The following is a 72,089-nucleotide window of genomic DNA, read 5'->3' as shown; positions in this document are numbered from 1 at the left end:
CAGGGCAAGAATAACAATGCAGATGCAGAGAACAGACTTGAGGACACTGGTGGGGCGGGGGGGAAGCGGAATCTGGGACGAAGTGAGAGAAAATCAACAAAGTGATTCACTTTGTTGTACAGCAGAAACTGGCCCAACAGTATAAAGCAATTATATTCCAATAAAGATCTGAGGGAAAAAAAGAAAAAGAAAAAAGAAAAGGAGAGAGAAAGGAAAGATAATAATTGATGTCATTTTTACCACTCTTGATGGTGTGGATTGTTTGTAATGACTCTCCTCATTACTCAGTTGAAATTCTGGACTAGGATCACTAATGCATAAGTTTAGGTCCATAATTTAGTACTTCTTTACATTTTTCCTAATCTGTTAACTATAAACAACTAAAACATATGTGGGCAGCATTATACAAATACTAGTATTGCCACTTCTATTTAATAAAATATCATTTTCCTTACTTCTGACAATATTTATTTAGTGATGCAGAGACTCAGTTCATTAGTAAAGATAAACAGCAAGTCTGGTAAGTAGTATGCTAAGTAAGAACACTGGATTGTAATCTGCAAAGTGAGCTATTTCATAAACTGTGTAAGCAGACAACTCTACCAGTTATAGATATACTGCCTCTCAGATCCAATTTTACCCTTCCTTGCCTGCTCTACAAAAATGTATCTAAGTTCTTTAAATATTTTTCCTTTCCTAACCTTGTGAGTGTGCTTTGTCGGTGAGGATTCAGACATCATAGGAGGAAGACATTCTCCTTGCTGGTGACTGTGTGTGTGTGTTTGGCAGGCTCCTGCAGTGTGCCTGGTTCTCTAAGGCGTGGTTCCTGCAGCTCACACAGCTGCCCTGCTGCCCAGCAGCTGAAGCACAAGCCTCTTCTCCCGTGCCCAGCAGCCAGCTGCTACCTCCAGCTCCCACCACACACATGCACACATACCCACACTGTGTGGTTTATGTAGAAGGGTGCCTCGCGTGAGACAGCCTCCCAGTGAACAGCTCCCCTGGCACCCTAGAGTATAGATTTCCAGCAAGTTTTACTGACACAGCTCTCCAGCAACTTCTCTGCCATTCATTCATTCATTCACTGGCTCACTGGCTGTGCTGTGTTCCACAAGGACTGGATCCCAGTGCAGAGGCTTAAGGAATTCTTCCCTGGGCACTCTCCATCAGCCCTAGAAGTTGTGGTTGCTCCTATATTTGCTTATTCTTATCTAATTTACAATTCTCTTCTTATCGGTTACCCCCTCATTACTCCAATCTCCTGTTACAGTTAATAATTCTTTATGTTAATTTTTCCTATTCAAAAATAAAATGAAACAGTTCTAAAGGTATACGGTGGTGTTTTCTGCTGAGTGTTCAGGTAAGGCCAGTAAACAGGGTGATATTTGAACGTAGACTTCAAGAAATAGGAAGAAACTGTATGATATCAGGAGAACAGGATGCCTGACAGAGGGAAAGACCTCTGTAAAGGACCTGAGGAAGATGCTTGTTTTATACGTTCATATCAAGCCAGTGGGGCAGAGGAATAAGCAAGACAGGGAGTTATTAGAGATGGTGTCAGCGGATGCTAAGGAACAAGGTGACCTCCCTGCTACAGCTACAACTTCAGTACACAGAGAATCCTTCCTTCCATATTGTTCCTGCACTTTATGAATTTTGTTGCAAAGGCATCCTGTTTATTAAAACAGATTCCCTTCTTAGTACCATCTGTTGAGTGAACTCTCACCTTATTATATCATCTTAATATATGAGTCCAGATGCCTCTGCTTTGAGAACTGCTCTCAGTCCACAAGTCACATTCACAGAGACACACCATGTTCACCTGGGTTGTGTAAATAACATGCATTTCCCACCCAGAAACACCCTTCTTAGGCCATGGGTGGTTATAATTCAAGCTGATCAGATCAGATTACCTTTCTCCTAAAGAATGTTTAAGTGATACCCCAAAATTCCAGTTCATCTGCTTCCTATGGAATAATAAACTTGGGGTTCCTTTTTGGCATGGCCACATTCTGCTCCATATATAAAAAGTGTGCGAGAGAGAGAGAGAAATGAAATGGACATATGGACTTTAGGGGGGAAATAATAACTTCAAATGGCCCCTGATACAATGTGATAAAGAAAATCTTCCTCAATTTGGCAACATTTCAACTCCAGTGACATCCCCTTGATGTCCAGGTAAAATGATAGAGAAAAATATACTTTTTCCAAGAACACAAACAGTGATATATTTCTAATGTGAAACACCTTACAGATTGAATATCCCAAGAGGAAAATAAGCTAAGGGTATAAAGTAACAATTTGAAAAGAGAAATATACAAAATACAACGAAAGTTGGATATCATTTATACGAGGTGATAAAAGACTTCTTTTTCCTTAGGCTTTTCTCTGTCTACTCTTGTTAGTTGATAAGACCCTTAGACTTATTGTCTACTTTAAGGGAAGCATCACCTTCTCCCATTTCTTTTTCTAACTGAGCTTTTGTAACATCACCTACTCATCAACACGGGGAATCCAATTTCTTAGTGAAATATTCCCTTTTTCAGCATCATAGATAAATATGTTACTAGGAAAGCCATCAAACAATCACAGTGATCTCTGGCCTCTGAACTATGCTGGACTGGTTCTCAGGTGACCTCAGGTACAAGTTCTTGGCTTCCTTACTCTCTGACCCTCTCCTACAGTGCCTGTGAAACTCTCAGACTCACCTGCATGGGAACTCTTCGAGAAAGGTTTCCCTGTAGAAGTAAAATTTCCTTCCTCAATGACTGACAATGCAGACCAAAGTTTTGTCCCCAAGCAAGACAACAGAAAGAGATCAAGAATTGTTCTCCCAGCCAGATGTAGGACGGCAAAAGCAGCAACCAGGTCCTGTCCAACCAAAAGTGGCACAGGCTGAGGGATTGCAGCACAGGAGATATTTAGAGCTTCTTACATCAGCTAATTAGGCATGTCTTCCTCTTGTTACTACAATCTCTAAGTACGTGATTTCCCTTGGAGACACTGGTCTGGGCAGATTTTTTTCCTGCTGATTCTCTATTCCCAGAAGTTTACATTAAAAGTTAGGTAAATTCAGTTTTTATTACACCTTCTCCTTTATCTCCCCTGCTTCCAAAGCTCTAAGCCTCTCAGTACCTCATCATATCTCTGAGTTCAAATTTTCTCTCAAGTGTAGTATTGAGGATTTGTCTTGCCTAGGTCACATGGGCCTTCAAAGCTTTGATTTGTGCTAGGGATACAACCACTGAAATCTCTAAAAATTGCTATTCACCTCTTCCAAGGCAAGATGACTTTGCTCCTTTAATATAAAGCCTTGGGAAAAAAATATATAAAGGCTTGGGTATTCTACTCCTTGGATTCATGATCCTTTTTCCAAGCCAATTAGGAATTTCCTATTTACATCAGAAGTTAAGAGCTGTTTTAGTCCCGCATTATAAAATATTTGTAATTATAAGAGGCCTATTAGGTATTTTTATGCCCCATAAACTTGCTTAGCATATTATAGAGATTGTCAAAGGTAAGTTATAAACAATGCATTCTATGAGGTAATATTTGTATGAACTCCATTCTCCATAGTAGAAATGAGACTCAGAGGGATTTAATGTTCTGATTAAAGGTATAACCAAGTAAGGGATGGAGTCTGTTTGAAACCTCTGAGTTCTGGAACTCTGGGGCAGTGATTCTCAGCCAGAGATGATTTTGCCCTCGGCGTATTTGGCAATATCCGAACAGATGCAGCTAATCTCCTGTAAGCCACAGAATAGTACACAGTACAAATAATTACCCTTCCTCAAAGTCAACAGTAAGTTGATGGAAAACCGTATTCTAGACCAGAACATCTATAAATTCACTGTGCATGCAAATCACCAAGGTTTATAGTTCAAATGCAAATTCTGATTCATCGGCTCTCTAAAGGGCCAAGGGACTACATTTCTAACAGCTACCAGGTGTACTTGATGCTGCAGGTCCTGTTCTGTGAGTCAGAGTTTGGGTAGCAAGGCTGTGGTCCTGTGTTAGAGTCAGGTATACATAGTTTTATTCTTCTCTGCATATAAGAAACTTTTCTGTATATAATTTTGAAATAAAAGTTTTTTCACTCACTTTAACCGTGATTATACATAATTTTTCATCATATTCACAACATCAAATCCTTCATCCTAAGAAAAATAAGATCCTTTCACAAGGACACTAAAATTCCTACTTCAATGAATAGATATAGAGTATGAAAATGAAATAATGAACTTAGTAAATGGAAAGTGTTGTTTCAATGTCCATCCTAGTTAAGAAGTTCCATGACTCAGATGCCGTATTAAGTGAATGTATTCCAAATTGTGTTTCTGTGTAGACCCCCCTTGGAAACCTGTAGTTGATTATCATTTTGCCAGTGACTAGGGTAGACTCTGTGGGCAAGGCAGAGTAAAAGAACATGATTCTAATGAGAAGAACAGAAGTGAATAACAACCTATAAAACCAGCTATAATTTAAATACTCCATTTTCAAGAATAGTTAATGTAGAAATTTACAAAGGAATGGTGTATGCAAAAGTTAAAAAATATAGTTTCAGTTCTCCTGTCTCACAACATTATGCAAATTGCCTTAGCAATTAAGTGTGTTTTTTTCCATAGTAGTATATAACCTGTGACAATTCTTTCACTAGGACAGATTAAAAATACCTGGGAAAGGGATTTCCCTGGTAGCACAGTGGTTAAGAATCCGTCTGCCAATGCAGGGGACACGGGTTCGAGCCCTGGGCTGGGAAGATCCCACATGCCATGGAGCAACTAAGCCCATGCGCCACAACTACTGAGCCTGAGCTCTGGAGCCCGTGAACCACAACTACTGAGCCCACGTGCGTAGAGCCCGTGCTCTGCAACAGGAGAAGCCAACACACTGAGAAGCCCATGCGCTGCAATGAAGAATAGCCCCCGCTGGCCACAACTAGAGAAAGCCCGAGCACAGCAATGAAGACCCAACATGGCCAATAAATACATAAATAAAAAATAAAAAGTTTAAAAAAAATACTTGGGATGATATATATCATTTGATAAACAGTTATTCTTAAGAAATGCATGTTATCTCGTGAAGTAAATAGGAATTTTGAATAATGTGATTCAAGTTCTTTCAGTTTTATCATAATATAATTGACATACAGCACTGTATAAGTTTAAGGTATGCAGCATAATGATGACATATATTTTATGAAATGATTATCACAAGAAGTTTAGTTAACATCCATCAGCTTGCATAGATACAGAAACAAAAGAAAAAAATGTTTTACCTTTTCTGATGAGAACTTTTAGGATCTACTCTTTTAGCAGATTTTCATAGCGCTCTTTATGTCTTTGAACATTAGACTGTAGATGAAGGGGTTCAGATGGGATGTGACCATTATGTACATCACTGAGGCTGTTGCATTTGAATGAGAGATGTGAGTAGGATCAGAACTAAGATAGACTCCAGGGCTTGAACAATAATAGTACACCAACATATCATTAACAGAGGTGTCACAACAGTCAAGTTGGACAACTTATTTGATTTCACAGAAAAAGCAGGGAATTTCCAAGTCTCCACAGAAGGACAACTGAAACACTATTAATCTTTGTAGGAAGGAATGCAGGGCACTCATGAATCACAAGACCAGAACCAGCAGTCCAGAGAGCTGGATGTTCATGGTGACAGGCAGTGCAGGGGTGAACAGATGGCCATGAAGCAATCATAGAGTATTGCAGTCAGGAAGAAGTGTTTTTAATCTGCAAAGTGTAGGTAAATGTATATCTGGTTGATGCAGCCTTCATAGGTTATGACTTTACTTTCTTTGGCATGGTGGTGAGGGAGAAACATATCTTAAAACAACAGATTGGAGAATACTTACATAGATGTGTGGAGATCAGAATGAAAGACAGTGGCCAAAACAATAAGCAGGTTTTCAAACACAAGGATCAAGTACATGAAGAGAAAATGCCCAAATATTAGGCACTGTAATTCCGGTTCACGTGAAAATCCCAGAAGAAGAAATTGTGAAGTTCATGTATCATTGCCTGCTCCTAAGTAGTTCTCACAATCACTTGTTGATTTCTGTCTCTTTGACAATAGACATTCTGACTGGTGGGAAGAGTGTCTCATCGTAGCTCTGGTTTCCATTTATCTGATGATCAATGATGTTAAGCCTCTTTTCATGGTCCTGTTAACCATCTGTGTGTCTTCCTTGGAAAATCATATGTCACGGGTCCTTCATCAATTTTTACTAAGGTTGTTTATTTTTTCATATTGAGTTGATTGAATTATTTATATATTTGGATAACAACCCCTTGTCAGATATACAACTTGCAAATATCTCTTCTCATGAGTAGGTTTCCTTTTTGTTTTCTTGGTGGTTTCCTTCACTGTGCAAATTTTTAGTTAGATGTATTCTATTTCTTTATTTTAAACTTTATTTCCCTTGCCTGAGGAGATACAGACCCAAATTATTTCTAGGATCTTGTCAAAGAAGTACCGCCTATGTTTTATTTGTGATTCTTAATGTTTTATATCTTATATTTGTCTTTACTTTATGTTGATTTTATTTTTGTTTGTGATGTAATAGAGTGTATCATTTTCATTTTTTTGCCTGCAGTTGTCCAGTTCAGAACATATTCCTTTTCATATTGTGATTTGGTTACCAAATTGAAGAAGCTATACTTATTTTTAATGTTTTTTCCTTTTAAATATTATACTATAATTGTTTAAGAAACTATTCTGATAAAGAGTTGCAATTTTTTGAATTTGTCTGTCACCTTACACAAGATTTTGTGTACTTTTGCATTTTAATTTCGCATAGAAGAGCACAGTTAAACTTTTTTTTTTTTTTTTTTTGCCTTCACTGAGCAGCCTATGGGATCTTAGTTCCATGACCAGGGATCAAACCTGTGCCCCACATTGGAAATGCAGAGTCTTAACCACTGGACCATGAGGGAAATCCCTAAACATTTCTTTTTTTTTTTTCCCCAGTTTTATTTATAATTTTACTACACTTTTATTGGAGTGTAATTGTTTTAAAATGTTGTGTTAGTGTCTGCTGTACAACAAAGTGAATCAGCTATATTTATACATATATCCCCATATCTCCTCCCTCTTGAGCCTCCCTCCCACCCTCCCTATCCTATCCCTCAAGGTCCTCATAAAGGACCAAGCTTATCTCCCTGTGTATGCAGCAGCTTCCCTCTAGCTATCTATTTACATTTGGTAGTGTACATATGTCAATGCTACTCTCTCACTGCATCCCAGCCTCCCCTTCTCCCAACCCAGGTCTTCTAGTCTGTTCTCTATTTCTGTATTCCTGCCCTGCCATTAGGTTCATCAGCACCATTTTTCTAGATTCCAAGTATATGCCTTAACATACAGTATTTGTTTTTCTCTTTCTGAGTTACTTCACTCTGTATGACACTCTCTAGGTAGATTCTACCTCCCTAGAAATGACAAGTTGGTTCATTTTTAAGGTCAAGTAATATTCCATTGTACATATGTACCACATCTTCTTTATCCATTCACGTGTCCATGGATATTTAGGTTGGTTCCATGTCCTGGCTATTGTAAATAATGATGTAATGACCATTGTGGTACATGTACTTATTGAATTATGGTTTTCTCAGTGTATATGGCCAGTAGTGGGATTGCTGGGTCCCATGGTAGTTCTATTTTTAGGTTTTGAAGGAACCTCCATACTGTTCTCCATAGCAGCTGTAACAAATTACACTCCTACCAACAATGTAGGGGGGTTCCTTTTTCTACACACTCTCTCCACTATTTATTTTTCCTAAATGTTTTGGTGATGGCCATTCCAACTGGTGTGAAGAGATACCTTATTGTGGTTTTGATTTGCATTTCTCTAAGGATTAGTGATGTTGAACATCTTTTTATATGCCTCTTGGCCCTCTGTATATCTTTTTTGGAGAAATGTCTATTTAGATCTTCCACCCTTTTTTAAATTGTTGTTTTTTGTTTGTTTGTTTTGTTTTGTTTTCTGACATTGAGCTACATGAACTGTTTGTATACTTTGGAGATTAATCCTTTGTCAGTTACTTTATTTGCAAATATTTTCTCCCATTCTCAAGGTTGTCTTTTCATCCTGTTTATGGTTTCATTTGCTGTGTAAAACTCTTGTTTCATTAGATCCCATTTGTTTATCTTTGTTTCTATTTCCATTAATCTAGGAAATGTGTCAAAAAGGACTTTGCTGTCATTTAAGTCATAGAATGTTCTGCCAATGTTTTTCTCTAAGAGTTTTTTAGTGTCTGGGCTTACATTTAGGTCTTTAATACATTTTGAGTTTATTTCCGCGTATGGTGTTAAGGAGTGTTCTAATTTCATTCTTTTACATGTAGCTGTCCACTTTCCCCAGAACCACTTATTGAAAAGGTTATATTTTCTCCACTGTATATCCTTGCCTCTTTTGTCAAAGATAGGATGACCATATATACTTGGTTTATCTTTAGGCTGTCTATTGATCTATATTTCTGCTTTTGTGCAAGTACCATACTGTCTTGATTACCGTAGCTTTGTAGCATAATCCAAAGTCAGGAAGCCTGATTCCTCCAGCTCCATATTTCTTTCTCAAGATTGCTTTGGCTATTTGGAGTCTTTTGTGTTTCCATATAAATTGTGTATTTTTTTGTTCTAGTTCTGTGAAAAATGCCATTGATCACTTAATAGGGATTGCATTAGGTCTGTAGATTTTTTCGGTTAGTACAGGCATTTTCACAATGCCATTTCTTCCAAACCAAGAACATGGTATATCTCTCCATCTGTTTATATCATCTTTGGTTTCTTTCATCAGTGTCTTATAGTTTTCTGTATTCAGGTCTTTTGCTTCCTTAGGTAAGTTTATTCCTAGGCATTTTATTCTTCATATTACAATGGTAAATGGGAATGTTTCCTTAATTTCTCATTTTGATTTTTCATTGTTAATGTATAGGAATGCAAGAGATTTCTGTGCATTAATTTTGTATCCTGCTACTTTACCAAATTCTTTGATTAACTGTAATAGTTTTCTGGTGGCATTTTTAGGATTTTCTATACATAGTGTCATGTCATCTGCAAACAGTAACAGTTTTACTTCTTTTCCAATTTGGATTCCTTTTATTTCTTTTTCTTCTCTGATTGCTGTGGCTAAAAATTCCAAAACTATATTGAATAATAATGTTGAGAGTTAGCACCCTTGTTTTGTTCCTGATCATAAAGGAAATGCTTTCAGTTTTTCACTATTGAGAATGATGTTGGCTGTGGGTTTGCCATAAATGACCTTTATTATATTGAGATAGTTTCTATTTGTGCCCGCTTTGTGGAGAGTTTTTTTCATAAATGTGTGTTGAATTTTGTCAAAAGCTTTAAATGCATCTATCCACATTATCATATGGTTTTATCTTTCAATTTGTTAATGTGGTGTATGACATTGATTGATTTGCATATATTGAAGAATCCTTGCATTCCAGGGATAAACCCCACTTGATCATGGTGTATGATCTTTTTAATGTGCTGTTGGATTCTGTTCGCTAGTATTTTGTTGAGGACTTTTGCATCTATATTCATCAGTGATATTGGCCTGTAATTTTCTTTTTGTATGTGTGACATCTTTATCTGGTTTTGGTATCAGGGTGATGGTGGCCATTTTTTAACATTTGCTTTTATAAATTTTTCTTTACAACACAGATTCTAAACAATATTGGTATGGTTTATATCAAAATTCTGTCATGTCCTCTTCCATGAGTTTTATGATTCAGGTCTTATATATAGGTTCATAATCCAATTTGAGTTAATTGTTGTATTTAATGTGAGGAAATGTTCTTATCTCATTCTTTTGCAGGTAGCTGTCCACTTTTCCCAGCACCACTTATAGAAGAGAATTTCATTTTTCCATTATACCTCCTTGCCTACTTCGTCATTAATTAATTGATCATAGGTTCATCGGTTTATTTCTAGTCTCTCTATTTTATTCCATTGACCTATGTGTCTATTTTTGTGCCAGTACCACCCAGTTTTGATTAGTGTAGCTTTGTACAATAGTTTGAATTTTGGGGTCCTCATGCCTCCAGGTTTGTTCCTTTTGCCAATATTGCTTTGGCAATTCTGGGTCTTTTTTATTTATTTATTTATTATTTATTTATTTATTTATTTATTTATTTATTTATTTTTTGGGGGTACACCAAGTTCAATCATCTGTTTTTATACACATATCCCTGTATTCCCTCAATTCTGGGTCTTTTGTAGCTCCCTGTGAGTTTTAGAATTTTATGTTCTACTTCTATGAAAAACATCATAGGTATTTTGATTCAGATTGCATCAAATCTGTAGATTGTTTCTGGTAGTATGGCTGTTTTAAGAATACTATTTCTTCCAATCTAGGAGCACAAGATATCTTTCCATTTCTTTGTATCATCTTTGATTTTCTTCATTTGTGTTTTATACATTTTGGAGTATGTCTTTCACCTCTTTGGTTAAGGTTATTTCTAGGTATTCATTATTTTTGATGTGATTTTAACAAGATTTTTTTAACTTTCTCTTTCTGATATTTGATTATTAGTGTGTAGAAAAGCTATAGATTTCCATATTAATATTTTATCTTGCAATTTTTCTGAATTCATTTAATATTTCTAATATACTTTTGGTGGAGACTTTAAGTTTTTCTCTATAAACTATCTTGTCTTCTACATCCATGGCTTAATGAAAAGCTCCTTTTCTCTCTCCCCTTCAAACAACAACCAAGAAAATATCCACAACACAGCAAAGGTGCCTCTGCACAACATAGCAGGACATCAGAAAATTTCACAAAAGTGTACGTCTAAGGAAAGTACATATAGGAGGTGAACCTGAGGGACGAGCAGAAGCAACTCTGAAACCCAAGCTCCTCCACTCATCAACCCCTTACAGGAGGGTGGCAGATCCTGCGACTCAGAAGATCCCAGACACATGGGAAAAGCCCCCATCCCAGTACCCCAGGCAGCGCACCAGCAATACTGGTAACAGAAATACAGCGACCACCTCAGAGGCACAGGAAGCTATAATTAGAGTGAAGGATGATACCTCTGACAGAGGTAGTGGAGGTTGGAAAGAGCAGAATTTCAAATGATAACTAAGAGATGCTCAGGTAAGAGAAAACAAAACAAAAACAGAAACAAAAAAACCTAACCAACCTTAAAAACAAAACCAAACCAAGCAAACAAAAACAAGCAAAACAAAAGACAAACCCCCCCTCCTCTGCCAAAAAAAAAAAAAAAAAAAAAAAAATCTATACAGCCACCTAGTGGCCAGCAAGAGAAAAACAATATGTTTCTAACACTGAAAGATTAAAAGCAAATAGAAAGGTGCTCCCTTTTTCAAATGCACCAGCTGAGGAACAACTCATCAAACACTAGGAAGAATCACAGGAGCACAGCCACCAAAAGAAAATATCAGCTCTCCAGAAGCCAGACTTCAAAGCATGGAATACTGCAATCTAACTGATAGAGAATTCAAAATTGCTGTCTCAAAGAAAATGAAAGAAAACCGAGAAAAGCAGCTCAGTGACTCAAGAATAAAAATAATGAACGCAAAGAATGCTTTACCAAAATACTGAAAATATAAAATTGAACTAGGGAAAGAAAGTTGGCAGCAAAGTAGAAAGATGTGGAGTGCATCACTCTCCACTGATGCATCAGGAATGCATCAATAGATGCAACAATTCCCTCAGAAAACTGCATGAACACTAGCAGAAGACCTTGGACACCGGAAAGGACTACAAAGATCCCGGCATAACTGGGTAGGATGGAAAAAAAAAAAAAAAGAAAAAAAGAAAGAAAGAGGAGGAGAAAAACAAGGGTTGGGATATTCACCCTGGGGTGGAGGGAGCTAAAACAGAGGAGAGATTACCAAATTCAGGGAAACCCCATTTATCTGATGGGGAAACCCCCTCTCCAATGGGGAATTTGATTGAGTCAGAAGGGAGGCATTTGGGACTGTCCAAAGGGGGTGAAACGGCTGATCTATAGCAGATGGGAAAGAGTGAGAAACACACAGTCGGTCTGTACCCCAGCCCTGTGTGTCCCCGACTGAGACATAGCTTCACAGCAGTACAGGAGGTCAGGAGCTGGAAAGTGGGGACTAAAGAACAGGCCCAGGGTGATAACCGTGGTTGGCTATGGGGATATGGACTGAGGGGATGGAAGGGAAAAAATCTGCAGCAATGAATAAATACCATGGAAGACTGGGCTGCCACTGTAGCAGGGCACTACTGATGAGTCACATGCAGGGGGAGGAGCCACTATGTGGCCTCTCTCTAGGTGCCCATGATGAACAATAAAGGAAGATCCCTCTAGGTCTGGCTGTGGAATGCTAGTAGACAAGAAATAGAAAAAGCTCCCTCAAGGGATGGCCCTACCATGCCTGCTGATGAGAGACAAAAAATGTCTGGACAGGGAGAGCCATCTCTAGGGACACTCCTCTTATGCCTATGCCCACTGGCTTACCTGTGCAATTGGTGCCACCGCCAGGGCTCCCATGATCCAAGCAGGGTGCTATTGCTGACTCACATGCAGGGGAAGGAGCCACTATTGTACGCTTTCTCTCCCCACACTCCACAGTCTGCAGAGTAATACAAAAAGCCCCCTGAGGTCTTGCCTTCACATACCTTACACTGGGAACCAGTAAAGAACCACACTAAGGCCAGATTTCCTATACCCATGGCCAAGTCACATGCAGGGAGAGGAGCCACTATCGAAGCCTCTCTCTCCCATACATACTGGTGCCTACAGATGAACAATAAAGGAAGCCCTCACTGAGGCAGACCCAAGAGCTCCAACGCAGCCCCTGGACCAGAATCCTGCAGGTGGACCACACACAGAGGCAGCGACAAAACCAAAGCTGAATGCCAGAGACAGGGGAACTAAGGAAGAGGTTCTAAAATCTTTCCATCAGATATACAGGCTGCAGGCTAAATCCCTGTGATCAGATAGGTAGTCCCTATGTGTCTGAGTAGACAATGAATGTTCCCACAAATGAAAAAGTCTAGCTCTGGCTGCTGTGGACTTTGGGAGCAAGCACACACAGGAATTGGGCCAAATCAGAGCCTAAATGGACCCCATAGGACCCACAGCAGATCCAGAGTTCAATCCAGAGTCAAAGTAGGGCCTCTTGGGAGGTGAAGGTGGCCTGTGGCTCACAGCATGTACAAGGAACTTACAGCTGAGACCCCAAGGAAACAGAATTATTATTATTAATTCCATTGATTTGATGCATTCTGTTGTCAGTTTTGGCTTTTTTTTAATGATCATAGTCCTAAGGGATCTTCACGTCTTATACCATATTTCTTTATTATATTTTTGCTTTTATTTGTATTCTTATCCTTTTTATATATTTCTATTTCTATCTAGCTTTTCTGTAGTGCTGAGTTCATCTCTCATATCTTTTTTCTTTATCTTAATGCATTTATATTTTAGATTTTTTTCAGTTGTACTATGCTCTCTGTTGCTCTGTGTTATCCCTTTTTATTTTATTATTTTATTCTATTTTAATTTAATTTATTTTATCTTATTATAGTTTTAATAATTATTATTGGTCAATGCTGTTTCCTTGCTTTATTCTTCAGATGACACACTGCTTTGGTTTTTGTGTTTAGGTTCTGTCTTTATCTTAGTTCTAATTATAATTATTTGATTAGTTACGGGGATCTTCAGCCTATCTGGTTGTTCTCTTGCTCTTTGTTATATTTGTTCATTGTTTCAATTTGGTCCCTGTTATATTTTGTCCTCGTTTTAACAATTCCTGTGGGGTTTTGTATGTCTTTTAGTTCAGGTTTGTTTTGTTTTGTTTTGTTTTTCTTTTTCTCCTTCTTCCTTTCCTTTGAACTTACTTTTAAATTTTGTTTATATATTTCCATTTCTACACTATTCTCTGTTGTACTGTCTTCCTTACCTTTTCTCTCTCTCTCTCTCTTTTTTTTTCAACTATGCTTGTCACTTTGTGTTGTTTCTTTGCATCAGTCTTTAGTTGGTAATCTGCTTAGTTTTTTTGTTTTGTTTTGTTTTGTTGTGCTTTGTTTTTATGTTTTGAGTTTCTGTTGGTTTTGTCCTTAATTATATGATTGCATTGTGGTGTTCTACTGTCTGGTAGTTCTCATGCTTTATGTTCTATTGTGTTCTGTTTCTGTCTTTCTTGTGCATGAACATGTTTCCTTGATTCAGTAACTGTTTGCTTGACTTAACCTTTTACCATTAGTCTGGGGCTTGGATAGTCTTTCTTAATCCCATTTACTGCCAGGATGAGCAACCTGTGGAGTCTGGATTCCTTGACCAGAAGTCAAGCCTGAGGCTCTGGAGAGGGAGAACTGAGTCCAGGATACTAGACCAGTAGGGAGTCCTCAGCCAAAGGGAATATTTATTTCATAGAGTGCTCATGGAGGCCTCTATCAGCATCTAAGACCCAGCTTACCTGACTGCCTGAAATTGCTGTGCTGGATACCTCATACCAAACTACAAACAAGGCAGGAACACAAAACCACCCATCAGCACACAGACTACCTAAAGCTATACAAAGCTCATAGATACCCTAAAACACACCATCTGACATGGCCCTGCTCATCAGAGGGAAAAGTGTCAGATCCACACACCAGAAAGCATCCACCAGACCATCCTATCAAGAAGCCTACTCAAGACACTGGACCAACCCCACCACAGAGGGTAGAGAACAGAAATGAGAGGAATTACTACCACGCAGCATAAGGAAAGGAGACATCAAATAAAGTAATTTAGAAAAATTAGAAATCAAAGAAACACTTTGAAGGCAAAGAAACAAGAGAAAAACCCACAAGACCAAGTAAATGAAGAAGAAATAGGCAAATTGCCTGAAGAAGAATTCAGAGTAATGATAGTAAAGATGATCCAAAATCTTGAAAAAATTAATAGGAAAAAATACAAGAACCACTCAGTAAGGATCTAGAAGAACCAAAGAGCAAACAAGCAGTAATGAACAACATAATAACTGAATTTAAAAATACTCTAGAGGGAATGAAGAGCAGGATAACTGAGAAAGAAGAACACATATGTGACCTGGAAGATAGAATGGTGGTAATAACTGCCATGGAGCAGAATAAAGAAAAAAGGATGAAAAGAATTGAGAACAGTCTCAGAGCCCGCTGGGACATTAAACACACCAACATTCTAATTATAGCAGTCCCAGAAGAAGAAGAGGGAAAGAAAGGGTCTGAGAAAATATTTGAAGAGATTATAGTTGAAAACTTCCATAACATGGGAAAAGAAATAGTCAATTAATTCTAAGTAGCACAGAGAGTTCCATATAAGATAAACCCAAGGAGAAATACACCAAGACACATATCAATCAAACTCTCAAAAATTAAATACAAAGAAAAAATATTAAAATCAGCAAGGGAAAAGCAACAAATAACATACAAGGGAATCCTCATAAGATTAACAGCTGACCTTTTTACAAAAACTCTGCAGGCCAGAAGGGAATGGCAGGATATATTTAAAGTCATGAAAGAGAAAAATCTTCAACCAAGATTACTCTACCCAGAAAGGATCTCATTCAGATTTAAAGGAGAAATTAAAAACTTTACAGATAAGCAAAACTAAGATTTCAGCACGACCAGACCAGCTTTACAACAAATACTAAAGGAACTTCTCTAGGCAAGAAATACAAGAGAAGGAAAAGACATACAAAAACAAACCCAAAACAATTAAGAAAATGGTAATAGGGACATACACATCGATAATTATCTTAATGTGAATGACTTAAATGCTTCAACCAAAAGACACAGACTTTGAATGGACACACAACCAAGACCCCTATATATGCTGTCTATAAGAGACCCACTTCAGAACTAGGGACACATGTAGTCTGAAAGTAAGGGGATGGAAAAAGGCATTCCATGCAAATGGAAATGAAAAGGAAGCTGGGGTGGCAATACTCATATCAAAAAAAAAAAAACAGATTTAAAAAAAAAGACTATTAAAATAGAAAAGGAACCTAAGTACATAATGATTAAGGGCTCAATCCTAAAAGAAGATATTACAATTGTAAATATTTATACACCCAATATAGGAGCACTTCAATACATAAGGTAAATGTTAACATTCACAAAAGGGAAAATCAACAATAACACAATAATAGTAGAAGACTTTAACACCCCATTTACACCCTTGGACAGATTATCTAAATCAAAAATAAATAAGGATAAACAAGATCTAAATGACACATTAGACCAGATGGATTTAATAGATATCTACAGGAATTTCCATCCAAAAACAATACAATACACATTCTTCTCAAGTGCACACAGAGCATTCTCAAAATAGATCACATCTTGGGTCAAAAATCAGGCCTCAATAAATTTAAGAAAATTGAAATCATATCAACCATCTTTTCTGACCACAACACTATAAGACTAGATATCAATTACAGGGGGAAAAAAAAACTGTAAAAAATACAAACGCATGGACGCTAAAGTACATGCTAATAAATAACCAAAAGATCACTGAAGAAATCAAAGGGGAAATCAAAAAATACCTAGAAACAAATAGCAATGAAAACACATTGACCCAAAATCCATGGAATGCAGCAAAAGCAGTTCTAAGAGAGACGTTCACAGCCATACAATCCTACAACAAGAAAGGAGAAAAATCTTGAATAAACAACCTAACCCTACATTAGAGAAAGAAGAGCAAAAAGCACAATCCCAAAGATAGCAGAAGGAGAGAAATCATAAAAATCAGACCAGAAAAAAATGAAAAAGAAATAAAGGAAACAATAGCAAAGATCAATAAAACTAAAAGCAGGTTCTTTAAGAAGATAAACACATTTGATAAACCATTAGCCAGACTCATCAAGAAAAAAAGGGAGAAGACACAAATCAACAGAATAAGATAGGAAAAAGAAGTAACAATTGACACCACAGAAATACAAAGGATCGTGAGAGACTCCTTCAAACAACTGTATGCCAATAAAATGGACAACCTGGAAGAAATGGACACATTCTTAGAAAAGTAGAGCCTTCCAAGACTGAAGGATCTACTTCAGGAAGAGGTAGAAAATATGAACAAACCAATCACAAGCAATGAAATTGAGACTATGATTAAAAATCTCCCAACAAACAAAAGCCCAGGGCCAGATGGCTTCACAAGTGAATACTATTGAACATTTAGAGAAGAGCTAACATCTATCCTTCTCAAACTCTTCAAAAATATAGCAAAAGGAGGAACACTCCTAAACTCATTCTATGAGGCCACCATCACTCTGATACCAAAACCAGACAAAGATGTTAAAAAAAAAAAAAAAAGAAAGAAAAGAAAAGAAAAGAAAACTACAGGCCAATATCACTGATGAATGAATATAGATGCAAAAATCCTCAACAAAATACTAGCAAACAGAATCCAACACCACATTAAAAGGATCATACACCATGATCAAGTGGGGTTTATCTCAGGAATTCAAGGATTCCTCAATATGCAAATCAATCAATGTAATACACCATATTAACAAAGTGAAGGATAAAACCATATGATAACCTCAATAGAAGCTGAAAAACTTTCGACAAATTAAACACCCATTTGTGATAAAAACTCTCTAGAAAGTGAGCACAGAGAGAACCTACCTCAGCATAATAAAGACCATATATTACAAACCTGCAGTCAACATCTTCCTCAATGGTGAAAAACTGAAAGCATTTCCTCTAAGATGAGGAACAAGACAAGGGTGCCCACTCTCACCGCTATTATTCAACATAGTTTGGGAAATTTTAGCCACAGCAATAAGAGAAGAAAAAGCAACAAAAGGAATCCAAATTGGAAAAGAAGGAAAACTATAACTGTTAGCAGATCACATGATACTATATATAGAAAATTGTAAAAATGCTACCAGAAAACTACTACAGTTAATCATAGAATTTGGTAAACCAGCAGGAATCAAAATTAATGTGCAGAAATATCTTGTATTTCTTATATACTAACAATGAAAATTGAGAGAGGAATTATGGAAACACTCTCATTTACCACTGCAACAAAAGAATGAAATACCTGGGCATAAACAAACCTAAGGAGGCAAAAGACCTGTAGGCAGAAAATTATAAGACACTGATGAAAGAAATCAAAGGCTGCACAGACAGTTGGAGGGACATACCATGTTCTTGAATTAGAAGAATCAACATTGTGGAAATAACTATACTACTGAAAACAATCTACAGATTCAATGCAATTCCTATCAAATTTCCAAGGGCAGTTTTCACAGAACTAGAACAAAAAAATATACTATTTATATGGAAACACAAAAGACCCCAAATAGCCAAAGCAATCTTGAGAAGGAAAAACGGAGCTGGAGGGATCAGGCTCCCTAATTTCACACTATACTACAAAGCTACAGTAATCAAGACAGTATGATATTGGCACAAAAACAGAAATATAAATCAAAGAAACAGGATAGACATCCCAGAGATAAACCCACATACATATGGTCACCTTATCATTGACAAAGGAAGCAAGAATATACAATGGAGAAAAGACAGCCTCTTCAATGAATGGTGCTGGGAAATTCACACAGCTACATGTAAAAGAATGAAATTAGAACATTCCCTAACATCATACACAAAAATAACTGAAAATGGATCAAAGACCTAAATGTAAGGCTAGACACTATAAGACTCTTAGAAGAAAACAAAGGCAGAACACTCTATGACATAAACGACAGCAAGATCCTTTTTGACTCATCTCCTAGAGTAAAGGAAATAAAAACAAAAATAAGCAGTTGGGACCTAATGAAACAAAAGTTTTAGCACAGCAAAGGAAACCATAAATAAGACAAAAAAACAACCCTCAGAAAGGGATAAAACATTTGCAAGTGAAGCAACTGACAAAAGATTAAGCTCCAAATTTTACAAGCCAGTCATGCAGTTCAATACCAAAGAAAGAAAGAAAAAATCCAAAATTGGTGAAGACCTAAATAGGTGTTTCTACAAGAAGACTAAAAGATGGCCAACAAACACATGAAAGGATGCTCAACATCACTAATCATTTAGAGAAATGCAAATCAAAACCACAGTGAGGTATCACCTCACACCAGTTCAAATGGCCATCATCAAAAGTCTAGGAACAATACATGCTAGAGAGGCTATGGAGAAAATGGGACCCTCCTGCAGTGTTCGTGGCAATGTAAAGTGATACAGCCACTATGTAAAACAGTATGGAATTTCCTAAAGAAACTATAAATAGAACTCCCATATGACCAAGCAATCCCACTACTGGGCATATACCCAGAGAAAACCGTAGTTCAAAAAGATACATATATCTCATTTTTCATTGCAGCACTATTTATAATAGCCAGGACATGGAATCAACCTAAATGTCCATCAACAGATGAATGGATAAAGAAGATGTAGCACATATATACAATGGAATATTATCAACAATAAAAAGGAATGAAATTGAGTTATTTGTAGTAAGGTGGATGGACCTAGAGTCTGTCATACAGAGTGAAGTTAAGTAAGAAGAGAAGAACACATACTGTATGATAACATATGTATATGGAATCCAAAAAAAATGGTATTGATTGACTCAATGGCAGAGGAATAATAAAGATGTAGATGTAGGGAGTAGACTTGAGGACATGGGGAGGAGGGAAGGAGAAGTTGGGACAAAGTGAATGAGTAGTATTGACATTTATACACTACCAAATGTAAAATATATGGCTAATGGGAAGAAACTTCATAACACAGGGAGATCAACTCGATGATTGGTAATGACCTAGAGGGGTGAGATAGGAATGGTGAGAGGGAGCCTCCAGAGGGAGGGGATATGGGGATATATGTACAAATACAGGTAATTCATTCTGTTGTACAATGGAAACTAGCACAACAGTGTAATTATACTCCAATAAAGATATGGGGGGAAAAAGGACTAAATTAGAGAATGCTTCAGCATGAAAGGGCAGAACTCCCAGTTTTGCTGATTCTGAACCATATTCCATCTCTCTTGATATTGTATTTTAAATAGATAAGTATAAAGTTTTGAGATTAAACTAGCAATGGTGAAAAAATCTGAATATTTTCTATGTATGACAAAGTAGTTTTTTTTTTAAGGCAACAACAACAACAAAAAAAAACAGACCATTAGAAAAGAAATAAAGGATTCTGAGTGTAGCAGAAGATACCACTACAAAATGTGTCACTTTGGCATAAATATTATTTTGACCTGAGGCATATTAGCATTAACAGTTGCAGAAAGATGCCTTCACAGAGTTTCCTTATCTGACTAAGAGAAACTTCTGAAAAATGAAAACTGTCTTAAGACTTCTGGGGAAGTCTTGTGCCTTGAAGGTGATGGAATGTCAGGGCCAAGATTGACCTGCACTAATGACACTTTTCTTCCATTGGCTCCCCCTTGAATATTTACCTTCCCATTTCTTGACACCCTTGGAAGTCTAAAACCTTTTTCTTTTCTCTTGTCAATTCTCTACAAATTTGTTTAAGATGCTATATAAGCCCAGGTTCTAACCATCCCTTTGTGTTACTCATCACTGAAATTTCTCCTGTGTGATGTGCACCATATGTATTAGTAAACTATTTTTATCTTATCAAAAAAAATATTCTTGCAATTGCTGCAAATTGATTAGAAATATTTTGCATTGTGTCCTAGGGTAAAACATGCTTTCACATGTGGTGCACCACCTGTGCACAGGCAACCAAAACATATACATGTATGCACGTGCCAAAATGGACACACATACAAACACAGAGCTGAACAAAGTCAACCAAAATAACCTTACTATGTACAGCACATTCTGAATTTCTTATTAACAGTGTAGAGTACAGCACTACTAGGGGGAAAAGCTGCATGTGAACTAAGCATTCCTATTCAGAGATGACACAGGGGATCCCTTGAAAGGTAAATTCTATACAGAAAATATTGATATGGACTTTTTGAATGCAAAATATAAATTCTAGAAATTCAACTATGTCTACAGTGCTGATTTTTGAGAAAATTAGTCATTATATTTTGTGTTCCCTAGTAGTCTAATGTATCACATGGAACCAGGGAATAATACACACATTTCAGAATTTCTTCTTCTGGGATTATCAAAGAAACCTGAACTGCAGCCTCTTATGTTTTGTCTTTTCATTTCCAGGTACCTGATCACTGTGTTTGGAAACCTGCTCATCATCCTGGTTGTCAGCTCAGATTCCCATCTTCACACACTCAGGTACTTCTTCCTCCCTAAAATACCTTTTGTACACATCTGTTTCACCTGCACCACCATCCCAAAGATGCTGTGGAACATCCAGACACAAAGCAGTTATAACCTATGAAGGCTGCATCATCCAGATATACTTTTTCCTACTCTTTCCTACATTGGAAATCTTTCTCCTGACAGTGATGACCTATGACCGCTTTGTGGCCATCTGCCACCCCCTGTACTACACAGTCATCATGAACCCTTGGCTCTGTCTTCTGCTGGTTCTTGTTTCCTGGATGAGGAGGGCCCTGAATTCCTTGTTACAAAGTATAATGATGTTGTGACTGTCCTTCTGTACAGACTTGGAAATCCCCCACTTCTTATGTGAAATTAATCAGATGAATTGACTTGCCTGTTCTGACACTTTTCTTAATGACATTGTGCTGTATTTTGGAGCTGTTCTGATGGGTGGTATTTCCCTTAATGGTATCCTTTATTCTTACCCTGTGACAGTTTCTTCCATATAAGGAATCTCATCAGCTCATGGGAAGCATAGAACGTTTTCTTCCTGCATGTCTCACCTCTCAGTTGTTTCCTTATTTTATTGTAATAGCCTGGGAGCGTGCCTCAGCTCTGCTGCTACTAATAGCACACACTCAAGTTCAGTCTCCTAGGTCATGTACACTGAGGTCACACTCATGCTTAACCCCTTCATTTACAGTCTGAGACATAAAGAGGACTCTGAAAAAAATCAGTGGGATGGCAGTTATATGAGGGTAAATTGTCCTGGGGCTCAAGAAGTGCCCATGGTTTTAGTGATCAAAGCCTCAGAGCCAAGAATTGCTATTCTTTGATCGGATTGTTAAAGTAGAACTTACTCCTTCCACTTATTCCCAGTAATGTTCACTTCTTTGAATTCAACTCCTCTACACAATTTATCACTCAGTTTTTTAAGATTCAGATCTGTCTGATATACAGACAGATTTTCCCTTTGTCCATATTAATACTTTCACAAAGTTTTTCCCAAAATTGGACAAAAAACATTTGAAAATTTCAGTATCTTATGGGGGGAAACTTGTATTTCTTAAAATTTATTTTTCTCAAATGACATACACCATACCAAGTAATTTTACCCTTGTTTTCCTGTATGAGTGTATTACTTACAAGGAGCAAACAAACTATACTTGGCAACTAAAGCCATTTATGTAATTTTATTTTAGAGGAAAATATGAAACTAAAGAATTTACTTGAATCTATCATTTTTTATTGCCACCTTAACTTCTGTTCTTCACAGTGTAGCCTTCACCATTAATCCATTGAAGTCTCAGCCTGTTGATTGTGATTCTATTGGCTAGGAGTGTCTGAGGCACACACCTGACCTGTGTTACTTATTGCAAGAAACCATATAGACATTTTCCTGACCAAGTCTATGCTGTAGCTGGATTGGCCCTTGTGGTATTTATTATGATTGCATGATGTCCCTCAGCCATATCAATTGGGGAACTTAAAAAAAATTAGTAATCCCAAGTCCTAGAGGGTACGCAGCATGCCCAAGGGCCACACACTTAGGTCTTAGGTGAATTTAAAACATAAGATGAGATTGGGAAAGGTTCACTTGTGTTCAGTTATCTATTTAATCAGGATTTTCTAAAAGGGCAACTTCATGCACATGGGTGGCCTTGGTGCTTATCTAATGGGTCTGTCGAATAGTTGGCATTATGTTTATTTGACATATTTGTCTTTGAAATGCATGCCTCAGAAATCAAAAGCTGAATTTCTGATTACATTACAATCAAAGTCTTGATGTCGGATACTTACACTGCAAAACAGTGTTTGCACACTGTGTTTTACAACTGCTCTCCTGTTTTGTTCAATTATCCACCTTGGAGTCCAGAATGCTTACCATAGTCACTGGCAAATAATGATTATTGAATACATATCTCCCAGTGAAGTCTATATGGAAAGACAAATTGGAATGAAGTGAAGTGATATGATTTTAGTGTCACAGATGACTATAAATATGAGAAAGCACAATGTTGAATCACACATTTTGTTACTATGCGTAATATTTATTTTTCAAGTTGTGCATCTATTTATTAAGGCATGGAAGATTGATGCCCACAAGTGAGGGGGCTTATTCACTGAGGTGAAGGATTGGTTACTGTATTTTATGTTTTATTACTTTATTATCTTCTGTTTCTGCTTGGAAATGTCTAATGCTACCTTCCAATATGACTCTTTCTATTGTTCTATGAAATATCTCCACTTTCCTAACATTTGTCATGAATAAGAAAGGGATGGTGAGTGAACAATGTCAATTCATCCATTTCCCATCTCCTTCGTACTCAGGAGTCTCTCCATGCTTCGTGGTCAGAGGATGATCCACAGAGAGCTTGTCATCCTGCCCAGTCATGTGATTCAGGCTCACCAGTTTTGTTTTTTTTTTCTGCACAAAAATATATGTCCATCTACCATTTCTAGTTACCTAGAAGGGAATCTCAAGGTAACCACTTATTACTACAGGTATCTGAAATAAACTTGAATAACAGAATGACCACAAAAGTTTTCTTTCAATATCCAAACATATGATAAAAATAAAAAGATGAGATTATTGTACTTGCCCTCAGTTCTGTTCATGTTGCTTATTGTGTCGGTTTGCTATTGCTGTGCAACAAGCCATTTTATGTCAAATAGGATGCAATGATACCATTATTATGGGTAAAATTATATCCTGGGAGTTGTACTGACTTCTGTGCTCCTCATGAGTATGTAGTCAGCTGTCAGTCTTCCTGACACTGTGTTTCTAAGGCTCATCCATGATGCTGAGTAAGGTTATATTGCTTTTCTGTCTTGAATCTATTCATGGTCAGTTTACTATATTTCTACATCTAGGTTAGGCTTCTACTTACAAAAAAATGAGTTTATCATGTGAATTACTTAAATTTAGTAACACTGTTTCTACATCCATAAATGAAACTAAGCTTTCTTCCCAGTTAGAAGACATATCTCCCACCCCTGTTAAGTGAGAACCTACTGCCTATGCTCCAGATTCAACACTTAGCCACGCACCATCAGACCTTTCCCATTTAATTAAACTATTGGAACACAATTACACATAACAAACTGCATATTTAAAGTGTACAATTTGATAAATTAAAAGGGCTGCACAAAAATAAGAGAATGTCCTGCATATTTCCATTTGTGTATAATTTGGCAGTGCCCATAAATATAGAATGCTTTGTTATGTAGTTGTGAAAAATGTAACCTCCTTGAGCCTCTGTCTCTTTATTTCTTTTTTTAAAGTATTTATTTATTTATATAATTATTTATTTGGCTGCACAAAAATAAGGGAATGTCCTGCATATTTCCATTTGTGTATAATTTGGCAGTGCCCATAAATATAGAATGCTTTGTTATGTAGTTGTGAAAAATGTAACCTCCTTGAGCCTCTGTCTCTTTATTTCTTTTTTTAAAGTATTTATTTATTTATATAATTATTTATTTGGCTGCATTGTGTCTTCTTTGCTGCACGCAGGCTTTCTCTGGTTGCTGCAAGCGGGGGCTACTCTGCGTTGCAGTGCACGGGCTTCTCACTGTGGTAGCTTTTCTTGTTGCAGAGCATAGGCTCTAGGGACGCGAGCTTCAGTAGTTGTGGCATGTGGACTCAGTAGGTGTGGTTCATGGACTCTAGAGTGCAGGCTCAGCAGTTGTGGTGCACGGGCTTTGTTGTTCCTTGGCATGTGGTATCTGTCTCATTTCTGAAGGCAATGTGTGATACTAAACATAACTTCACATGGATGCTGTGAGAAATAAATGAAATGTGTTAAAATTTATATTTCAGGCCGAATAAAACGTTGAACGGTAAAAGTTGTGTGTATTTATAGGTGTGTGTTTCTCTACATTATCCTTCAAATAATCAAAACAATATACACATATATACACACATACACACATACACAATTATGATTTTTTGTGGTAAAAGGAAGCTTGAGAGAAAGTTGGAGAGAATAGAAATGAGAAAAAATGAACAATTGAATTAACATGAAATCAAAGAATGTAGAAATACAGACACAAAAATTTAAAGTACAATGTGTGATCCCAGTTTTCATAATGGATTCCTATGTTACTATCACAAGAACATCATAGTCAGGCAACATTTCATTTCATGCAATGAGGAGTTCACTGTATCATCAAATGGGGTAGAATATATTCAATTTGACTTAAAAGTTTTTTTTTTTTCTACCTAATGTGGGTTTCAGCAAATGTCCTTTCCCAAGGTAAGCTAATGAATGAATTGGAAGACTCAGACTCAATCCATGCAAACAAATTTATTGAATAAATGTCTATACTATATTCCCATTGCTGTTGTAAAATACTCCCACCCTAGTTAAACAAATATATGCCCTTATAGTTCTACATTTCAGAAGCCTAAAGTGAGTCTCATTGGGCTAATATAAAATTTCTGGGGAGGTAATTCATCGAAGTGCATAGGAAGATCCTAAATTCATCTGGACACAGAGACACACCAGATCTAGAGCTACATTTAGATCAATTTCTTCTGGATAAAACACCCCAAAACTAGCTGAACATCTCCTCCACATCAAAGGATAAATGGAACACATCTAAATGGTGGGAAAGGCAGAAAAGTGGTCTCTCCAAAAACCCCACCCCTGGCATTTGTGACCCACAAGAGAGCAGGAACTCACACTTACAGAGATTTTCCCTAAGGGATAATAAGTGTGTGCTTTACATTAGGCATGTCAACCCTTGGGACCCGCGCAAGAAAAACAAGTCCCTAAAGTGTATGGCTTTGAAAATCAATGGGGTTTAAGTCCAGGAGACCCCAAAATCAGTGGGGAAGAGAAACTGTGCTCTTAGAGAGCTTGAGCACAGATTCACTCACCCTAGGACAAAAGCAGAAGTTTGAAAAGCATCTAGGACATACACAAAGGAGATTCATTAGCTAATTAAAGGGGCTGCTGGAGGTTCAGGGGTTGGTTGAAATGTTCTCTTGAAACAGAGGCACTGGCAGGTGTATATCTGTGCTCTCCATCCACCTTGCTAGCACAGTCACTGGCAGGTGCCACTCCTGTGCTCCCTCTCCCTTGCTAGTGCCCACAGGAATGCCCTACTCTCATGTTTCCCTTTGCTTTGTGAAGCCAGTGGGCCTTCCCAGAACTTGCACTTTCCCATGCCACATTAAAACTGCAGAACTTCCCCCTACACATACTGTTGTATGTCCCTTGTATAACCAATGTGCTTACTCCACTCATGAGCTCTCCCATGTCCCTGCTGCCCCCGAGGGGCTCACTTCCCATGGCTACCCACAGCCCCACTGTAGCCTATGGGTCTGGCCTGGCTCTGGACTCCCTGCAGCCCTACTGAAGCCAGAGGCTTTCTGGCTCACATGCTCTTCCAAGGCCCTGATGCAGCTAGAGGCCCTGCCCTGGTCCAGACTCCCCTGCAGCCTTGTTGGAATCAGTGAGCTTGCCCTGCTTATTTGCTCACCCATGGCCCTGTTTCAGGAGGGCTTGTCCTGCCCTGTATGTGTCTGTCCCTCCCTCTACACTGGAGGGCTTGTACCAGACCTGGACTCCCCTGCAGCCCCACTGCATCTGTCAGGCACACACAGTACACAGAGGGGATGCCCCTTGAGCACCTGGTGGCCAGGAGGCCTGTGTTTCTCAGCTTACAGGACTGAAATACTCAGAGAAACAGTTCTTTCCAGGCTACACCCCCAAGGCACAATGCAGAAAGTAGAGTAAAACACTTCCTCAAGTCTTTGTGTGAAAAAAGCCTATTCAACTAGTCCTGGAAATTCAGCCTGAGAGGCAGGCTTCATGCACACCACATATCTAGAGGCTATGGAGGAGCTCCTAGTGAACAAAGCAGGGGGGATGCAACCTTTGTGTTCTCTCTTAGCCTCACTGCAGCTCACAGGTACCCACCAATAAAGGAGCTTATACACTCATCTAGATACTCAACTGTTTTTCAACTAAATGAGTGGACAACACCTGTGCTTTGTCCTCACCAACACTTATTTCTTGTCTCTTTGATGATAGCCATTCTGACAGTTGTGAGGTAGTACACACTGTGATTTTAATTTGCATTTACCTTATAACTAGTGATATGGAGAATATTTTTTGTTTTGGTTTGGTTTTTTTGAGCTCTTTAATGGAATATAATTGCTTTACACTGCTGTGCCAATTTTTGAGGTATACCAAAATTCATCAGCTCTATTTATACTCATATCTCCACCAACCTGTGTCTCCCTCCCACCCTCCCTACCCTGGCCCTCTAAGGCATCACCCATCATCGAGTTTATCTCCTTATGTTAAGCAGGAACTTCCCAAGAGCTATCTATTTTACACTTGGTGGTGTATATACGTCAAAGCTACTTTCTCACATCGTCCCAGCTTCCCCTTTGCCCCCCCCCCCAACCTGTGTCCTCAAGTCTGTTCTATACATCAGCATCTTTATTCTTGCCCTGTCACTGGGTTCATCCCTACCATTTTTTTAAATATATTTTTTTAGATTCCATATATATGTGTTAGCATATGGTATTTGTTTTTCTCTTTTTGGCTTACTATGACCGCCTCTAGGTATATCCACCTCATTACAAATAACTCAATTTCAATCTTTTTTATGGCTAATATTCCATTGTGTGTATACACACACACACACACACACACACACACACACACACACACATATATATATATATATATATATATATATATATGCCACATCTTCATCAATTCATCTGTTGATGGGCATTTAGGTTGCTTCCATGTCCTGGCTATTGTAAATAGTGCTGCAATGAACATTATGGTACATGTTTCTTTTCGCATTATGGTGTTCTCAGGGTATATGCCCAGTAGTGGGATTACTGGATCATATGGTAATTCTATTTTTAGTTTTTGAAGGGACCTCCAAACTGTTTTCCATAATGGCTGTACCAACTTACATTCCCACCAACAGTGCCGGAGAGTTCCCTTTTCTCCACACCCTCTCCAACATCTATTGTTTCTAGATTTTTTTGATGATGGCCATTCTGATCGGTGTGAAGTGACACATTGTGGCTTTGACTTGCATTTCTCTGATGATTAGTGATGTTGAGCATCTTTTCATCTGTTTGTTAGCCATCTGCATGTCTTCTGTCGATGAATGTCTATTTAGGTCTCCCAACCATTTGTGGAATGGCTTATTTGCTTTTTTGCTATTAAGCTGCATGAGCTGCTTCTATATTTTGGAGATTAATCCTTTGTCAGTTGCATCATTGGCAAATATTTTCTCCCATTCTGAGGGTTGTCTTCTAGTCTAGTTTATGGTTTCTTTTGCTGTGCAAAAGCTTTTGTTTTGTTAGGTCTCATTTGTTTATACTTGATTTTATTTCCATTATTGTAGGAGGTGGGTCAGAAAGGATCCTGCTTTGATTTCTGTCATAGAGTGTTTTGCCTATGTTTTCCTCTAAGTGTTTTACACTGTCTGGCCTTACATTTAGGTCTTTAATCCATTTTGAGTTTACTTTTGCATAGAAAGTGTTCTAATTTCTTTCTTTTACATGTAGCTGCCCAATGTTCCAGCACCATTTATTGAAGAGGCTGTCTTTTATACAGTGTATATTCTTGCCTCCTTTTTCAAAGATAAATTGCCCATATGTGCGTGGATTAATCTCTGGGCTCTGTATTGTGTTCCATTGATCTATATTTCTGTTTTTGCACCAGTACCATAGTCTCTTGATCACTGTAGCCTTGTAGTATAGTTTGAAGTCAAGGAGCCTGATTCCTGCAGCTCCATCTTTCCTTCTCAAGATTGCTTTGGTTATTCAGGGTCCTTTGCATTTCCATACAAATCCTAAGATTTCTTGTTTCAGTTCTGTGAAAAATGCCATTGGTAATTTGATAGGGATTGCATTGAATCCATAAATCACTTTGGATAGGATAGTCATTTTCACAATGTTGATTCTTCCAATCCAGAAACATGGTAGTTCCCTCCATCTGTTTGTACTGTCTTTGATTTCTTTCAACAGTGTCTTATAGTTTTCTGTATACAGCTCTTTTGACTCCTTAGGCAGGTTTATTCCTAGGTATTTTACACTTTTTGCTGCAATGGTGAATGAGAGTGTTTCCTTAATTTCTCTTTCTGCTCTTTCATTGTTAGTGTATAGGAATGCAAGAGATTTCTGTGCATTAATTTTGTAACCTGCTACTTTACTAAATTCATTGATTAGTGCTAGCAGTTTTCTAGTAGAATCTTTAGGGTTTTCTATGTATAATATCACATCATCTGCAAAGAGTGACAATTTTACTTCTTCTTTTCCAAACTGGATTCCTTTTGCTTCATTTTCTTCTCTGATTGCTGTGGCCAAAACTTCCAAAACTATGTTGAATAATAGTGGTGAGAGTGGGCACCCTTGTCTTGTTCCTGTCTGTAGAGGGAATGCATCCAGTTTTTCACCAGTGAGAATGATGTTGGTTGTTGGTATCTCATATATGGCTTTTATCATATTGAGGTAACGTCCTTCTTTGCCCACTTTCTGGAGAGTTTTTCTTATAAATGGATGTTGAACTTTGTCAAAGGCTTCTTCTCCATCTATTGAAATTATCATATGGTTTTTATCCTTCAATTTGTTAATATGATGTATCACATTGATTGATTTGCATATATTGAAGAATCCTTGCATTCCAGGGATAAACCCCACTTGATCATGGTGTATGATCTTTTTAATGTGCTGTTGGATTCTGTTAGCTAGTATTTTGTTGAGGAATTTTGCATCTATATTCATCAGTGATATTGGCCTGTAATTTGTGTGTGTGTGTGACATCTTTTTCTGATTTTGGTATCAGGATGATCGTGGCCTTATAGAATGAGTTTGGGAATGTTCCCCCTTCTGCTATATTTCAGAAGAGTTTGAGAAAGATAGGTGTTAACTCTTCTCTAAATGTTTGATAGCATTCAACTGTGAAGCCATGTGGCCCTGGGCTTTTGTTTGTTAGGAGATTTTTAATCACAGTCTCAATTTCTGTGCTTGTGATTGTTCTGTTCATATTTTCTATTTCTTCCAGGTTCAGTCTTGGAAGATTGTAATTTTCTAAGAATTTATTCATTTCTTCCAGGTTATCCAATTTATTGGCATATAGTTGCTCATAGTAGCCTCCCATGATCTTTTGTAATTCTGTGGTGTCAGTTGTTACTTCTCCTTTTTCATTTCTAATTCTGTTGATTTGCATCTTCTCCCTTTTTTTCCTGATGAGTCTGGCTAATGGTTTATCAATTTTATTTTATCTTCTCAAAGAACCAGTTTTTAGTTTTATTGATCTTTTCTATTGTTTCCTTCATTTCATTTTCATTTATTTCTGATCTGATCTTTATGATTTCTTTCCTTCTGCTCACTTTGGTTTTTTTTTTTTGTTGTTGTTGTTGTTCTTCTTCTTTCTCTAATTGTTTTAGGTGTAAGGTTAGGTTGTCTATTCAAAATTTTTCTTGTTTCTTGAGGTAGGATTGTATTGCTATAAACTTCCCTCTTAGAACAGCTTTTGCTGTGACCCATAGGTCTTGAGTTTTTCTGTTTTCATTGTCATTTGTTTCTAGGTATTTTTTCATTTCCTATTTGATTTCTTCAGTGATTCTTGGTTGTTTAATAGTGTATGTTTAGCCTCCATGTGTTTGTAGTTTTTACAGTTTTTTTCCTGTAATTGATATCTAGTCTCATGGCGCTGTGGTCAGAGAAGATGCTTGATATGATTTCAAATTTCTTGAATTTATTGAGGCTTGATTTGTGACCCAAGATGTGATCTATCCTGGAAAATGTTCCATGTGTACTTGAGAAGAAAGTGTATTCTGTAGTTTTTGGATGGAGTGTCCCATAAATATCAATTAAGTCAAGATGGTCTACTGTGTTATTGAAAGCTTGTGTTTCCTTATTTATTTTCTGTTTGGATCATCTGTCCATTGGTGAAAGTGGGGTGTTCAAGTCTCCTACTATTATTGTGTTACTGTCAATTTCCCCTTTTCTAGCTGTTAGCATTTGCCTTATGTATTGAGGTGCTCCTATGTTGGGGGCATAGATATTTATAATTGTTATATCTTCTTCTAGGATTGATCCCTTGATCATTATGTATGGCCCTTCATTGTCTCTTGTAATAGTTTTTACTTTAAGGTCTAATTTGTTTGATATGTGTATTGTTACTCTAGCTTTCTTTTGCCTTCCATTTGCATGGAATATTTTTTTACATCCCATTACTTTCAGTCTGTATGTATCTCTAGGTCTGAAGTGGGTTTCTTGTAGACAGCATATATGTGGGTCTTGTTTTTGTATCCATTCAGCCAGTCTGTATCTTTTGGGTGGAGTGTTTAATCCATTTACATTTAAGGTAATTATTGACACGTATATTGCTATTACCATTTTCTTAAATGTTTTGGATGTATTTTTGTATGTGTTTTTCTTGTCTTGTGTTACTGCCTAGAGGAGTTCCTTTAGCAGTTGTTGTAAGGCTAGTTTAGTGGTGCTGAATTCTCTTAACTTTTGCTTGTCTGTAAAGCTTTTGATTTTCCATCAAATCTGAATGAGATTCTTGCTGGGTAGAGTATTCTTGGCAGTAGGTGTTTCTCTTTCAAGACTTTTATTATTCCCTGCAACTCCCTTCTTGCCTGCAGAGTTTAGGTAGAGAGATCAGCTTTTATTCTTATGGATTTTCCCTTATATGTTATTTGTTGCTTTTGTCTTGCTGCTTATAATATTTTTCTTTGTGTTTAATTGTCGTTAGTTTGAGTAAAATGTGCCTCGGTGTGTTTCTCCTTGGGTTTATTCTGTATGGGACTCTGCACTTCTTGAACTTGGTTTACTATTTCCTTTCCCATATGAGGGAGTTTTCCACCATAATCTCCTCAAATATTTTCTCAGACCCTTTCTTTTTTTCTTCTTCTTCTGGGATGCCTGTGATTCAGATGTTGGTATGTTTAATATTATCCCCAAAGTCTCTGAGACTGTCTTCAATTCATTTTATTCTTTTTCTTTTTTCCTGCTCTGTGGCAGTTATTTCCCCCATTCTATCTTCCAACTCACTTGTTCTTCTGCCTCAGTTATTCTGCTGTTTATACCATCTAGAGTATTTTTAATTTCAGTTATCGTGTTGTACATTACTGTTTGTTTGCTCTTTAGTTCTTCTAGGTCCTTATAAACTGTTTCTTGTATTTTCTCTATTTTGTTTTTGAGATTTTGGATCATCTTTACTATCATTACTCTGAATTCTTTTTCAGAGAGTTTGCCAAATTCTTCTTTATTTGGTCTTGTGGATTTTTTCTTGCTGCTTTGCCTGCAAAGTGTTTCTTTGTTTTCTCATTGTTTTAATTTATTGTGTTTGCTGTCTCCTTTCCCTATTGCACTTAGTAGAAATTCCTCTTATCTCTGTTCCTTTTGGCTTGAGTTGTCAAGCACTGGAGCTTGCTGGCCTTTGATTGGGTTTGGAGCTTGTTGAGAATGAGAACTCTTGGGGAGCACTTTCTGATTAATATTCTGTGGGGTCAGGAATTTTCTGTGGTCCAATGTCCTAGACTCTGCTCTGCTGTCTCATAGTTCCAGGTTTGTCCCCAGCTGGGGCACCAAGACCCTGGAAGCTGCATGGCATAGAGAGAAAAGTGGTAGAAGGAGAGCAAAGAAGAAAAGGAGGAAAAAAGGGAAGAAAGGGAAAGGGCAGACAGATCCCCAAGATTGGTGGTGAAAGCAACTCTAATCAGTCAAAATCATGCAAAGAGATGTGCACACTTGCACTTGCAGAAAGAGATGAGGAAAAGAAACTAATGAGAAGAGAAAATGGGAGAACAAAGAAAAGAAAGGGGAGAGTACTCATACCAATTACAAGCAAATCCACATGCACGTGTGTACAGTAAATATTTAACTAACAAATACCTATTACCAGAAATAAAATAAGCATACCAAAAAGTCCTCTAATATTTCTAGGTATGGCTCTTCCCCTGCTGTGGAGAGGACTGAGGAGAACTCAGATTGTGATATGTTATTAGTCCTGTGTGTATTTGTTCCCACAGTCCCCAGTTGTCCCCTATGTCTGCAGTCTCTATAGTAGAAACATTCATCTAATCAGGAAATCCACATGTGCAGGTTCTTTCAAGCCTATTGTGGGCATTAAATCTGCTCCTCCTATGGCTGTTTCTCTTTCTCTTCTTTGGTCCTGCACACCTCGGGAATCAGTTTTGGTTTTGGTCCCTACTTTGCATGTGGGTTGCTCTCAGGAGTCGGTTCCCTGCCCAGGCAAGAGGGAGTGAAAGAGAGTGCTTGGGTTTCACTTGAAACTTCAGGTCAGAGGTAGGGAGGGATAAGGCAGTCTTACTGAAATCTGTGGGATGGCACAGAGAAAAATGAGGTAGAAGGAGAGTAAGGAAAAAAGGAAGAAAAAAGAGGAGAAAGAGAGAGGGCAGACAGGCCCCCAAGATTGGTGGTAAAAGCAACTCCAATCAGTCAAAATCATACAAGGAGATGTGTACACTTGCACTTGCAGAAAGAAAAGAGGAAAAGAAACCAATGAGAAGAGAAAATGAGGGAGCAAAGAAAACAAAGAAGAAAGTACTCATACCAATTACAAGAAAATTTACATACACATATATACATTAAAAGCTTAACTAACTCATACCTAAAACCAGAAACAAGATAGATATACCAAAAATCCTCCAATACTTCTAGGTATGGCTCTGCCCCTGCTGTGGAGAGGACTGTGGAGAGCTCAGACTGTGATCTGGTATTAGTCTTGCTTGTATTTGTCCCCACCATCCCCAGTTGTTCCCTATGCCTGCAGTCTCTATTGTAGAAACACTCCTCTAATAAGGTGATCCACAGATGCAAGGTCTTTCAAGCCTATTGTGGGCATTAAATCTGCTCCTCCTGTAGCTGTTTCTATTTCTCTTCTTTGGTTCTGCAGACTTTGGGGATCAGTTTTGGTTTTGGTCCCTACTTTGCGTGTGGGTTGCTCTCAAGAGTCAGTTCACCACCCAGGCAAGGGGGGTGAAAGACGGTGATTGGGGCTCACTTGCAACTTCAGGTCAGAGGTAGGGAGGGCAGTCTAACTGAAATTTCCAGGATTACTGGCAGCATCAGAGTTCCGTGTGAGCCTGAGATGTTGGTGGGCTTCCCCTGCTGCCGGGAGTGTGTGGCCAATAACTTGCCTTACACGTAGGACCCATGGCAGCTTTGGGTAGACGGGCCATGGGCTGGCAGCAAGGCAGTGGGGGATCAGGGTGGAATGCAGGTGAGTGTGTTTTCCGCAGGACCCAGTGGCACGCAGAGCAGGTGGGGGTGCGGGCTTGGCCGGTTTTTCAATACAGCAGCCCCCAGGCTGGTGCCACAGTGGCAGGGGCAGGTGAATGGGGCAGGCGGGCAGGTAGGCAGGAGCTCAGGTGGACCAAGCGGCACTTGGGGCTGGTGGGCATGCAGAACTGCAGACTTTTGGAGCCAGCAACCATGAGTCCTGCCCCTTCACTGCGGTCAGTGGGTTTCTGGAGAGGGATTTTCCTCCCAAACACTCTGAAACAAAAGTCCCCTGCCTCTCTGTCTGTCCCAGGTTTTTCCCCAAACTCCCTATCTTGCTGGTGTTCCAGCCCACCAGGCTTTTCTATGCAGCCAGCCCCTGCTCTCTCCATGGGGACTGTTCTCAGAAGCCCAAGCCTTGGTGCCCAGCTCCCACCTCCTCCACAGGTGAGCAGATTAGCTTCTCTGGCTGAAGAGTGCTCCCTGACTCCTCTCTGTGGGGATCTCTCTGCTCTGCCCTCTGCCCACCTGCCAATGCCCTCTCTTCTGGGTGCTCTGAGGCTCCCCCTGTCCTTCCCCACCAGCCAGGGGACTCCTCTGTGTGTGGGAGCCTTCCCTCCTCACAGCTCCCTCCCAGAGGAGCCAGTCTCCTCAGAATTCTTTGTCTCTTTTATTTTTCCCTTCTTCCTTTGTGCTATCTGACTACGTGGAATTTCTCTTGCCTTTTTGGTGGTCTGAGGTCTCCTGCTGGCATTCAGGAGGTGTTCTCCTGGAGCCACTTCCAAAGTGGCTGTGTTTTTGATGTATTTGTGTGGAGGAGAGTGATTCCCATGTCCTACTTCTCTGCCATCTTTCTCCTGTTCTGCCTCCAGAATCTTTTTATATGAGTGTTAGCCATCAGTATATCTCCTTTGGAAAACTGTCTACTCATTCCTCTACCCATTTTATAATTTTTTGATGTTGATTTGTCATGTCCTTTACATTTGGATACTAACCCCTTGTTGGATATATCATTTGCAATTATCTTCTCCCATTCAGTAGGCTGCTTTTTAGTTTTATTAATAGTTTTCTTCAGTGTGCTAAAGCTTTTGAGTTCAATGTAGTCCCATTTGTATATTTTTGTCTTTATTTGTATTTCCTGAGAAGACAGATCCAAAAAAACTATATTGTTAATACAAATGCAAAGAGTGTACTGCCTATGTTTTCTGCTAGGAGTTTTGTGGTTTCAGGTCTTACACTTAATTATTTAATCCATTTTGAGTTTCCTTTTGCACATCATGTGCAAAAATATTCCAGTTTGATTCTTTTGCAAGTAGCTGTTCAGTTTTCCCAACACTACTTACTGAAGAGGTTGTGTTTTCTCCACTGTATATTATTGCCTCCTTTGTCATAGATTATTTGACCACGTAAACCTTGATTTTTTTTCTGGGCTCTCTATTCTGTCTCATTGATCTATACATCTGTTTCTGAGCCAGTACCATGCCATTTTGGTGAATGTAGCATTGTAATATATGTTGATATCAGAGAGTGTGATACCTCCAGGTTTGTTCTTCTTTCTCAAGATTGCTTTGGCCAATTGGGGTCTTTTGTTTTTCCATATTTCTTTTAGAATTACTTGTTCTTTTGTTTAAAAAAAAAGTACCTTTGGTATTTTGATAGGTATTACATTGAATCTGCAAATTGCTTTGGGTAGTATGTTCAGTTTAACAATATTAATTCTTTCCTTCCAAGAGTATTGTATATGTTCCCATTTGTGTGGAAATTTCTTTCATGAAAGTTTTACAGTTTTCAAAGTTAAACTCTTTTACCTCTTTGATTAGACTTACTCCTCAGTATTTTATGCTTTGATATCATGGTAAGTGGTATTTTCCCTTAATTTCTCTTTCTAATAATTTGTTATTATTATATAGAAACGCAACATATTTCTGTATATTAACTTTGTATCATACAACTTTACTGAAATGATGTATTAGTTCTAATCATTACCTGGTGGTGTATTTAGGATTTTCTATATGTAGCATTAAGTCAACTGCAAACAGTGACAGCTCTTCGTTTCCAGTTTGATTATTTTTGTTTTTCTTATCTGATTGCTATGTCTAGTACTTCCAATATTATGTTGAATAAAAGTGGGAAAAGTGTGTGTCTTTGCCTTATTCCTGATCTTAGAATAAATACTTTTAGTTTTTCACCATTAAGTATAATGTTTGCTATGGTTTTGCCATATATGGCCCGTATTATGTTGAGGTATTTTTTTTTTATACCAACTTTGTTGAGAGTTCTTATTATAAATAAAATTTGAATTTTGTCAAAAGTTTTTCTGCATATATTCAGATGATCCTATGATTTTTATTCTTCAACTTGAAGTATTACATTGATTGACCTATGGTTATTTAATCATATCACATTAGACATATGCTGCAAGGTGTCTATGGCTCTGACCTGAATGTTCTAGGCTACATGCATGTCTTCATTCTGGGAGCATTCCAATGGACCATCTCCTATGTGGGAGGTGCCCATTCTCATGATAGAAGGGAATAGTAATAGAAAGGGTAGACTCTCACAAAGCCTCTTACAACTTCTCCTTAGGCACTGACCACATCATGTCTGTCCTCATTGTATCCACCAAAGCATGTGACATGTCCAAGTTCAAAACTCAATAGTGGGGACAGACACTCCTCCTATTTAAGGCATATTCAATACTCAAAGCAATATGGGGAGGTGTATAATCATCCTAAGAAATTAGGGAATTAATCAATAAATGTTAAAAATAAAACATTCTACTTGGGACACATCAAATATTTATGAATTCTTTGGTGCAGACTTGCATTGATTGAAGATGAGAAGAGTTGGAGGCAACTATGATTATTCTAGAAACAGCAGCTTTGCACATATTCCCAAATAGAACATATGAACATAGTAAAATAGTTTTAAAGTGTCTAAAAATCTTTTACTGAAGTTGTATGGAGCCAGCGTGAAGGGGTCTGAGTTTAGGTCCCTACATAGAACAAGGCATAGAATGGTGGCCTCTGAAGCACTAGGCTCTTGCATGGGATCCTGAGAGAAGACACGTCTTCAGGGACACAACTTACTGTTTCCCAGGATCAGGGTAATCCTGGACTTACTTCTTATCCCAAGAGATGACCTGGAGTCCCAATGAGCTTAGTAAATGCAGAACTTGGACACAGTCATAACAGCTGCTATGGGTTGAGAATCTGATCTATGCCAAGTGATTCCCTATGAGTTTTGAAATATTAACTTATCACACCCACCTCTTAGGAGGAATCTCTCCATTTTATAGAAAAGAAAACTAAGGCCTAAAAGTTTTTTTTTTTTTTTTTTTTTTTTGCTGTCAAGTGGGAGATACTCAAGAAGTATGTGAAAACTTGTATATGCAGAAGCTGAATGACTGAGTCCAACATTTGACCAACTGACATCAGACCTGAGGTGGGCAGGAAGATTATTAATAGAAAGGGCCTAAACATAACTACACTTGACTCTTAACACTGGACCACAGCCTTGCTACTCACAGAACAAGACCTGCAACATCAGGTAACTTTGGAAGTTTGTTACAAGTGCAGAATCTCTGGACCACCCTAGTCCTGCCAAATCAGAATCTGCATTTAAACAAGATCCCCTAATGATTCCTATATACATTGATGTTGGGAGAAATGTTAGATTTTTTTTTTCCAAGCTTTATTGGAGTATAATTGCTTTGAACTTTTGTACTAGTTTCTGCTCTACAACAAAGTGAATCAGCTCTATTTATACATTATACATACATCCCCATATCCCCTCCCTCTTGAGCCTCCCTCCACCCTCCCTGTCCCACCCCTCTAGGTCATCACCAATCATCCAGTTGATCTCCCTGTGTTATGCGGTTGCTTCCCACTAGCCATCCATTTTACAGTTGGTAGTATATATATATGTCAATGCTACTCTCTCATTTTGACAAAGTGAAGTGCTAGTTTTGAATAGTGTTTCTAAACGTCACCACTACTGACATTCGTACTAGATAATTCCTTGTGGTGGTGGCTGTCCTGTGCATCATGTAGGTTGTTGAACTGCATCCCTGGCCTGAAATCACTATGAGCCAATATCACTTCCCCAGATATAACAATCTAACATTTCTTAGATATCACCAAGTGTCCTCTGGAGACAGAATAATCTCTGATTGAGAACCACTGGCCTAGAGTGAAAGAAGTAGAAATATTTTGTGTTTTATTCAAAGCACATCTCTTACTCAGTTCATCACTTTGTGCCAACCATCCAACCCTTCTGAACCACAATTCTGCAAATTTAGAATGAGGCTCATAATAGTACAGTCCTAATAGGGTACACTGTTGAAAAAAGTGAATGAGACAATACATATAAGATTCTAAGCTCAGCCCATGGTGCATTAAAAGATCTAAGCATATCTCTTATAATTACCAAGTGTTTTATAAATAAATGACCAAACACCAGCTTTCACTTATATTAAAAATGTGAAATTCATACTCGATGTGTCAAAGCATTATGAAGCCAAGGATTACTTTACCCATGTTCCTGTATCAAAGGAACACAGTTCTCTCCCTTATTAAAGAAGAAATGGTAATTTTCTGGAGATATCAGTAGCTGTATTCTCATCACAAGACAATGCTGTCAAGACCCAAGGGACCTAGTAAAGACAGGTTCCTCATGGTTAGATTTGGAGTAAACTTCGACTGAGGGTTGTAAAAAGTTTCAATGCAGACCTTTGGGAGACAGGAGAGTTCATAGAATAGTAATAAGAATTGAATACACCTGACTTCTAATCTGGTCACCTGGGAACAGCAAATCAGCAAAATAAAATTCCATTCTGCCCAGACAAGTTCCCCTGAGGAAACGATGTGTTCAAGGGTTGGAGTCACACTGGAAAATGTGTTACTGAGCAGATATAGAGAGTAGATACAGCCAATAGAAGGAGCTACGTATGATACACATCTGAGCATGTTTAACCTTGTGTTGGAGGGGGCATGGTTTTTGCATTTGGATTCCTAAGTCTGACTCTGCCTCACTGCTTTCTTCTTTCTTGTTTGAGGACAGAGCTTCAGTCTCCATCATTAAGCATCCAAGGAGGAATTTGGACTTCCACACAGAGATCATCCCCTCATACTTCTCACGCAGGTGAGTACAAAAGTCTAATAGACACTACAATTCAAGCATTATTGTTAACAAAAAATGAGAATGAAGATCTAGTTGGATGAGACTCAAGAAGAAACGAAAGGCATATTGGTGTCAGTAAAATCATTTCCAAGTAATTTGCAGTTTAAGGGAGTAGGAAAATAAACTGTTGGTTAGGAGTGGTTTGCAGCAAAGTGAGGACATTTTATTTATTGATTTTTAGTTTTTAGGATGGGGTATATTTGAGCACGTTCTGTATTCATCAGGAAGATCCAGATCAGTAGAGGTAGCTACTACCTGGAAACTACAGTTCTTGAGACACGCATTTCACAGAACCTTCTCTCACATTGAGTATTCATTAGGAAAAAAAAAAGTGTATTTAATATATACATACGGTAAACGGTTTATCTTTGCAGTTAGTTTATTACAACGGAGGATGAATATATTTTGGGTTGTATTAGCTGTTTACCTTCTCTATTGTAAATTGTTTATGACTTTTCTTAATTTCGGGGGTATTTTTGCTTTAAATACAGGTTTCTGGGTGTTTCTATTCTTTCTTTTGTTTATGCTGTATCATTTCCTCCATAATTCATTTTATTTCCAGCTAAGAGAGAAAAGGCCAGGAATTGCATTCCAACATGTAGAAGAAGGGGAGAATGAGATGTACTTTTAATGTTTTGACAAGGCTTCTGTGGTGAAAATAGAGATACCATGAGCTTCACTCTCTCCATTTTCCCTCCCCCACACAGGTGTTTCTGGCACCAATTCTGTGGCATCATTTCACCCAAAACTGCTGTAAAGCTGCAAACACTTCCCCTAATCTGAATTCCCTATCCCAGCCTATTTTTACTATTTTTTGCATTATTTCAAATAATTACAAATTTCAAAAGAACTTTGCTGTTTGCCATTTAATTCTTGTGTGTATGTATGTATACTATATTTGTTGGGATGTGTGAGAGTTTATATATATATATATATATATATATATATATATATATATATATTGGCTGTGTTGGGTCTTCCTTGCTGCGTGCAGGCTTTCTCTCATTGTGCCTAGTGGGTTCTACTCTTCCTTGTGATGCATGGGCTTCTCACTGCAGTGGCTTCTCTTGTTGCAGAGCATGGGCTCTAGGTGCACAGGCTTCAATAGTTGCAGCATGTGTGCTCAGTAGTTGTGGCTTGCGGGCTGTAGAGCACAGGCTCGGTAGTTGTGGCACACGGGCTTAGTTTTTCCTCGTCATATGAGATCCTCCCAGGCCAGGAATTGAACCTGTGTCCCCTCCATTGGCAGGCGGATTTTTTTTTAATTAATTAATTAGTTAATTGCCTACATTGGATCTTCTGTGCTGCAGGAGTTTTCTTTAGTTGCGGTGAGTGGAGGCTACTGTTCATTGCAGTGTGCAGGCTTCTCATTGTGGTGGCTTTTCTTGTTGCAGAGCACAGGGCTCTAGGCGTGTGGGCTTCAGTAGTTGTGGCACACAGGCTTAGTTGCTCCACAGCATGTGGGATCTTCCTGGCCTAGGGATTGAAACTGTGTCCCCTGCATTGTGCACTGTGCCACCAGGGAAGTCTCAGAGTTTATAAATTTTGAGTGGTCAAAACTGTCAGTCGGTCATATTTTGTTTCCCTCCCATTGCTTTTTAAACATAGAAAATTCTTCTGCATCCATAGTAGTAACAAGTCACCTTTTATATGTTTTGCCATCTTATTTCACATGTTTTTTCTTACAGCTCTCTTTTGCCTTTTGTGAGCAGATCTACTTTTAAAATAGTAATCCTTTGCTTCCATCTTGTGGCACACATGCTTTTGCACTCAACTAAATGTTGTTTATATTTTTTCATAAGTATGTTTGAATCCATTTATGCTTATATAGTTTGAAATAATAATTTTAGATACTGCTTCCTGAACTATTTTTTAAAAAATTATATTTCCTATTCTTTTTTAAGGCTTTTGCCTATTTCATTCATATTTAAAACTTGTGTTAATGTGACTACTATAATTTTATGCTTTTTTCTTTTAAAAATTCATCTTATTTCATTCAATTTTGTTTACTAAACTTGTTTTTAATCCATGATATTTAATCTAATTTTATTTGCCATGTTATTCTTTTTATTTATAACTTCCATTTTCTGAAATTTGTTTCTGTATAAATGGGAACCTTAATGAAACCATGGAGTGAACAAAGCAGGTAAAGTCCCTCTTCATTTGGATCTAAAATTTTAATGGAGAAAGAAGATTACAATAAAAATAAATGCTTGTATGACAAAGTGTCCTCCTGTATAAATAAAATGAAAGAAAGGGCAGGGTTTTGCCATGTGTGTAGGCTTTTATAGAGTATATTGTGACAAGGTCTTCACTTGTGGGACAAGAATCAAAAACAGATGCAGAGTTAGACCAATTGGTTTGTCAACGGGGATCAAATACAAAGTCCAAGAATAACAAAGATGCCACATAAGAAATGTGAGGAAAGGTCCAGCCTCATCCACTAAATAACAGCAATTTGATCTGTGGCCTGATGTGGATACCATAATGGGCCAAGTGAGGAATTAAAGTGCAGTCAGTGTGTGGTCCCTTGAGTCTTCAAATGCTGCTGTCTGTTCTGTCTTCAGCCTGCCTCTTCAGTTGAGGTCTTTATTCCCATTGCTCTGCCTCAGCAGGAACTGGTTTTCTTTTAAACCATTACTGCATTTACTGCAATGGATAAGAAATATTTTGGACTGTGTCCAAGAGCAAAACATGCCTTTTACATGTGATCCAGCATATGTGCACAGGCAAGCAAGAAATACACGTGTATGCACATGTGCATCACATACACAAACACATAGACACATCCAAACAAAGAGAACAAAAAACCTTACTGTGTGTGATGCACTGTGATGTTTTCTTTTGTGTTTTATGTATTCTATACTATTTTATGCTTACAAACAACATAGTATGATCCACAAATAGGTCTGATTCAGTAATAGAATATGGAAAACATTCCTCCACCACGTCTTCTAAACCTATGTTAGTGTTTCCCTGCTTCATTTTGTTCTCTAATCATTGACAATTTCTTTGAGAACACATTCCTTCATTCCATTATGTAATGTCTCTTCATTCAGCTACTGTTCTCAACTAAACTAAGTCTGGGGGGTTGAGTATGCTGTTTATATATTACTCAAGGCACTCACCGTCTGGCAGAGAAAAAAAGATATGGCGTTAAAATTACACAGTGATAACACTATATCTAAAGTATTGTAAAAGAAAGTTGTTTTTTTTCTGTTTTTTTTTTCTTTAAGATTCATGGAGGTGATGATTTAGGCAATTTGAAAAGAAGATGGAATTTTTAAAATAGAGAGGAGTGAAAAACACCAAATAGACCAGTGGTTGACTCTCCAATCAGAGGGAAACAGGTGTATATGGGCTCTGAGTCTTGAACCTGTGGCATCAAGTGAAGCTGTGACTCAAGTTCATTTTTTATAAGATTGATGTGAGTAAGGGCAGCACTAGGGTGAAGTTGGTAGTTCGGTCAGTAGGAGTTAAGCTTAGGGTTTGAAGCTATGGAATTTGGGCCTTTCTCCACTGGGGAGTCACCAGGAGAGTTAAGTCAGGGAGTTGGACAATCTGCTTTGTAATATAGAAAGGTTTCTTTGGGTCAGTTTGAATATTGGCTAGAGGGGTACCAGGTGTCACAGATGGGAAAAATGACAGGAACCTGAAATAACGCTGTGGGATTGGGGCCCAAGAAGTGGGAAAGCCATGGAGACATTTGAGAGAAAGAAAAAAAATCAGTCAAATCTCATTGCCAGAGGTAACCATTCATTTACTAACAGTAAGGGTAAATCTGGCAAAGACATTTGGAGAATAGATGCAGCTATCCCTACTATTTGAGTGAGGATATTAACATTTAAAATGGTACCATTGGCTCTCCAAGTTCAAACAGCATACTTGCAGATTCAAAATTCAAAACCAGAGTTTCAAATTACAAAAGTTTTGCATTTGCTATCATTTAGAAGTCCTTTACCAAATCATTTTAAACCTCCGCTTTTGTTGTATTTTGTGTATTTCCCTTTGTGATTTTTTATTTATCCCCCTTGCCCATTTTTCTAGTAGGATGTTCAATCAGTCAGCTATCTTGTAATGTAAATATATCATCCCTTTCTCTTTTGTAAAAAGTGCTTTTTGCTACTTTACCATTCTGGGCATCAGGGGCTATACTTGGGGTTGAAATGTTTCCAGAACCAAGAACGCTTTATCCTCATCACAAACTCTAGGGATCACCTGAGCTCTTACCTCCCAACATATTCCCTTTTTTCCTGTCTGAGTTTTTTGAACTATATATTTTTTTTTATGTTTCTTTAAATACTGGACATAATGTGGTCATATTAAAATGGAGCCCCATGTTTTCATGTCCATGAGAGACTTAACTAGAATTTACACACTATTTCTACATTTTTAAGGGAAAGATAATCAACTGTTGAAACTTGCAGTGTGTCCTTATTTTCCTAATTATTACAGATGGAAGTGAGACTAGCCTGGTAATAACATTGGGCTCAGCAGTGCATACTGTGTGTGTATGTGTGTGTGTGTGTGTGTGTGTTGTGGGGCATGAGCAGTTCTCAAGGGAGGGAGGGGGCACCTGGGCCCATATCTTACAATATGAAACCCTTAAAATACAGGTGCCAGAATATTAACCAACATGTTAAAATAAGGAGGAGACCCATTTCTATTTACAGGATTTCCTAGAAAAAAATTAATAGTCTCAGTAACAACATGAGAACAAGGGACTCCCTGTGATTTGAAGTTTCAGCTGTAGAAGGGAGGCCAACTTGCTCGTCCAAATTCTGTGTCACCATCTGTCATCACTCTCCCTCTTGCACTTGCATCTGAACACAACAGCTTCATTCTGAGCTTCATTTTCGGAAACAAATACCTTTTCAGGACTTTTTGTTTGTGGTTCTCTCTGTCCAGCACAACTTCCCCCATATAACCTCACATCTCCTACCCTCTCTTTCCTGAGATTTCTGTTCAGATGTTTTCCTGTCTACCTAATGACCCAGTAAAAAGAAAAAACAAAACAAAAAATACCCATTAACTCTCTTCTTCATACTTGATTTATTTTTCTTCATAGCATCTGTCACCATTGATAATTTGTATGATATTTTATTGGCTTGTATAATTTCACCATCATTGAACTGTAGGGACTAATGTCTCTCAGTACCCTAAGCTCTTTGTCTAGAAGCTGGTCAGCCCTCAATTTATATTCCCAAAATGCATGACAGAATTCATCATTAGAAGTGTAGAATACATAACCATTTAGAGAGAAGGATGAATTTGGGATAGAAATTCCTATTCAGGGAGGCACATGGGATCAACTGAAGGGGAGATTTTCATAAAAAGTAATGGATCTTAATTTTAAATACAAAATATAAAGACTAGAATTTCAACAAGCTTTGTGTGTCAATCCCAAACTCCATGCCATGATTAAAATAGATAACCAACAAAGACCTACTGTAAAAAGAAAGAAAGAAAGAAAAAGAAAGAAAGAAGAAAGAGAAAGAAAGAAGAGAGAAAAAGTAAGAAAGGGAAAGAAAAAATGTTTGTCATGCTAATTTTTGAGAAAATGCATGTGTTATTTTTTGTTTCCTGGTAGTCACATGGAACCAGGGAATGATACACGAATTTCAGAATTTCTTCTTCTGGGATTATCTAAGGAACCAGAATTGCAGCCCCTCATATTTGGCCTTTTCCTCTCCATGTACCTGATCACTGTGCTTGGAAACCTGCTCATCATCCTGGCTGTCAGCTCAGACTCCCACCTCCACACCCCCATGTACTTCTTCCTTTCCAACTTGTCCTTTGTAGACATCTGTTTCACCTCCACCACCATCCCAAAGATGCTGGTGAATATACAGACAGACAACAACGTTATAACCTATGAAGGCTGCATCATCCAGATGTATTTTTCCATGCTGTTCGCAGGGTTGGATGACTTCCTCCTGATCGTGATGGCCTATGACCGCTTTGTGGCCATTTGCCACCCCCTGCACTACACAGTCATCATGAACCCCCGGCTCTGTGGACTGCTGGTTCTGATGTCCTGGATGATGAGTTCCCTTCATTCCCTGTTACACAATTTAATGGTGCTGTGCCTGACCTTCTGTACAGACTTGGAAATCCCCCACTTTTTTTGTGAACTCAATCAAGTGGTCCGATTCGCCTGTTCTGACACATTTCCTAATGAGATGGCAATGTATTTTGCAGCTGGGATGTTGGGTGGTGGTTCCCTCACCGGGATTCTTTACTCATATTCTAAGATAGCTTCCACCATATGCAGAATCCCATCAACTCAGGGAAAGTATAAAGCATTTTCCACCTGTACATCTCACCTCTCAGTTGTCTCCTTATTTTATTGTACGGTCCTAGGTGTGTACCTTAGCACTGCTGTTACTCACAGCACGCACTCAAGTGCAGTTGCCTCAGTGATGTACGTTGTGGTCACACCCATGCTGAACCCCTTCATTTACAGTCTGAGGAACAAAGACATAAAGAGGGCTCTGAAAAGAATCATTGGGATGGTAATTATATAAGGACCAATTTCCCTGGGGCTGAAGAAGTACCTGTGATTACAGGCTCAAAGCCTCATTGCCAAATTCTTTGATCAGATTGTTAAAGTAGAACTTGCTCCTTCTATTTATTTCCTGGAATTTCCATTTATTTGAATTCAACTCTTCTACACAAATTAAGTAATTCACTTTACTAAGCTTTTGCTCTTTCTGATGTGTAGACATTTCTCCCATTGTCCATATTCATATGTTCCCAAAGTTTTCCCTAAGCTTGGATCAGAAATATTTGAAGATGTCCATATCTTACATGGGTCAACTTGGATTTCTGAAAACTAATTTGTTCTCAAGTGACATATATCATGCCAAATAAATTTTTCCTTTTTTTTTTTCTGAAGGATTAATCATGACTTGTTTTACTCATATGGGAGAAAAAAAAAAAAAAACTATCCTAGGCAACTAAGGCTATTTATGTAATTTCATTGTAGAAGAAAATATAAAGTTATAGATTTTACTTTAATAATCACTTTCTTCATTACCAACTTAACTTCTGTTCTTCATAGTGTAAACTTGAACATTGATTCATTTAAGTCTCAGCCTATTCATATTGATGGTGTTGGCTAAAAATGTCTGAGGCACACACCTGGGCCTGTGTTAATTTTGGCAAAATCTCACAGACGTTTTCCTGACCAAGTATATGCTGTGGTTAGATTGGCCTCTGTAGTTCTTATTATGATAGCAAGATGCACCTCAGCAATATCTATCAGAGAACTTCAAAAACATTTACTATTCACTCATCCTGGAGCATAAACAACATGCCCAAAGTCCATGCACATAAATCTCAGATAGAGAGAAAGATGGGAAGAGAGAGAGGGAGAGAAAGCACCAACTGAGGGCTCTGCCTTTACTCGGTTCTGGGGGTAGGGTGGCTAGGATTTTGCTAGTTCACTCTTTACTTGTGAATTTAAAAAAAAAAGAATGGAATTAGGGGCTGACAAGCAGAAAACAAGTTCACTCCTGTGGTCACGTATCTCTTTACCCAGGGGATAAATCTTAAAGGGGGACTTCATGCTTTGGGTTGGTCTGGTAGCTGTGTCATACAGCTGGCAATATGTTTATTTGGCATGATGGTCTTTGAAGTGGAAAGACTGACGTCAAAAGCTGAATTCCTGACACCCACATTACAAATATGATACTGTGCTTTATAATTTCTGTCCTGGTTTTATTCAGTTATTCACCTTGGTTCCCAAAATGCCTTCCATAGTCATGTCAACAAATGATTGTTGAACATATGTCTTCCAATTGAAAACTACATGGAAGACAAATTGGAATAAATTGACCTAATATGATCTTAGTGTTACAAATAACCTATGAGGCAGCGAAATATCAAATCACACATTTGGTTACTATGCACAATGTTTCTTTTTTATGCTGTCCATCTATTTATTCAAGCATGTAAGATTATTGCTCACAATTGAGGGGTTTGTTCCTTGAGGTGAAGCTTTGGTTACTGTAGTTTATGTTTTATTGCTTTCTCGTTGTCCTGTTTCTGCTTGAACTCTTCTAATGCTACCTACAATATGACTCTTTCTATTGTTCTATGGAATATCTCCCCTTTCCTAATATGTGTCTTAAACACAAAAAAGATGGTGAATGAGCAATGTCAATTCATCCATTTCCCACCTCCTTCATGCTCAGGAATCTCTTCTTTCATAGTGCTCAGAGGATAATCCACAAGAGAGCTTGATAACCTGTCCAGTCATGTGATTTAGAGTCACCAGTTTTTCTGCACAAACATGCATGTGCCTCCATCTAGAAGAGAACCTCAAGGTAGTCACTTGTTACTACAGTTATCTGAATTAAGCTGGAGTAACAGAATGGTCATGAGTGTTCTCTTCAAATATCAGAATATATACCAAAAATAAAAAGCTGCAGGTTAGTATAATTGCCTCAGTTCTGTTCACTTGGATTATTGTGTCAGTTAGCTATTGCTGCATAACAAGTCATTCTATGTCAATTTGGTTACAGTAATACTTTTACTATCAAATGGAATTATGTGATGTGGAGTTGTTCTGATTTCTTTGTGTACCTCATGAGAGTGTAGTCAGCTGTCAGTCCCTATACTGTGTTCTTATCCATAAATAACACAATTTTCTTTCCTGTTAGATGACATATCTCCCACCCCTGTTAAGTGAGAATCAGCTACCTATGCTCTAGACCAAACCCTTAGCTATGCACCATCAGATTTTTTAATTTAATTAAATTATTGGAGTATAATTACACACAACAAACTGCATAAAGTTAACAATTTGATGAATTAAAGGGGCTGTGCAAAACTTAAAAGAACATACTGCATGTTTCTACTTGTGTACAATTTGACAGTGCATATAGCTTTAAATGCTTTGCTATGCAATTATGAAAATTTAAGCTTCCTGAGTCTCAGTTTCCATATTCCTGTAGGTATTGTGGGATACTAAACAAAACTTCACATGGATGCTGTGAGAAATAAATGAAATGTATGGAAGTTCATCTTTCAGTCCAAACAAAACACTGAATGGTGAATGTTGGGTCTAATTATCTGTGTTTGTATACATTTTTCCTTCAAATAAGCAGAATTATACACATATATATCACACACAGATACAATTATGATTTCCTATTCTATGTTAAAATGAAACTTGAAAGTTAGAGAGAATAGAAATGAAAAAAAAATGAACATTTGAATTAACATGAAATAAAAGAATGCAGAAATGTAGACACAAACTTTTCAAATATAATGGGTGACCTTAATTTTCATAATAGATTTTTTTTCTATCATAATATCACAAGACATTATAATCAGGGTACATTTACAATTATATAAATGAGGAGTTCACTGTATCAATTAATGGGGTGGTATATCTTCAAGTTGATTTAATATTTTTTTCCTACTTGGGTTTTCAACATAAAATATCCTTACTCAAGGTTAGATAATGACTGAATTGAGAAGTTTAAGCTCAATTCTTGCAAACAAATGTTATTGAATAAATGTCTACATTAGATTCCTATTGCTATTGTAAAATAATCCCACATAAATTGCTTAAAATAAACAAATATATACTCATAATTCTGGGTGTCAGAAGCATAAAATAAGTCTTGCTGAGCTAATATTAAATGTTGGGGTGGAGATTCAAGGTGGCAGCATAGCAAGATCCTAAACTCACCAAGACCCACAGATACACCAAATTGACAGCTACATATGGATCAATTTCCTCTGAAAAAGACCTGAAAACTAGCTGAACATCTCCACAACAAAGGATAATAAGGTCACATCAATATGGTAGGAGAGGCAGAGATGTGGTCTCTTCAAAAACCCCATCCCTGTCATTAGTAACCCACAATTTGGCAGGATTCACATGTACAGGGATTTTCTCTAAAAAACAATAGGTTTGTGTCTTACATCAGGCATGTCAACCCTTGGGATCTGCACCAGAAAGATAAGCCACCAAAATGTGTGGCTTTGAAAAACCAATGGGCTATCTGTCCAGGAGACCCCAAAGTCAGTAGGGAAGGGAAAACTTGGAATCATGGTTGGAATAAAGTGCTAGACGTTTAACCCTCTAGAAGACAGAAGAGTTCATGGAGAAGGATTAATGTAAACAGGATTCACCTGACTTCTAACCTGGTCTCTTGAGAACAGAATTATTAGGAGGAACTTCTTTCTAGACCAGGGTACTGAGGGAAATCATGTGCTTGAGGCTGGAGTAACAAGAGGGAAATGTGCCTAAAGACCAGACATAGGGATTCATAAACATCTCTTGTGCTGCAGTTTCTCAGCTTCTATATCCTTGAGGTGAAGGAGAGATGCCTGTTGCTTTTGGAGTCATGTGTCTGTTTGAGGGACTGTACCTTCACTCCTTCCTGCTGTCTTGTCTGTGAACACAGTTTCAGACTGTGTTTCAACCAGCCATAAAGAATTCTAACTTCCACAGGAGATCTTCTTTCAGAGTACGCATGAAGGTGAGTCCAGAGACCCACAGCTACTTCAGATAAGATTCAGAGAGAATAGAAGCTGAGAAATTTTAACTGAGGTCACAAGAGATCCTAATGAGCATAGCTCAGAGCCAAGAATTGGACATGTTTGTTTGTTGGTTGACTAATTAATTTAAAAGCATTTATCAGTATGTTAGGAAGGGAAGTGTCCATTGGACTTAGCAATACAGAGATCATTTTTGACAATTAAGTGATGGGAATGAAATTCCAGTGGATGTAACTGAACAAATAATTGAAAGCATAAAGTGGTTCAAATAAAATTAGAACATGTAGTTAAGGGGAGTAGAATAATTGAGTAATAGGTTTAGATGCAAGTGCAGGGAAGTGAGAGCATTTAAAAACTTATTATAGGGTATATTTGAGCATGTTCTGTATTCATTAGAAATATACAAACTTGTGGGTTAGATATGACCTTACAATAGCAGTCCATGAGACATGCATTTCACAACACCTTCTCTCACATTAAGTATTTGCATATAAAATAAATTTTATTGAATAGGTCAAAGGGGAACACTAAAGAATTTATTTAGCCATTATTTTATTACTATTGAGCCTGCAATTTTTTGTGGATTTGTTAGCATTTTATTTTCTTGTTAGTTTACCCTGCAAATTCTTTTCACAATTTATATACTGGGTTCTCATTTTCTATTACTGTTTTTGATTGCATACTTTCAATGAAAAAAAGTGTAGTGTTTTCTACCAACTTTTCTCTGTTGAATTTAATTCTTTTATATGTGTCTAAATGTGTTGGGGAGAATGTTTGAAAGTTTAGAGATTTTGGCCAATTCTATCAGTCAGTCGAATTGAGTCCCCTATAAGTCTTTAGACATAGAAAGTTTTTCTGCACCCTTAGTAGCAAAACTCTCCTCTTATATGTGTTGTCATTCTATTTCACATTTTTGCCTAACTGCTACATTTTTGCCTTTTGTGATTAGATCTTATTTTTTTAATTGAGATAAAATTGACATATAACTTTGTGTAAGTTTGAGGAGGACGTCATATTGATTTCACATATTTATATATTGCAATAAGATTACCACTGCAGTGTTAAACACCCCTATTGTGTCACTTAATTAATATTTCTTTTGTGTGGCAAAAATAATTAAGAGCTAGTCCCTTACCAACCTTGAACTTTATAATATCATACTGTTGACTATCATCACTGTGATGTGCATTAAGATCTCCAAGACTTATTTATCTACTGCTTGCAAGTTTGTACCATTATACAATACCTCCCATTTTCCCCATGCCCATTTCCTGGAAACTATCATTCTAGTCTGTTTTTTGCTCCCAAATATAAGTGAAATCAGACAGTTCATCTTTCTCTGTCTGACTTATCTCCATCAGCATCAAGGTCCTTTCCATTATTTCACAGTGGTAGGATTTCTTTTTTTCTCATGAATGAGTAAGATTCCATTATTTATAATATTATGTATACATTATATATATGTATACACACACACACACACACACACACACATCTTACATATTTTTCCATTCATCCATTAATGGACCCTTAACTTTTTCCCATACCTTGGCTCTTGTGTATAACACTACAGTAAATATGGAAGCTCAGATATCTTTTCCATATCCTGTATTCATTTCCTTTGGATATTTATCCAGAACTAGAATTGCTGAATAATGTGGTAGTTCTATTTTTTATTTTTTTGAAGAACCTCTATATGATTTTCCATAGTGGCTGAAACATGTGTTAATCCCTTTTCTTCACATCCTTGATAAAACTTGCTATCCTTTGCCTTCTTGGTGAGAGACGTGTCAGGTGTGAGGGAGTAGCTCACTGTGGATTTGGTTTGCACTTCCCTGATGGTTAATGATGTTGAACATCTTTTCATCTATTATTGTCCATTTTGATTATTTCTTTGAAAAATGTGTATTTAGAAGCTCCTTTACAGTGGTTTTAACAATGTTTTATGTGACAACAAAAGCACAAGCAACAAAAGCAAAAATATCGTGATTATGTATTAAACTAAAAAGCTGCAGCAGAGCAAAAGAAAAAGCCAACAAAGTGAAAATGAACCCTGTTTTTAAAATTATCAATCATCATCGCCCATTGTATGGATCACATTCTGTTGCACTCAACTACCAGTTGCCTCTATTTTTTTCTTAACTTTATTTGAATCAGCTTATACTTATACAAATAGAAAATGATATCCTTTGTTATTGTATCCTTCACTGCTTTTGAAAAAAAGTGTGCTGTGCTGGCATCAGCAGCATATATACTAAAATTGGAACGATACAGAGAAGATTAGCATGGCCACTGAGCAAGGATGACATGCAAATTCATGAAGCATTCCATATTTTTCAATAAATGTAATACACTGTATTAACGAATTGAAGGATAACCATATGTAATCTCAATAGATGCAGAAAAAGCTTTTGACAAAATTCCACACCCATTTATGAAAAGATTCTACAGAAAGCGGGCATAGAGGGAAACTACCTCAACATAATAAAGGATGTATATCACAAACCCACAGTCAACATCATCCTCAATGGTGAAAAACTGAAAGCATTTCCTCGAAGATCAGGAACAAGACAAAGGTGCCCAAGCTTACCACTATTATTCAACATAGTTTTGGAAGTTTTAGCCACAACAAACACAGAAGAAAAAGAAATAAAAAGAATCCAAATTGGAAAAGAAGAAGTAAAACTGTCACTGTTTGCAGATGGCATGATACTATATAGGGAGGGTGGGAGGGAGACTCAAGAGGATAGGGATTTGGGGATATATGTATAAATACAGCTGATTCATTTTGTTGTTGAGTGGAAACTGGCACAACAGTGTAAAACTATTGTACTTAAAGATCGAAAGGAAAAAACAAAAGGGCACTCATATTTTCATCTCCCACTCTTTACCAATTTAATTATTTTTTACAGATGCATGTAGATGTGATTAATTTACTGTTGTTTTATAACTCTTTTTTCAGAAGTTAGTCCTAGACCTTTATTAAATTTCACTTAAAATTTTTGTTTTGATTCCACTATACCTAACCTACTATTATTTTCCTGAAATTTTATTTATGAATTCTCATTTCCATTTATTTTTTTCTATATAAGTGTACATATTTGTGAAACCACAAATGTGAACCAAGCAGAGGAGAGTCTTACTCACTGGGATCTTATATTAGAATAGAATAGGCAGAGTACAAGGAAATAAATGTATGTATGACATAATGTCCTCAGGGATAATTTATCTGAAGGATGAAGATAGATAGTTGTGGCGAATGCAGTATCTTATAGAGTATGAGCTGGGGAGACTTTGCATGGTGTACAAGTAGGTTTATTAGATCTACGTGGGCAAGAGCAGGGCGGTGTGAGAGTGAAGTTTGCAGTAAGTACATAGAGAGAACCTCCTCTTTGGAGCTATAGAATTTTCGCTTAATTCTCCACTGGGGATTCCCTGGGGTGGAACTTAAATCTGGGAGTTCCAAGATCAATTTTGTCATCTAGAAAGATCTCACTGGATTTATGTGGGTATCTGCTAGAGGGGTACCAACTGTGATAGATAGGAGAGATGGCAAGGAACTGAAATACTGCTGTGAAATTAGGCACCAAGAGGTGGGGAAACAGTGGAGGCACTTAAGAGGTAGGAGGGAAAAATCAGAAATCTCATCTCCAGTGATAACAGTGCGTTGACCAACAGGAAGGAACTATGCTAAGGTTTGCACATATATTGACTAGTCTGTTGACATCTTAGAAATATGGATACAACTATTCCCCATATTTAAGAGAGGATGTTAACATTTAGATTGCTTCACTTGGCTCTCCATGTTCAAAGAAGTAACATGTGGCAGATCTGAAATTTAAAACCTGTTTTTCCAGTACCAAAAGTTTCTCATTGTATACTATTTTAAAAAGCTTTTACCATTTCATCTTTAAAATTTGACCCTTTTCTTGTGCTTTGTGTATTTTCTTTTCTAAATTTCGTGTGTATTCCCTTTGCTCATTTTTCTAGTGGGGTGTTTAATCAGTAAGGTGTTTTGACATCACAAAGACATCACTTCTTTCTCCTTTGGATACATTGTTTCTGCTGCTGTGTTAGGTATTTTGGACATCAGGGAATACAACTGGAGTTGGAATGCTGCCAGAACGAAGGAGGCTTTCTCCTCATCACAATTTCTCAGGGACCACCTTAGCTTATTAGATCATTTTTCTGCCTTTTCTTTTTCTTTCCTGCCGGGGTCCAGCCCTGGCAGGATCCAGGGAGTCCCTTGGGAGGGGTAGAGTCGGCGAGAAAAAGGAAGAGACAGGAGGCAGAGAGAGAGAGAGAGTGAGAGTGAGTGTGAGAGAGTGAGAGTGAGTGAGAGAGAGAGAGTGAGAGTGTGAGAGTAACTTTAATTTTTGCTCCGATCTTATATATCTTACAGCTTGTTATGTGGATTTTTCCATTAGGGGCCCCATATCCCTCCCCCAAATGTCCCAATGACTCCACCGGGGGCCTGTCCTTAGTCAGGTGACGAGTCTTCTATGTAATCATCAGTTCTCATCAGTTCTTCACGTTCTTGTCCATAAACAATCGAACAGTTTTTTTTTTCCCATGCTTAACATTACCATTCTTGTTTTAACCCTCCAGTGGTTACAAGGGGGAGGGGAACACAGGATAACAATCTCTAAGGGCAGGCCTCTCAGGCGCCCAGGCTTGAAGTGACAAACACATTGTTAGCAGGTTAAGCTTAATTAGTGAGCTATTCCGTTCTTATAAGGAAAGGGTGTATGGGACATTTTATATGCAGTTTTGGTTTGACTGACCCTCACTTCACCGGAGTCCCTAAGTTCCTATTCTTTTATCCTATACTAAAAACTATGATGATTAGAGTGTGCATCCTGCCAGCTCTTGTGAGGCCGAGGGGGCAGAGGTTTGGGATAATTGTGATTGGGTGAGGCAGCATTCCTGATCACAATGCTTGCCCCAAGGGTGGGGATAATAAGTTTAAACATTCCTCCATTACCCGGGCCCCCTAAGGGTCTAAATGTGATTTGTTTGCGGCCCACAACACCAAGAAAGCGGGGGGTAGCCACCATTCTTGAAGGTGGCGTAGGCGCCCCTTCACCCAGAGAGCTCATCATTCCTAGAAAGAGAAGTAAACAGAGGAAACTCATAGTGAAACTAAATCTCGGAGAACTCCGGTACTTCCAGGATGCCTGCTTTGCAGCTCTCCCGAACCGAAGATGCCTTCATCGGAATTCCCGCCTTGCAGGCCATTCCCGGAGTGCTCGGCCTTGTCTGAGCCTTTAGGCAATCCCCGGACGGCTCCCGGCACTTTCCTATATCTATGTTTCTTGCACTGCTTTTTCATGTTTCTAAAGAAATACAAGACACAAAATTGGTCCTATTAGAATTGACAGCCATGGTTACGTGTCCATAGAAAGCTTAGCAACTAGAATTTGGGTACTATTCCTACATACATTACCATGTAGATAATCTGATGTTGACATCTTGCCTGTTATCATTTCTTCCCTAAATATTGTGGCTGGAGGTAAGAAGGGCCTGGTACTCACAAGGCCCCAAGAGCCCACAGTGCTGTGTGTGTGTACGTGTGTGCGTGTGTGCGTGTGTGTGTGTGTTCACTGTGGGGCATGAGAGTCCTTAGAGCAGGAAGACCTGAGCTCATCTACAACAAAATGTCCCCCTGGAAATGCAGATGGTAAATGTTTAACAGAATAAGAAATTAAGAAGTGGATGCATTTCTATGCTCAGGATTCCTTGGAAACAAAATTAATAATGTTCAAAGAATAACATATGAATTAGGGACTCTCCATACCTTGAAGTTCAGCAGTAATAGGAAGACCACTTCATTCTTTAACACTCTCTGGCCCCATCTCTCACCAACCTCCCTCTTGTTTATTCCCCTTGGAAACTGGTTTCCTTTGGACCCTGAATATCTGAAACAAGTGGCTTCTTCAGGGTCCTTGCACTGGCCATTTCTCCTGCCAGGCACACACTGTCTTAACCTCCTGACCTCTCTTCCTTTAGGTTTCTGTTCAAATGTTACTTACTTTGCCGGTCTACCTGGACACCCAGTAAAGAATAACACCCCTTCACTCTCCCAATTATACACCCTTTCTTTTTCTTAATTTTACCTGTCACCATTTGACATCTTATATGATTTTGTATTTCCTAAAATTATTTCTTCACAATTGAACTGTAGGGACTTCTGTCTCTCAGCACACTATATTCTTTGACTTGAACATGGTAAGAACTCAATTTCTAGGCCCCAAAGACTTGGTAGAAACTCTCGTTAAAAGTATACAATACCTGACCTCTTCAGGAAAAGGCTGAGAGATGAACAGGAATCTGTAATTGGACATGGCACAGGGGATGCCCCAAGGGGACAAATTTCACACCAAAATTATAGGTATTGATTTAATGACTGCAAAACATAAACTGTAGTATTTCAGTATGCTAACAAGGCCCATTGTTGTGAAAATCAGTCATATTTTTGATTTATTTCCAGGTCATGCACTCCACCACATAGAACCAGGGAATGATACACAAATTTCATTTTTTTGTTCTTTTTGTAATATCAGATGAACCAGAACTGCAGCCCCTCATATTTGGGTTTTTCTTCTCCATGTACCTGATCACTGTATTTAGGAACCTGCTCACCTTCCTGGCCGTCAGCTCAGACTCCCACCTCCACCCCCATGTACTTCTTCCTCACCAACCTGTCCTTCGTAGACATCTGTTTCACTTCCACCACCATCCCAAAGATGCTGTGGAACATCCAGACGCAGAGCAAAGGTATAAGTTATGAAGGCTGCATCTGCCAGATATACTTTTTACTACTCGGCTGGATGACTTTCTCTTGGCTGTGATGGCCTATGACTGGTTTGTGGTCATTTGTCACCCCCTGCACTACATGGTCATCATGAACCCCAAGCTCTGTGGACTGCTCCTTCTGGTGTCCTGGATGATGAGTGCCCTGAATTCCTTGGTACTAACCTTACTGATGTTGTTAATGTCCTTCCGTAGAGTCCTGGAGATCCTTCATTTTTTTCTGTGACCTCAATTACGTGGTCCGAGGTGCCTGTTGTGACACCTTCCTTCATGACGTGAGGATGTATGCTGAATCTGGGCTGCTAGGTGGTGTTCCACTCACTGGAATACTTTACTCTTACTCTAAGATAGTTTCTGCCATATGAGGAATCCCATTAGCTCAGGGGGAGTACAAAGCACTTTTCACCTCTGCATCCTATTTTATTGTACAGTCCTATCAATGTACCTTAGCTTTGTTGATACCCACAGTTAACAATTCAAGCATAACATCCTCAGTGACGTACAACGTGGCCACACCCATTGTGAACCCCTTCTATCTACAGTCTGGAATAAAGACATAAAGGGGGCTCTGAGAAGATTCACTGGGCTCTAAAAGGGTCAGTGCTTCTGGGGCAAAGAAGCACCCATGATTGCAGGGCTCAAATCAATGGATCCAGGCATTTTGACCAGATTGTGGATGTAGAATTTGCTCTTTCTTTTATATCCTGAAGTTTATATTTCTTTAAATTCAACTTCTCTCTACATTCAAGTAACTCAATTTATTAAGTTTTTGCTCTGATATATATATATATATATATATATATATATATATGTATATATACACACACACAGTTTTTTTCATTTGTTCCATTTTGCTGCTTTCTCATATTCCTCCTCAAACTTATATCAGAAATATTAGCAAATTCCCATTTATTTCTTTATTCCATATGTATTTCTTAAGAATACATTTTATCAAGTGACATATCATTCTGTTTTTTTATTTTTATTCTACTAAAAGAATAGTCATAACTCATCTCACTCATATGCAGTAAACTCTACTTGGTGAGCTCTATAAATTTAAATAACTCACTTTATTAGGCTTTTTCTTCTGTCTCAAATATAGACAGTTATCATGTTTCCCCTACTTTCACAAAGTTTTTCCAAATCTTGTATAAGAAATGTTTGGAAATCCCCTTTTATTCCCAAAGGCAGCATGCCTTTCTTTTTTTTCTTTCTCTATTTATTTTATTTTATTTTATATTGGAGTATAGTTGATTAGCAGTGTTGTTAGTCTCAGGTGTACAGCAGTGTGATTCAGTTAGACGTATACATGTATCTATTCTTTTTCAAATTATTTTCCTCCTTAGGTTATTACAGAACATTGAGCAGAGTTCCCTGTGCTAAGAATAATTTCCTTTCAAATGACATATATTATCTCAAGTTTTTTTCCCTCTGTTTAAAAAAAGAAGAGTCATGAGTTATGGTGTGTGTGTGTATTACAGATTATAATTGTTTTACTCTCCTCAGCTGTGTCTACAGTGCCTTCCATAATGACTGGCAAAATTATTATCAATACATGCCTCCCACTGAAGTGTACACAGGAAAATAAACTGAATAAATAGATTAACCTAATGTGGTTATCTGAGTGTTATGGTGAAATAATATTACCCAATAACATCAATTCTATGTTCTCATAGTGACAAATCCACACTTGATGTTTACATAGTCTTTAAGATATTACCTGAAACCTTGCCTGCTGGATGTTGGCACTACCTTCCTCCCACGATCCTCCCCCAGGCAAGCTCTTCCTTACATCCCTGGCTCTTACTGAACTGACTCACCTTAGACTTTAGAGTAGATGGTTGCTCTGTGACCTCAATTCTATGATAGGTTCAAGAAAATATATGATTTTATAGATTATCTGCCTTTTTTCTTTTAAGGTGAGTGTGAAGTGCTTTCTAGATTTCTACATTCTAGGCAGAAACTGAATATGTAACTCTCTCTAAAGTTGTTTGGAGAGAGAGAATGAGAATGAATGGGAGTTTCTCTAATGTCTAATATTAGATATAGTACAAGTAATTCATCAGTATCCAAACCTATGTGACTCTGGAATAGTGGAAAGCAAATCAAGAACAACAGAGTTCAGAAAACAAGGTATCCATGTAATTATTCTATTATCATTCTATGAATTAGTAATCAAACCAGTGGAGAAGAGATGAGAGTACCCATGTTCATATGTTAAAGTATTTGAAAAGCCTCAAGCTTTCACTTTTATTTGAAATTGTATTCCCAGAAGCACACCAATTGGGAATATATACTTGTCTGTATCCTGCAGTGTCCGTTCAGCTGTTAAATAAATATTAATTATCATTAAATATCATGTCAAAGGATGTAGTAGTCAGATTTGCTGTGGCAACAAGAAGCTCCAGAAGTCACAGTGTCTTAAGAAAATGAGAGGGTTTTTTTTTTAACTAGTTTTTAATGAAAATAGCAGTACATTTACATAGTAAAAATATCCAACAAAAGAAATTCAGCAAAATAAGAATTAAATCTTCCTCCCTCCCCAGCCACCAGTGCCCATGTTATGCAGCCTCCCCAACCTTCCTCTCTCCCAACCTACCCTTAAGGAACTACTGTTATCAGTTATTAATATTTTTGTATATACTACTGGAAAAATCATCCAGATATACAAGTATGTATATTATCTATCTTTAGATCTATTCAGAGATAGATCTACCTTTTTTTTTTTTAATTTATATCACATTAGATGCATGCTGCAAGGTGTCTGTGACTCTGACCTGACTGTGCTAGGCTATATGCATGTCTTCATTCTAGGAGCCATTCACATCCCCCTCCTATGTGAGAGGTGCCCATTCTCATGATAGAGAGGAACAGTAATAGAAAGGGAAGACTCGCACAATGCTTTTTACAGCTTCTCCTTAGGCACTGAGCACATCAATGTCTGCCCTCATTCTATCCACCCACGCATGTGACATGTCCAAGTTCAAAAGTCAGCAGTTGGGACATCCACGTGAGACACATTCAAGACTAAAGCAATGTGTGGGGATGTAAGATTTCCTAAGCGAAGAAGGGAGCAAATCAAAAACTGTGAAGAATAAGATTAGTTCAACTTGAGGCAGAAACAAACACACAAACATTTCATACTTCTGTTGACATCAAACCTTTATTAATTCTATGCTATAGACTTGCAACAAAGGAAGATAGAGTTGGAGGAATTTATGCTTCATCAAGAAACAGCAGCTTCACACATAATCCAAGTAGATCATAGAAACAAAGTAAAATACCTTGAAAGAGAATAAAAATTCTTCTTGAGACTATACAGAGCCAGCCTAAGGGGTCCGAGTTCAGGTTGCTGCATAGAACAAAGCATAGAATGGTGGCCTCTCAAGCACTCTGTTCCCTGAATGGGACCCTCGGAGGAGATACACCTTCAAGATCACAACTCTCTGTCTCCCAGCATCAGGGTTATCCTGAACTCACTTCTTACTGTAAGAGATTTTCTGGAGTCCCAATGAGCTTAGTAAATGCAGAATGTGGACACAATCATAATACTTGCTGTGAACTGGGCATCTGCTCTGTGCCAGGTAATTTCCTGTGAGTTCTGCAAAATTGTCACTTCTCACACCAACCTCTTAGGGGGAAGTTCCCCAGTTATAAATGAGGAAGCGAAGGCCCAGAAGTTGTATTTTCTGTCAAGAGGGAAATATTCAAAAAGCATGTGTAAATTTGTGCACGCAGAAGCAGAATGACTGAGTCCAACATTTGACCACCTTACATCAGACATGAGGTGGGCAGGGAGATTCTTAATGGAGAAGACCTAAAATACCTACACTTGACACCACAGTCTTGATACTCAAAGAAGAGGACTTATAACACCAATGACAACTGGGATTATTACCACCAACAACTGGAAGATTTTTACAAATGAAGAATCTCTGGGCCACCCTACTCCTGCCAAATTAAAATCTATATTTAAACAATTTTGCCTAGTGATTCATGTACACAGTGATGTTGGGAGACGTGCTTGTTTACAATAGTGTTTGTCAACTTCACCACTACTGACATTTGGGCTGGATAATCCCTTGTGGTAGGGGCTGTCCTTTGCTTTGTAGCTTGCTAACCTGTGTCCTTGGACTCAATCCACTATGTCCCAGTAGCACTTTCCCAAGTAAGAAAATCAAATACTTTTCCAGATATTTCCAAGTGTTCTCCTGAGGCAAAATCACCTCTGAGTGAGACCACTGGCCTAGAGAAAGAGAATTAGAAGTATCTTTTGTTCTAAACAAATTCCATCCCTTACTCAGCCAATAACTTTGGAACTATCACCTAATACATCTGACCACAATTCTGAAAATTTAGAATGAGGCTCATAATTGTGCTATCCTTACAGGAAGAAGGTTTTAAAAAAAGAAAGAGACAAAAAACATGTTTCTAAGCTCAGCCCGTGTTGCATTAAAAGATCTCAGTGTATCTTTTTAATTTCCAAGTGTTGTATAAATAAAGGACTAAATGTCAGATGTTTGATTATATTAAAAGCATGAAACTCCTGACTGATGTGTAAAAAGCATTATGAAGTCAAGGATTTGGTTAAATAGAAAAAGGACACAGTTCTTTCCCTTTTTGAAGAATAAGTAATAATTTTCTGGAAATATTAGGAGCTGTGTTCCCACCACAAGCAAATGCTTTCAAGGCCCAATGGACCTAGTCAAGACAGGTCCCTCAGGCTTAGCTTTGAAGAAATCTTTGACTCAGGGCTGTAAAAAAGTTTCAATGTTACAGTTTTGGAAGCCAGAAGAGTCCATGGAATAGTAAGAACTGGATACACCCTCCCTGCTAAACTGGTCTCTTGAGAAGAGCAAATCAGCACAGAAAATTTCCATCCTGTCCAGACAAGTTCCCACAGGGAAATATGCTCATGGTTGGAGTAACGATGGAAAATGTGTTAATGAGCAGATACAGTGAATACACAGAGCTGTAAATGTCTCCACTGCTGTAATATCTGAGCATGTTCAACCCTGAGCTGGAGGGAGCATGGTTTTTGCATTTGGGTTCCTAAGTCTGGCTCAGGGACCAAATGCTTCACTGCTTCCTTCTTTCTTGTCTGGAAACAGAGGTTCAGTCTCCATCATTAAGCATCCAGGGAAGAATTGTACTTACACAAAGAGACCTCACTCTCAGTCTTCCCATCCTCGTGAGTCCAGGAGTCCAATGGACAGTGCAGGAGAAAGTCAGAGAGAGTGAAACCCAAGAATATTTACCTGAGGTCACCTGAAATCCAAACAGCTGGTCCAGAGACTAGAGATCTCCATGTTTGTTTGCCTGATTGACAAATTAATTTATAGTCAATTTATTTAATATGTTAAAAGATAAGTCTATATTGGAGTCAGCAATACAAGGAATATTGTTGACAATTAAGTGATGGGAATGAAAGTCTAGTTGAATGAGACTCAAGAAGAAAAAGAAGGCATGGGGGTGTCAGTAAAATTTGAAAATTTACTAAGAGTTTTGCAACCTATGGGTGTAGGAAAGTAGACTATTAGATAAGAAGGAATTTGCTGAGAAGTGAGAACATTTTATTTTTTTTTAATTTTTAGAATGAGGTATATTTGAACATGTTCCATAGTCATTAGGAAGAACCAGAGCAGTAGAGCTAGGTATAACCTTGCAACTATAGTTCTTGAGATAGATATTTCACAGAATCTTCCCTCACACTGAGTATCCACTTTAAAAATAATGCATTTACTATGCAAACATGCAGATGATAAAGGGCTTTACTTGGCAATTATTTCATTACCTGGAAGACTGGATATATTTTGGGATTTATTAGCCATTTATTTTCTCTACTGCAAATTGTCTATGGATGTTTGTTGCTTTATATATTGTCATCTGAGTGTTTTTAGTTTTTCTGGGTGGATTTTTTTTGCTATATAATTTCCTTTATAATTTATTTCATCTCCACATCTGAGATAAAAGGCCAGGAACTGCACTCCAACATGGGGAAGAAGGGGAGAATGGGATGCATTTTAAATACCTTGACAAGTCTTCCATGCTGAAAGTAGAGATACCAGTAGTTTCACTCTCTCAACTGTTCCCCTCCCCTACCCACAGGTGTGTCAGGCACAATTTCTATGGCTCCATTTAACTCAAAGCTGCTCTAAACTGCAACCACTTCCACTAATTGGGATTACCTATCCCTGCTTTCTCTCTCTCTTTTTTTTTTTTTAATTATTATTATTTTTTTTAAGATCTTTATTGGAATATGACTGTTTTACACTCTTGTACCAGCTTTTGAGGTACACCAAAGTGAATCAGCTGTATTTATACATATACCCGCATATCCCCTCTCTCCTGAGACTCCTTCCCACCCTCCCTGTCCTGGCCCTCTAAGTCATCACCCATCATCGAATTGAGCTCCCTTTGTTATACAGCAAATTCCCACTGGCTATCTATTTTACAGTTGGTAGTATAAATACGTCTATGCTACTCTCTCACTTCGTCCCAGCTTCCCATTTGCCCATCAAACACTGCGTCCTCAAGTCCATTCTCTGCATCTGCATTTATTCTTGCCCTGTCACTGGGTTCATCAGTACCACTTTTTTTAGATTCCATATATATGAGTTAGCATACGGTATTTATTTTTCTTTTTCTGGCTTACTTTGCTCTGTATGACAGACTTTAGGTCATCCACCTCATTACACATAGCTCAATTCCATTCCTTTTCATGGCTGAGTAGTATTCCATTGTATATATGTGCCACATCTTCTTTATCCATTCATTTGTCGATGGGCATTTATGTTCCTTCCATGTCCTGGCTATTGTAAATAGTGCTGCAATGAACATTGTGGTACATGTTTCTTTTTGGATTATGGTTTTCTCTAGGTATATGCCCAGTAGTGGGATTACTGGATCATATGGTAGTTCCATTTTCAGTTTTTTAAGGAACCTCCATACTGTTTTCCATAGTGGCTGTACCAACTTACATTCCCACCAACAGTGTAGGAGAGTTCCATTTTCTCCACATCCTCTCCAACATTTATTGTTTCTAGATTTTTTGATGATGGCCATTCTGACCAGTGTGAGGTGATACCTCATTGTGGCTTTGACTTGCATTTCTCTAATGATTAGTAATGTTGAGCATCTTTTCATGTGTTTGTTGGCCATCTGCATGGCTTCTTTGGAAAAATGTCTATTTAGGTCTTCCACCCATTTGTGGATTGGGTTATTTGCTTTTTTGGTATTAAGCTGCATGAGCTGCTTGTATATTTTGGAGATGGATCCTTTGTCAGTTGATTCATTGGCAAGTATTTTCTCCCATTCTGAGGGTTGTCTTCTTGTCTTGTTTATGGTTTCTTTTGCTGTGCAAAAGCTTTTCCTATTTTTAAAATATTCATCATTTGCAGTCTTGTGTTATACATGCTTTTGCATTCTACCAGATTCCTTATATCTTATTTGTAAGCATGTTTGAATCCATTTATGTTTATATAGCTTGAAATTAAATTTTAGATACTATTTCCTGCACTATTTTTAAAACTGTGTTTCTTTTTTTTAGTTTTTTTCCCATTTCATCTAAATTTAAAATTTGTATTAATGTGACATTTTATTTTTCTTAAGTTCCTCTAATTATTTTATTCTATTTTCTTTAATAATCTTGTTTTGAATATATTATATTTAATCGGATTGCATTCCTCCTGTTATTATTTTTTATTTATACATTCAATATCCTTAAAAAATCATTTCTACATAAACACACACATTTGTGAAACCACAATAGTGAACAAAGTAAGTGAAGTTGCTGCCTATTTGGATCTCACATTTGCATGAAGGAAGAACAGTACAATAAAATAAATACAAGTATGATAAAATGTCCTTGGGTATAAATCAAGTTAAGAAAGTGGAAGGTTTTTGTCCCATGTGTAGGAATTTATAGTGTATTTTGGGAGGGCTTCCCATGTGGGAAAAGACACAGAAACAGAGTAGAGTGTGCCCAATGGATATGTCAAAAAGGCATCAAAACCCAAACCCCAAGAATAACAAAGAAAGAGGCCTCATAAGGAAAGTTAAAAAAGGGTCAGCCTCATCCACTATTAGACCATGTTAAAAGCAAGTGTGTTCAATGTGGAATAGAAAGGAATAACAAATAGATTAGAGGAATTAGGTGGATGCTGTGCTGTGTCAATTCGAGAAATAAAAGTGTGGTTTGTGTGTGGTCCCTTGAGTCTGAGGTCACTTCAGCACCCACACTGCTGCCTGTTCTCTCTGCAACCTCGCCTTTCTGTTGAGCTCTGTATTCCTATTGATTTTCCCTCAGCTGGAGCTATCCTTCTTTTAAAACTATTCTTCAGGTTACTGTGGTGGATAGAAACTTTTTAGATTGTGTGCCAGAGAAAACATGCTTTTTACATGTGTTGCAGCATGTGTGCACAGGCAAATAAGAAATACACATGTATTCACATGTCCACACACATACAGAAACACACACACACACACACACACACACACCCCTGAACCAAAAATCTCTGAGGATGTTTGAGGTGCTCTGATATTCTATTTTGTGTCTTATTTATTCTAGCCTACTTTATTCTATGTTTATTGAAGTATAGTTGATTTACAATACTGTGTTTGTTTCAGGTGTACAGCACAGTAATTCAGTTATACACACACAGAGATAAACAATGGAATATTAGCCTCAAAAAGGCTGAAATAATGTCATTTGCAGCAACACAGCTGGACCTAGAGATTGTCACACTAAGTGAAGTAAATCAGACAGGGAAAGGCAAATATCATATGATATCACATATACATGGAATCTATTTTTGTTTTCTTTTTCAGATTATTTTCCCTTATAAGTTATTAAAAAATATTGAGTATAGTTCCCTGTGCCAGAAAGTAAGTCTTTGTTGGTTATCTGTTTTATATAGAGTAGTGTGTATATGTTAATCCCAACCTCCTAATTTACCTCTCCCTTTTGGTAACCACAAATTTGTTATCTATGTCTGTGAGTCTCTTTCTGTTTTCTAAACAAGTTCATTTGCATCTTTTTTAGACTCCATATATAAGTGATATCATACGATATTTGTCTTTCACTTTCTGATTTACTTCACTTAGTATGATAATCTCTAGGTCCATCCACCTTGCTGCAAATGGCATTATTTCATTCTTTTTTATGGCTGAGTAACATTCCATTGTTCATATATATATATCACATCTTCTTTATCTGTTCATCTGTTGGTGAACATTTAGGTTGTTTCCTGTCTTGTGTATTATAAAAAGTGCTGCAATGAACATTGGGACGCATGTATGTTTTCAAATTAAAGTTTTAACTGATATATGCATGGGATTGCAGGATCATATGGTAACTCTTTTTTTTTTTTAATTTTTTTAAGGAACCTCTGTACTGTTCTTCATAGTGACTGCACCAATTTACTTTCCCAGCAACAGTGTAGGATGGCTTATTTTCCTTGACACCTGCCCTAGCATTTATTATTTGTAGACTTTTTGATGATGGCCATTCTGGCTGCAGTGAGAAAATACCTGATTGTAATATTGATTTGCACTTTTTTAAATAATTAGTGATGTTGAGCATCTTTTCATGTGTCTATTGGCCATCTGTATGTCTTCTTTAGAGAAATATCTACTTAGATCTTCTGCCCATTTTTTGATTGGGTTTATTCTATTCGTACAAACCATAATTTCCCCCTGTAATGGGTCTGGATCTCAGAGTATGAAAAACATTCCTCCAGAATGTGTTCCATCTTAGAAATATTTCCCTGCTTCTTTTTGTTCTCTCATTATTGGTAATTTCTGTGAGAGGCATTCTTTCATTCTGTTGTGCAATATAAATACATTCAACTACTATTCCCAAGTAAACTAAGTCTGAGGGTGTTTAGGAGTATGTCTAACATTCACGCATGCCTCAATGCACTTACAGTCTTCAAGATAATAAAATATACAGAACTGAATAAAAGTTACACAACAATAAACCTATGCCTAAATTATTGCAAGAGAAATTTCCTTTTTCTGAAGGAATGTTAAAAACAAAAGATTCAGTAAGGAGATGATCCAGACAGTCTGAAAAGGAGATGGAGTTTTAAAAATAAAGAAGATGAAACAATATCCAAATAGGCCAGTTGGTTGAGTCCCCAAGCAAAGTAAAACAGGTGCACATAGGCTCTGAGTCTTGAGCTTGTGGCATCAAATGAAACTGTGACTCAAGTTCACTATGTATGAGGTTGATGTGGTTGAGGGCAGCATGAGTGTGAAGATGGTGTTTTGATCAGGAGCCAAGTGTAGGGTTTGAAGGTATGGAATTTGGGATTCATGCTCCAGTGGGGAGTCACTGGCTGAGAGTTAAATCGGGGAGTTGGACAATCAGCTTTGTAAAGTTGAAAGATTTCTCTGGATTAATGTGAATATTGGCTGGAGGGGTGCCAGCCTGTGATAGCTGGAAAACAGGACAAGAAACTGAAATTAGTTTGTGGAATTGGTGACCAAGAGATGGGAAGGCAAGGGAGACATTTGAAAGGAAGAAGGAAAACTATCAGTGGTACCCATTCATTTACAAACAAGAAGGAACTATGCTAAGCTTTTTAGGTATATTGTCTAAGTTTGTCAGTCACCCGAGGAAAATGGATACCACTATCTCCACTGTTTGAGTAAAGATGTTGACATTTAGAATGCTTTCCTTGTCTCCCCATGTTCAAACAGCAAGTATGTACAGATCCAAATTTCAAATCCAGAGTTTCAAACTACAGAAGATTTGGGTTTGTTGTCATTTAGAAAAATATTTTACCAATTCATTTTTTTTAACCCCCAGTTTTGTTGTACTTTGTGCACTTACAGTTGTGAATTGTTGGTTCATTCTCTTTGTTCATTTTTCTAGTGGGGTGTTTTACTAGTCAGATATCTGATAATGTAAACATTGAGTTGGCCAAAAAGTTTGTTTGGTTTTTTCTGTAACATCCTACACAAAAATCCTTGGAAATTATTTGGCCAACCCAATATATAACTCCATTCTTTTTTGGATAAAATGATTTTTGCTGCTTTATTATTCTGGGCATCATGGGGATATAAATGGGATTTAAAGGTTTCAAGAACCAAAGATGCTTTATCCTCATCACAAACTCTAGGGATCACCTGAAATTATTTGACCTTTTCCTCCCACATATTTTTTTCATTTTTTTCCCCTCTGTCTCAGTTTTTTGAACTGAGTTTTTATGTTTATTTAAATAATGGATACAAAGCAGTCATATTTAAACAGAGCCCCTTTTCATGTGCTTTTTGGCCATCTCTATGTTTTCTTTGGAGAAATGCCCATTTAGGTCTTCCACCCATTTTTTGATTTGGTTGTTTGTTTGATATTGAGCTGCATGAGTTGTTTGTATATTTTGGGAATTAATCCCATCAGTCATTATGATTGCAAATATTTTCTCCCATTCTGTGGGTTCTCTTTTCATTTTGTTTAAGGTTTCCTTTGCTGTGTAAAATGTTTAAGTTTAATTAGGTTCCAATTGCTTGTTTTTGTTTTTATTTTCATTACTCTAGAAGGTGGATCAAAAAAGATATTTTAGCAATTTATGTGATATCACTTATATGTACAATCTAAAAAAAAATGGTACAATGAACATATTTGCAAAACAGAAATAGAGTCACAGTTGTAGAAAAGAAACTTATGATTACCAGGGGCAAAATTGGGAAGATTGGGATTGACATATACACACTACTACACATAAAATAGGCAACTAATAAGGAATTACTGTATAGCACAGGGGACTCTACTCAATACTCTGTAATGATCTATATGGAAAAGAGCCTAAAAAAAGAGAGTGGAGATATATATATGTATGTATGTATAACTGATTCACTTTGCTATATACTTGAAACTAACAAAACATTGTAAATCAACTATACTCCAATACAAATTTTAAAAAGATAAAAAAAAGGAGTCTCACGTTTAAATGTCCCTGGGAGACTTAACAACTGGAATTTAGGTAATATTTCTACAATTTTACAGGAAAGATAACCTAATATTGACAGCTTGTCTTGTGTCATTGTTTTCCTAATTACTGTGGCTGACAGTGAGAATAGGCTGGTGGTAGCATTGCCCCAGCAGGCCCCTGTGAGTGTGTGTGTGTGTGTGTGTGTGTGTGTTGTGGGGAATGAGCAGTTCTCAAGGCAGGGAAGGGCTACCTGAGCCCAAATTCTCCAATATGAAACCCTTAAAATACAGGTTCCAGAATATTAACAAATATACAAAAATAAGGAGGGAGCCCATCTCTGTTCCCAGGGTTTCTTGTAAATAAGTTTAATAAAGTGCAAGTAACATCATATGAACTAGGGTCTCCCTTTGACTTGAAATTTCAGCTTCAGCAGAGAGGCCACCTTGCTCCTCCAAATTGTCTGACACTACCTCTTATCACCTTCTTTCTTGTGATTTACCCTGGACACAAAAGCTTCATTTTGAACCTCATTTTTCTGAAATAAGTGCCCTTTCAGGGCCTTTGCCCTGACTACTATCTGTCCAGCACACACTTCCCCAGTTAAACTTAGTCTCCTGCTCTCTCTTTTGTGAGATCTCTGTTCAAGTGTTTGCTGGTCAAAATGAACACCAATTAAAAATAACTCTCTCATTATCTCTTTTCTTTACATCTGATTTCTTTTTATTCACAGAATCTGTCTTCATCTAATAATATACGTGAATTTATATTTGCTTGTGTTCTTTCTCTATCATTGAACTATAGGGATTATTTTCTCTCAGCACCCTATATTTTTTGTCCAGAAGTTGGTCAGTCCTCTATTTATATTTGGCAAATGTTTGACAGACTTTTGTATCAAAAATGTAGAATAAATGACTAGTCTAAATGTGGGATTGGAATTCATATTCTGAAATGACACAGGAGATCCCTTTAAGGGGAATTTCCATACAAAATTTATGGATATTGGGTTTTTATTGCAACAGTAAATTGTAGAATTTCGAAGATGTTTTCAATGCCAATTTCTGAGAAAATTAGTGATGTTATTTTTTGTTTCCTTGTAGTCACCTCCACCAAATGGAACTAAAGAATGATACACGAATTTCAGATTTTCTTCTTCTGGATTTATCCAAGGAACCAGAATTGCAGCCTCTCATCTATGTACTTTTCCTATCCATGTATCTAATCACCATGTTTGGAAACCTGCTTATCATTCTGGCCACCACCTCTGACTCCCACCTCCACACACCCATGTATTTCTTCCTGTCTAACTTGTCCTTTGTAGACATTTGTTTCACCTCCACCACCATCCCAAAGATGCTGTGGAACATCCACACCCAGAGCAAAGATATAACCTATGAAGGCTGCATCATCCAGATGTATTTTTTCATACTCTTTGCAGGATTGGACATCTTCCTTCTGACTGTGATGGCCTATGACTGGTTTGTGGCCATCTGCCATCCCCTGCACTATACAGTTAACATGAACCCCCGGCTCTGTGGACTGCTGGTTCTGGTGTCCTGGATGATGAGTGCCTTGAATTCCTTGACCCAAAGCTTAATGGTGTTGCAGCTGTCCTTCTGTACAGACTTGGAAATCCCCCACTTTTTCTGTGAAATCAACCGTGTGGTCCAACTTGCCTGTTCAGACACCTTTCTTAATGATGTGTTGATGTATTTTGCAGCTGGGATGTTTGGCTGTGTTTCCTTCACTGGGATTCTTTACTCATATTCTAAGATAGTTTCCTCCATAAGAGAAATCTCATCAGCTCAAGGGAAGTATAGAACATTTTCCACCTGTGCATCTCGCCTCTCAGTGGTCTCCTTATTTTATTGTACAAGCCTAGGAGTGTACCTTAGCTCTGCTGCTACACGCAGCCCACACTCAAGTACAATCTCCTTGGTGATGTACACTGTGGTCACACCCATGCTGAACCCCTTCATCTACAGTCTAAGAAACAAAGACATACATAAGGCTCTGAAAAGAATTATTGCAACGGCAGCTATAAGAGGGCCAACTATTCTGGGGCTGAAGAAGTACCTGTGATTGCAAGGCTAAACTAAAGGGAGCCAGAAATTGCTATTCTTTGATCAGTTGTAGGAGAAATTGTCCTTCTCTTTGTTTCCTGGAATTTCTATTTATTTGAATTCAACCCCTCTACGCAATTTGAGTAACTCAGTTTATCAAGCTTTATTATGAATAACGTCCTTTTAATTTTGATAGAGATTGCATTGAATCTGTAAAATGCTTTTTTTTTTTAATATTAAGTCTTCCAAGCCATGGATGCCTCATATCTTTTCATTTATTTCTCTTCTTCAATTTCTTTTATCAATATCTTAAAGATTTTAGTGTACATGCGCTTCACCACCTTGGTAAAATTTATTCCTTAGTGTTTCATAATTTTGGATGTTATTGTAAATATGATTGCTTTCTTAATCTTTTATTTCTGATTATTTTACTGTACAGTAATGTAAGTTTTTGTTTTGCTTTTTTTGTTTTTTTTTAAAGTTCTTTATTGGAATATAATTGCCTTACACTCTTGTGCCAGTTTTTAAGGTACACCAAAGTGAATCAACTGTATTTATACATATGTCCCCATATCCCGTCCCTCCCGCAACTCCTTCCCACCCTTTCTATCCCACCCCTCTATGTCATCACCTATCATCAAGTTTATCTCCCTATGTTATGCAGCAACTTCCTACTAGCTATCTATTTTACAGTTGGTAGTGTATATATGTCACTGCTACTCTCTTACTACCTCCCAGCTTCCCCTTCGCCCCACCCCCAGCCTCAGGTCCTCAAGTCTATTCTCTACATCTACATCTTTATTCTTGCCCTGTCACTGGGTTCATCAGTACCATTGTTTTAGATTCCATATATATGAGTTAGCATACGGTATTTGTTTTTCTCTTTCTGGCTTAATTTGCTCTGTATGACAGTCTCTAGGTCTATCCACCTCATTACAAATAACTCAATTCCATTCCTTTTTACAGCTGAGTAATATTCCATTGTACATACATGCCACATCTTCTTTATCCATTCATCTGTTTCATATGTTGATTTTATAGTCTACAAGTTTAATTCAATCATTAGCTCTAACTCCTTTTAATGAGTCTTATGATTTTGTATGTATGAGATTATGTCATGTACTATCACAATTAATG

General features: G+C 37.7%; 3 protein-coding genes and 1 non-coding gene across 4 annotated transcripts in view; 3 read left to right on the top strand and 1 right to left on the bottom strand.

Annotated features, from left to right (window-relative positions):
- Nucleotides 1-218, bottom strand: part of LOC130836301 (olfactory receptor 7A17-like) — a 2,016-nt gene extending 1,798 nt beyond the window's left edge. The window contains exon 1 of the mRNA XM_057708361.1: nt 181-218. The gene's annotated coding sequence lies outside the window, so the exon portion shown is untranslated. The remainder of the gene's footprint in view (nt 1-180) is intronic.
- A 35,274-nt stretch (nt 219-35,492) lies between these two features.
- Nucleotides 35,493-46,152, top strand: LOC130836896 (olfactory receptor 7A17-like). The gene is made up of 2 exons (XM_057709542.1): nt 35,493-35,518; nt 45,216-46,152. Exon 2 carries the CDS (start codon nt 45,220-45,222, stop codon nt 46,150-46,152), a length of 933 nt encoding a protein of 310 aa, XP_057565525.1. The 5' UTR covers nt 35,493-35,518; nt 45,216-45,219.
- Nucleotides 46,153-52,373: 6,221 nt separating this feature from the next.
- LOC130837591 (U6 spliceosomal RNA) lies at nt 52,374-52,480 on the top strand. Its single transcript, XR_009049364.1, has one exon. It is a non-coding gene; the product is annotated as a U6 spliceosomal RNA (small nuclear RNA).
- Nucleotides 52,481-69,978: 17,498 nt separating this feature from the next.
- On the top strand, nt 69,979-70,971 carry LOC130836300 (olfactory receptor 7A17-like). The gene has a single exon (XM_057708359.1). It carries the CDS (start codon nt 70,003-70,005, stop codon nt 70,969-70,971), a length of 969 nt encoding a protein of 322 aa, XP_057564342.1. The 5' UTR covers nt 69,979-70,002.
- The last annotated feature ends 1,118 nt before the right edge of the window (nt 70,972-72,089 follow it).

The sequence above is a fragment of the Hippopotamus amphibius genome, chromosome 15, assembly GCF_030028045.1.
Source record: "Hippopotamus amphibius kiboko isolate mHipAmp2 chromosome 15, mHipAmp2.hap2, whole genome shotgun sequence".
NCBI classification, from domain to species: domain Eukaryota; kingdom Metazoa; phylum Chordata; class Mammalia; order Artiodactyla; family Hippopotamidae; genus Hippopotamus; species Hippopotamus amphibius.
The sequence above is the reverse complement of the archived record's forward strand: the minus strand, read 5'-3'. Positions and strand labels throughout refer to the sequence as shown.

Excerpts from the sequence above, each read along its gene's own strand:
- LOC130836896 (XM_057709542.1), top strand. The coding sequence starts at position 45,220 with ATGGAACCAGGGAATGATACACGAATTTCAGAATTTCTTCTTCTGGGA.
- LOC130836300 (XM_057708359.1), top strand. The coding sequence starts at position 70,003 with ATGGAACTAAAGAATGATACACGAATTTCAGATTTTCTTCTTCTGGAT.